Source organism: Dermacentor andersoni, chromosome 10 (genome assembly GCF_023375885.2).
Source record: "Dermacentor andersoni chromosome 10, qqDerAnde1_hic_scaffold, whole genome shotgun sequence".
NCBI lineage: Eukaryota > Metazoa > Arthropoda > Arachnida > Ixodida > Ixodidae > Dermacentor > Dermacentor andersoni.
The window spans coordinates 61805843-61877669 of record NC_092823.1 but is presented as its reverse complement, the minus strand read 5'-3'; the positions used below and the strand labels follow the sequence as shown (position 1 = coordinate 61877669).

The 71827-nt window shown below is 46.7% G+C and overlaps 2 protein-coding genes and 1 long non-coding RNA gene across 6 annotated transcripts in view; all 3 read right to left on the bottom strand.

The window, feature by feature from the left end:
• Window positions 1–3693: 3693 nt before the first annotated feature.
• On the bottom strand, window positions 3694–20876 carry LOC126543854 (uncharacterized). 3 transcript variants are annotated; one of them, XM_055062391.2, is made up of 8 exons: window positions 20435–20876; window positions 19222–19357; window positions 10727–10771; window positions 10577–10642; window positions 9325–9375; window positions 9180–9245; window positions 6127–6575; window positions 3694–4378 (listed from the first exon to the last, which is right to left on the bottom strand). In XM_055062391.2, the coding sequence occupies exons 2-8, from the start codon at window positions 19244–19246 to the stop codon at window positions 4229–4231; spliced, it is 852 nt and encodes a 283-aa protein (XP_054918366.2). In that variant the 5' UTR covers window positions 19247–19357; window positions 20435–20876; the 3' UTR covers window positions 3694–4228. The 3 variants fall into 3 exon arrangements, with proteins under 3 accessions (XP_054918366.2, XP_050046943.2, XP_054918369.2); XM_050190986.3 differs by lacking the exon at window positions 9325–9375 and having other exon boundaries at window positions 20435–20868; XM_055062394.2 differs by lacking the exons at window positions 9325–9375; window positions 10577–10642; window positions 10727–10771 and having other exon boundaries at window positions 20435–20868.
• Window positions 20877–26324: 5448 nt separating this feature from the next.
• On the bottom strand, window positions 26325–54357 carry LOC126543852 (uncharacterized). Of its 2 annotated transcripts, XM_055078449.2 has the most exons (4): window positions 54256–54357; window positions 52427–52554; window positions 42762–42788; window positions 26325–26682 (listed from the first exon to the last, which is right to left on the bottom strand). In XM_055078449.2, the coding sequence occupies exons 1-4, from the start codon at window positions 54270–54272 to the stop codon at window positions 26474–26476; spliced, it is 381 nt and encodes a 126-aa protein (XP_054934424.1). In that variant the 5' UTR covers window positions 54273–54357; the 3' UTR covers window positions 26325–26473. The 2 variants fall into 2 exon arrangements, 1 of the variants encoding a protein (XP_054934424.1); XR_008615285.2 differs by lacking the exon at window positions 52427–52554.
• Window positions 54358–68905: 14548 nt separating this feature from the next.
• The window catches only part of LOC129380674 (uncharacterized), a 6194-nt gene continuing 3272 nt past the window's right edge, over window positions 68906–71827 (bottom strand). Inside the window, exon 2 of the long non-coding RNA XR_008608864.2 lies at window positions 68906–71827. This exon is cut by the window's right edge and continues 1099 nt beyond it. This is a non-coding gene — a long non-coding RNA (uncharacterized lncRNA).

Sequence of the window (71827 nt, the reverse complement as noted above, 5' to 3'; positions counted from 1 at the left end):
TGGTGTATTCATGCATAATCAGTGTACACATATCAGATGGGACATTTCCGCCGTTTTTATGACGTCACGTGACAAACAGGCGCATTGGGTCGCGGCTCGGATTTTTTTTTTTTTACCAATCGTGAAGGGCTGATCGCAGAATTCAAAAAGATAGGAATAGCTTTACGTTACAGCACCCTATATTTGGGTTCCTCACATGAATATCAAGTATATCTGTTCTATTTTATTGCGGTAGCAATTTATGGTCATTCCCGGCGAACTTCAGATGTTGCCGGCGCCGTCGCCGTGAGGGTTCGTATAAATTCCAAGTGCGATAAGATCGCGGCCGCGTTCCGTCTGCTGTAGGTGCGAGATTGAGCACGGATGGTCTCTTGGTGGGTCGAAGTCTTCCCGCTCATACAACACAAGGCAGGAGGGTTCGAGCAAGGGAGGAGGTCCGTGAGATGTGCGCACGGGGAAAGGTAGCGTACTATCCGCTTCTATTCCGGTGCGGCTGCTCGCCTGAGCGCAGCTTCGCGCTTCTCTGAGGTAATGCTCGATGGGTTCGAAGGCTAGCCGATCTAGAAAAGCCGATGGCTTCGTGTGCGATGTGTCCTCGCGCGCATAGTTCGCGTTTAAGCGAGAGGCGGCACGAAGTGGAATGCACCTGCCGCTGCCGCCGCTCTTCATCGCGCCAGCCTTCCGACAGCACGTGTCCGCTATAATAGAGCGAGACGTGTTCATGTCTGCTTGTGCGCGCTTGACACCATGCTCGTTAAGTCAGCAAGCGAATCTTTACAGCACTTTCTACAGCTTATAAAACTACCCACTTTACCATGCATACCGGTCTAATAATTTGCTACCGCTTTCAATGCTTTGCGTTTTCAGGCGAAACTGCTACTTTTTGTTTCCTTGGGTGCTTCAAACTGCAGTGACTTGACCACAAGACACTATCGCAATCGCGGCCAACCGGGAGTGCCCCTTGCGCATTTCGCAGTCTTTCTCCGTATTCAAAACGCTGTGAGCCGTAGCAATGTGGTCACGGCGTATTGTTCAATGCCTAGAGCAAGATGACCGGTACCGTTGTGAAGGTGCGTCAAGCGAGTGGTCTTCGGAGTTCCTCGGAGGATCAAGGCACAATCGTTGGAATCTTTAGCTATGTTCGATTGGGTCGCGAACACTCCTGAAGCGCTGCCCATCCAATAACCTTGGTAGATGTCACGAACGACGACGCTTTTCTCCTCGACAGTCGCAAGTGCATCAGCCCTCTACCTTCTACTTTGTTTCGCAACGGTAGTTCACAGTAAACGATCAATAAATGCCGGCGTATCCGCTTTTATGGATCATTTCTTGTCTTCTTATGGCACCATTTCGTATTATTTGAATTTATAAGTCTTTCTGAAAGACCAAAAGTTCCCCCACGTATTTATTTGTGGCCGCATTATTTAGGTGCAAATGCGCTATGTTCTATCCCATTAATTTTATAGTTCGAGGACCTTTCTCTTAACACTTAGCCACAGGCTCAAAGTAGTTTCATCATATTACGCCACGTTTTCCGAATAAAAGAAGTTCAGCTTCCCTCGCCTAGAAGACTCATTCCTAAATCTTTCTCCTCCGGAGCAGCTCTAGAGCGCCAGTGTTGCGTTGACTCAGCAGTCTAGCAGGTCACTGTTCATGCCGTACTTCCACTATGCCGTGCTTCTCACCTTTCTAACATGGTAGCGGGAACATCCAGAGGTGCAGTACATGGTGCTGAAATGCGACGACTTCAATCTCACCGACGCGCGGAATCCCTCCACGATGTTTGCTAACTGGCGAATGATTCCTGGCCGTCCCCTCATAGACAAAATAGCAACTGCGATGACGCCAAAGCGTCCATAGGCAAGTTGACGTCATCGTAACCTAAGCTGAAGACTCGTTGCGCAGGCAAGACCTCTCGATATCCCAGGTGAGCGTGCTTTGAGGTAGAATTCAAAGGGGCCGTCTCAACAGATCATGATGGCTGACGAGAGGTTATTGCATGAGACGTCTGGCACTCGATCGAGAGCGAGGTTTCAGATACCAACCGACAAGGTCATTACCACGACAATGATGCTAAGCTTCGAACTTAAGAACACCCATGCATCCTAAGCTCCCAGGAAACTCACTGCTGTTTCACTTATTCACCAAACACTCGTTTACGCATGGAATGACAAAAGTAACTGGAACGCCCATGTATTTTGACCCGTACTTTGGGAAATATTTTGAAACCGGTGTCATCCTGGCGATTAATTTGAAGTGGATACGGCTTGCTAACTCACCGGCTCTAATTGATAAGCTGCAATAACTGTCTTAAGAATAAATAACTCGGTTCATTTAAGTTTTTGTTAATTAGTTGAATATGTGTATCTATTCCGCATGCTACTAATATCCGCCTCTGAATAATCCAGCTCAAGCACACGCATTATGCTTTTTGCGACAGGCGACTTAAAAATTCTGGGACAGCCTGAAGATGATCACTCCGTATAGGCAGCCATATATACTTAAGGATATTGCACTGCGATAAGCTGTGGTGATATTCTGCAGTGGTGGTCGCAAGCCCGGTAAAAGAAAATTAGTCATTTTTCGTAGTTGCTATGTCAGCATGTCACAGAAAATGGGACACTGCAGCAGCACGTATCGTATTGGCGAAACACTAGTGGCACGGGTACCAGGTTAAATGAACGCAAGGTCTGAAGGTTTCTCCATAGCAGTCTATGCTAGCGGCAGAAAAGGTAAGTGGAAGAAATAACAGACAGACAAAAAGAGGGTGATGCCTCTATTCTGTCACGTTTTCTGTTGCTCTCTCAGGTTGTTTCTATCCATCTATTCTTTTTTTCCACCTGCTTCTTGAGCCAAAAACGCCGACAGCTACGCACTAACTAGCACAACATCGTGCTTCGTTTTCCATGGGGTCTTGTTTAATGCGACTCCAGAAAACAAAAGAATTTGTTCTTACTCAAACGACGATCTCGCAGCTTATGAGCAATTGCCGTAACTAGTATTAGCCCTGTTTGTACTGTTGATCACACTGCTTCTTGAATACTGCGAATATAAAAAAAATCTTAAACAAGGCGATTATGTTGATAATAAACGTTACTGTACCTTCTGAATTTGATTTCTGCTAATTTCGTCTTTATCAAGGTCATGATTCTGAACCACATATTACAGTTTGACGAAAACGAGCCGTAGCCAGTGCATTCTGGGATAGCTGTCCTCAACGTAGAAGATAGCGCAACGCGGTGCAACATCATTAATTAGAAGCGAGACTGCGAAACTGACGATCTCTTTTTTTTCTTTTTGTGTGATGGCCAAAATATGAACAAGGTAGATTTCAGTGCGCAATGACGTTCATGTCAAAAATTATAATCGATTTTTACAAAATTGCCTCTACGCACATCATAGCCTGTTAAATTTTTCTGGACGATACTAATCGAAACGGCCGCCCGGTAATCCCTGTCGGTCCCTGCGTGGGAGACGCCCACTGCGTGCAGACGTGCGTCCTTCAGGACCTTTATTAAAGTTTGTCCAATTCAATCCAATACTATACGAAAGTAAAATTGATTGCTCTCGCATGAGATGTTAGATTTTTTTTTTTAACACGAGGTATGTTTCGGCTAGTTGGATAAGCAATACTCCACAATAAGGTCTGGAACACAACTCGATACGAACAAAAAAAAAAACTGTACACCCAAATCGCCGATTTTCAATCATTCTTATTTACATATCTCCAAGCACATCAATACTACATGCCACACACAAACAAAAGCAACAAAAACGAAAAGAATACGCAAGAAAGCACTTCGAAAGCCAAGAATAACACCATGTCCAAGCCGGTATGGCTCAAGTGTAGCCCAGTGCCATGCCCCGTTCCCTGATGTGACAATTATTGCGTCAGCAATTACTTGATCGTCTTTTAGAAGATGCGCAACGTCTGCCATAAACTTTAGATTTAAATCACAAGTGTGAGGACAAAAATTAGAATGCCAACGGTATTTGCCTCCAGCAATTTGGAATTCTTTCCAAAGGCCTTATTCCCGCCTCTTATGTCCGATAACTACTGCGTCCACTTTCACCCCAATTTATTCCTATTCTTCAGTATTGAAATGGGAATCTAGTTAACCAGTGTGTCACTGAAGTAATTTTCAATGAAATGCGGGGAGCTATGACATACTACCATCGAACTGTTACGCCGCCAAATGTAAGAACAAGGTCATGTTCAGCAATGCTGTCATCTAGGAGTGTCCGTTAACGAAACGGTTGGTATGCCAAGTATTGATCCAGTTGTTAAGTCAAGAGCTGTTGCCTGCCGTGGGGCAGGCGGCAGCTGAACTTCGTCCATGATGCCAGTGTGGTCTTCATGGTCCTGCACATGGTTCACCTGAGAAAATACAACGGAGACGGAAGTCACAGGTTGCTCCAACACAGCTTTCGAAAGTGTGGTGACGTAACTTTAATTATCCACACGTCTATTAGAACAACACAAGGAGCTCGAAAGGGCCGAAATTCTACTCAAGAGAGGCACACGGTTAGGAGGAATGATGACATCAGGAAATTGATAATCACAGCACTAAATTGGCTGTGGTACAACAGGCCTAATCGGAGATCGAAGGAAGGGGCCTTCATCCCTAGCTGACTTAAAGTGGTGCTGTTTATTGCATTACTATCATTGGTCATTAAATTTTTGAATCACTATCTGAAAGTGTCGCACCTTTAGAAAAATACAGCCTTTATATGGGCAGCTAATGTTTTCAAAGCATTGAGAGTATTCAGCGGTTGAAGCATGCTATATAAGTAAAATATGTAATTACAAATACTGGAGTTTTATAATCGTAAGGAAATATGCAAGCGAAACAGCAACCAGTAATATCATACGCGCGAATTGCCCTCCGTCCTCCCCTCTGTCTGCCATTATTTCCAGTTTCGCTTTCCATCAGTGAAAAGGAGAACGTCTGCACTGTCATTGCGAATATCAGAAATACTTAGGACGCAGCACAGCTTGTACAGCCTTCGCATCGACATTGTTCACAAATGTTCCGGTATAGCTGGCCGTTTCCCCTGATGTGCTCGCTAGAGCCACTGGTGTGTGCGCATTCATATGAACCGCTCCAGCTTGCAAATTCACCGGGTGATTTCCGGCCCAGTATTGTATTTGTGGGAGAAAAGGCTCGTATCCATTTAACTCCAAGGATAACTCGACAAGAACACGTGTCATGAACTGTTTCCATTGCAATTTTACCAGAATGAAGTACCGAAGAGGATTTGGAGCTAAGTCAGAACAGAAGCCACAATTGTACATATATATATTTTTTAGCCACCATTGACCCTGCCACTGACACACACACACTCCGCGTTCAACACTGCGAAAAGAAAGTCTCGCAGCAGCAGTTAGACTCTCAAAACTTTTGTTCGCGATTGTGTATGAAGTGCTCATAGATACGCAGTGTAAGAAGCTGCGCTGTAGCATACATCACTGTCTTTACCTGAAACGTACGAACAAAGCAAATGAGCTGTAAAGCTTACGCTGTCGAATCGCGTAGAATCCCCTTGTAAATTCAGGCAAAGGAATAACAGTTTCAAAAACTACCAGTGTAGCTGAACATTAATTTATGACCCACCAATGTGCCGCCTCCATCAATGAACGGATACGTATAGGACAGCTGGATCTCCATACAGCAACGGAAGCTGACTCGCATCGCTCAAAAAACACACAAACGCTTAATAATATATGGGGTTTTACGTGCCAAAACCACTTTCTGATTATGAGGCACGCCGTAGTGGAGGACTCCGGAAATTTCGACCACCTGGGGTTCTTTAACGTGCACCTAAATCTAAGTACACGGGTGTTTTTGCATTTCGCCCCCATCGAAATGCGGCCGCCGTGGCCGGGATTCGATCCCGCGACCTCGTGCTCAGCAGCCCAACACCATAGCCACTGAGCAACCGCGGCGGGTCACACAAACGCTTCATCCTGTGTGTACGATCGTGCTCCTGCGTTTGTGTCCTTTTAGAGCTTTGCAGCGTAATCTCGCATCCACGCCTCCGTCAGAACGAAGGAGTGCGGTCAGACTATACTGCCGCTCAACTGAACATAGGTCACTGCAGCGTACTAGCTGTGTTTCGAATTACCTCGTCGGAGAGGGTAAGCAGAAGTTCTTGCAGTGCACCCGGCGAAGATCTGAGCTGCTCCAGGTGCCTCTGCAGCGTCCGTTCCGTGGGCAGCGGGGCGACGATTTCCTTCACAACGCTGTAGCCGCGCGATCCGCACGCCAGTCGCACTTTCAGCGCCTTTCGTATGGTGCCGTCCGTCCACTTGGTGCCCCTCATGCTCGCCTTTCCCATGCCGTCCAGCTGATCGGGCGCCAGAAAGTGACCGACCTGCTTCTTGAGCCTCTCGTACTTTTGCGTCACTTGGTTCTTGCCGCGCTGCGCGAGCGATAACCTGCGCCGCGCGCTTTCCAGCCGATCTTCGAGCTCGCTTATGCGCCTCCACAGAGCAGCGATGGCTTCCGGAGAACCGGCTTGGCCCTCTTGCGAGGCGTCGAGAACCAAAACTTCGTTCCTCGTTGATGAGTAAGCTGCAGGAAAAAAAAAGTGTACCCGTAAATTAGGTACGACCTCTATCAGGGATAGCAAGGACACGCAATTTCTGTCTGTATAACGCATCTTCCAAATAAGTGCGAAATGCAAGCGCATCTCGCACCATCCAATAGGTAAATGCACCACGTGCATTTACTTCAATTTTACTGTGACCGCCTGTCATCGCCTAGAAAACGTTCAAGGTTCTCACCCCGCGCAAAACGCACCTTTCTATATTATAGAAGTCTTTTCGGATGCTATCTCTGGTTGTATCTATATGTTGCCTATGCTGTCGCCGGGCCTTGTGTAATCAGACTGCGTCCACGACGAGGGTAGTGGCGTAGAGTCAACAGCAAAAGATTGCGGGATGCGCGAGCGCGTGGCAAAGCAACCCTCCTCTCCTTGTAGCGGTGAACCCCTGGTGTCGAGACCGACGCCTGCACGCATGCGCGTCTCTCCGAGACTGCAAGCGTGCATGTTTCCGCACTTCCTCTTTGCGCGCAGGCGATATCCGAATGTAGCCGCGAGGTAGCACTCTTGCGATATGCGCCGTGGCGGCTTCGACGGGCAGAACTTCGTTTATACAACGGAAAACAATTGTTCATTTTAGTCTTGCCGGTCTCCTCCTTTAGAGCGTATCTTCTGCCACGCTCTTCTGCGGTAGAACGCACCGTTCGTCAAAAGAAACAACGAAGATTGGCCACGAAAATGTGCGGCCCCCCCAAAAAATTACTTGTTGCGTTCGCCCCCCGGGCCGGCCCTATGCGTCAGCGCTCGTGACTCGACAAAAAGCGGCCGCAGTGGCGCCCGCAAGTTCACGCTTCTAAACGTTTCACACAGTTTCGCCCGTCGAAGCCGCTACAGCGCATGTCGCAAGAAGGCTACCTAGCGGCTACATTCGGATATCGCCGGCGCGCAAGGAGGAAGCGCGGAAACATGCACGCTTGCAGTCTCGGAGGGACGCACATACGTGCAGGCGTCGGTCTCGACACCAGGTGTCACAGCTAGAAGGGGAGGAGGCTCGCTTTGCCACGCGCTCGCGCATCCCGCAATCTTTTTCAGTTGATTGTACATTCTAGAACATACGCAAGCACCAGCGATTATTCTGGAAGGTTCAATGAGTTGCGTATAAATAATTGATGCGTCTGAGCCGCACTTAGACATTTTAGCCGATCGACGAGTGTGGTGGCCGCTGTCATAGTGCTAGTGTATACTTGCTTTTCCTGCGCACAGGTTCGCTCAATAAACAGTTTCATGAATTGCATTGTGCCACTGTGGTGTGTTCACCGCGAATAAATAAATGAACTTGAACTTGAATGCAACGAGACAAATGAAGCAAGGGGCTGCGTCTTTCGCGAAGCCCCGAGAAGCGAACCATCATGACAATCCGGCAAACTGCCTGCATTTTGGTGGTTACGCATGTATTAATCGTGACCGTAAAATGTAAACGCATAGATATAGATAGGAAGGGGAAGGGATGAGAGGTTAGCCGGAATAGAAACTAGAAGCACCCTGGCGCGATACGAGCGATTGGTCTCTGTACGGTGCAGTGAACAACCGGACATGATGTATTCAGGAATTTTCTTGCGACCGCACTTGTCACAAGAGGCACTGGCAGCCCGTCCGATGTGAAATGTGAAATACTCAATAGAAGGCATTCCCGGGTCTAGCCGACAAAGCACGATGGCCCCTCGCGTTGATAGAAAAAAAAAACGCATAGAATGCAACCGTTGCTAGGTGGGACGCCTGCAAAAATGTTGCTTTTATTTTATTCTTAGAGGTGGACTATTCTTGAAGTGTTCCTGAAATTACAGTGCAAGCCAGAAGGCTGTTCTCGGCTGTGCGAAAACACTATGAGAGAAGTTGCGTATAACAGTATTTCATTTCCGTCACGCTTTCTTAATCGCAACTATTCCCCACGTTTGGTAAAACAAACAGCAACATAGCTGAAACATCTTATTGCTCCTATAATCACCTTCATTCACACAACAATTTAACCTTGTGGAGAAGCCAGCGACATATTCTGTGCTGCCGCATGCATTTTTTTTGATGCTGTTGTCGTTGCTTACAAGTTGATTGAGTGTGCACGCGGGGTTCATGCAGTTCGCGTTAGTTTCCTTTATTTGTGCCTCACAAAACTCCCAGCCTTGTTTTATTTATTTGCATACAGAAATTATATGGACACTCCACGCGCATTTCTGCTGTCGGCGGCGCTGTTAAGTTCCACATAAAGTGCAAGTGTGATGAAATCGTCGCCGCCCACCGTATGCTGTATGCGCGAGTGAAAGCGTGAGTGTGAACCGGCGACCGCGGCTCACACTCACTTTTTTTGCATGCATACTTCCGTTCGTCCAGTAAATCCCCAATTGACAGTATGCGATCGGGTTGTGCTTTGTCTCAGTCCCCGTTTCTCACGCTGTTTCGAGAGCAAGACATGTTACGCATTCCTAACATTCATAATCCATAATAAACAAATCACTCAAATCCGTGTAGATTCTGCGAGACAATTGAGTGCGCACTGCTATATGATGTTACAAGACGAAAAGCATTGACCCTTATGTTTGTGCCGACTAAAAAATGGCACGCACATAACGACTACTTACATTCTGTATGACCTTCGTTTGCTTGCAGAGTGGCTGCAGATGTGGCCACCGGGGACAGCTGAATGCCTGCATGCGGCATAGCGAAATTTTAAAAGCAGAACTTCCGAACAAAACAATTGCCATTAGAACCGTGTCCTCTTAATACCTTGTGTAGAATGCAAAAAAGAGTAGTTGGCATCACGATAGGGAGCGGCGGCTAGAAGCAAAATAAAAATTAAATGATGAGACATAAGGGGGTTTTGGTGAGCGCGGATGGATGACAATAAAAACCTTTGACAACCTTTATGTAGGCAAAAATGTTGCATGACAAACTAAAGAAAACCATGAAGGAGCCCGCCGTGGTCCCTTTCTGGGCTTATAGATGTATGTAGTTGCCTGTTAGCAGAATCGTTCTTACTATTGGTGTTGGGTGTTTAAGCTATTGGCTCCAGATCACGCGGGCGAGGCTATATGGTGAATGGCAGCTTGGTGAAGTTTCACCTAAATCTGGTGCCACTTGTGTACTGCGCAAAGAACAAAAACAGCACAAGGAACAGGACACGGAAGAGAGGTAAACACAACGCACACCTCCAAGTCGTGGTTTATTTTGCGTTTCCTGATCGTTTGTCTGGGGGGGGGGGGGGGGGGGGGCTTAAATAGTGGCGCTATCACGCGGCTGTTTTTGTATATCGCGGGCTTTAAGGGCAAGTACAAGAAATTCAATATATGGTACTTGGCTTCAAACACTTCAGCCGGCTATGTTTAAACGTTATCAACAACTTTCATATTGGCAGCTTCTTGCTGAAGCCAATATTTAAAGAGTTGGCCCATTAGTTCATACTAGTTGACTTTTTAAAACGAAAAAAAAAACAATATATTGCAGAATAGGCGGCGGGATTCTCAACACCACCGAGTCGGTTTCAACCGCTAGGACACTCCGTGGTTTTTAAAACATTGATTGGTTACCTTTAGCTGGGACATCCTGCATATATATATATTTTACGCCTAGAAGTTCAGGTGATTCTAAATACTATGAACAGCGTATAGGTCCCAACTGTTGATTTATTGATGTTCTATGTACATCTACAATGCGTTATCTCGTTGTTTAAATCATTTAGATAGTAAGACCTACACACAGCAACATTTTTCACATAAAAATAGCACATACGCGATACGTAACATGTACGTCGCCTCAAGACGTAGATCTTGGCTTGCAGATCTTGAAGAGGCGTTCATAGTTTACATTGTGCTTACGTGTATATATTTTGGGTTGCTCCAATAAAACATTCAGCTGAAAGCCAGTGTTGCATTTAGCTCTTTCTTGTCCCGTTTCTTGAGCTGTTCTTGTTCCTAGCCTCATGTGCCAACTGTCCCGACAGCAAACTCTCCTGAGGTGCAAGAAAGCCGTAGAAACTTACATTCAACCCCAGCCGGCGCAGTCACAAGGACCCCCACACCTACATCTTCTGTAGAACACTGTGAACCTACAGAGATCACGGTAGATAAGCATGGCATGCAAGCAATGCAGTGCAAATAATTTTGGTGGACTGAACGCCCCCTGTTCTTACCGTTCGAGTAGCTGCCAGGCAGGTCATCATTAGTACAACTGCTGGCTGTAGTATAAAAAAGACGAATAAAGATTAGCTGCCGATCTGGTTCAATAATAGAAATAGGCGACCCATAGGCGCCGACTACTGTGGGGAGGGGGGAACTCCGGGGCCCCAGCCATCTCCGGACTTTTCAGGAGGATACAGAGCTCCCACACCCCATCCCCACAGGCGATGCCAAAGCCTAACCTCGCCCCCACCCCCCCTAGTGTCATTACCAGAATTTTGTTACCCGCATCATTCCAGGTTTCTTTTGACTTGCCTCAACCTTTTCACTTAAAATGTATTGTGGCCAATAGCTTACTACATCCCAGGCGGCACGTCAGCTCGGGCCAATGTTGGATACGTATTGGCAGTTCCTGGCCCAGTGATGGCCTAAGGCTAACAGCGTGGTTCCAATATTGGCTGTGCCATTCAGATTGCATGCCCAATGATGGCCTAAGGTTAACAGCATGGTTCTAATCTTGGCTGTGCCATTCTGATTGCTTGGCCAATGATGGCCTAAGATAAACAGCGTGAATCGAATATTGGCTGTACCACTGTGATAGAGAACCAAGGCTGGCCCTGTTTGCACATGCAACAAACAATATTAGTATCGCCATTAAAAAAGGCGGCAAATATTGGACCGACATTCATGTGGATTTGCCAACATGGGTTACTAAGCTGACTTTCTTGGAACAACACAGGGCTTGAAGTAAGCAAATGTGTTAAGCTTAAGTGACGTTTAAAAATGTCAATACAAACTTAAAATATGGAGTTTTGCGTGTCTAAACCGCAATGTGATTATGAGGCGCGTCGTAGGGAGGTGGTGGGGGATTTGTACTAACCACCTGTGATTCTTCCATGTCAACTCCATGCATGGTACACGACCGTTTTTCCACATCGCCTTCACCGAAATGCGCCCCCTAAAGAGAAAAGCCAATGCACAACGTAGCAAGCAACGTAGTCGCATAACGGGCAAACTAGCCGCTGCTTTATTGACCGTGCATGGGAACATGAGCTTGGCATAAGAAACAACGGTATTGCGCATTTGCCTGCGCATTGTATATTTTGCATGTGCGCTCCGCGGCTTTGAAGGATCAGGATTCTGAGGAGAATCGAGAATTACAGTGCCTCAGAGCTGATGGAACCGTTTTATATTGCATCGAGATGGAGTGCATATGTATTAGAACACTTTTGTTTGTTTGTAAGTTTGTTTGTTTGGCATGCATGGCATGTTGCGGTGACATAATCATGATGCTCCTATTCCAAAAAATTTGTTCGTGCATATGTAGCAAGCTTTTTGTATGAATGCCCCTGACAAAAAGAAAAATTAGTTGCAAGTTTGTGCTTGTCCGTGTCGATACTTTCTCGTCTTTGCCTGTCTTTGGCACGGCGCATTCCCGATTTTCTTTTTCGACCTAACCTTCCGTCCTTCAGGCCCCACTTGCTTCTCCCCCACGCACCCACGTGAGCCTGGTCCACGCTATCAATCAAGCGCTCAGACAGCTACAAGCTGCTGTGTCGAATTGGCTGCTCTAGCAGGCAGGGGGGAACGCGACGGGGTCACTATTGTCCTCCTTGTCTCCCTCCTTAGCTGACGCCCAAAGAACGCGGTCGGGCTAGGTCCAGCGGGGGAATGTGTGGCGTTTACGCCGTTTTCTTCTTTCACCCCTTCCTTTTACTCTTTTCTTCTACGCATAGCTAGCACACGGACTGGGTGCAACACCACCTGAGAGCTTGCAGTCTTGTCCGTTCTTGTCAGCGCACTCATATCGTGAAAAATTCTCGCTTGCGGTCGTCATTCCTACTGAGAAGCCTACATCTTGAAAGACGCAGCAAAGTGGCCACGAATGTTTGTGAGTGTTAGAATTAATATAGGCGAAACAAGTAGAAAAAGACGGCGATGGTGGCCACCGTCTTCGATGTGGGATGAATTCGAATACACAGAACCGGGGATCTTACAATGGCAAGTGCATTTGTTTTGCGCGTTATAAATTTTATGAGGAGCCAGACGGAGTGAATTAGGAAACGAGGCATTAAGTTTTGTGTTTTACAAGCAAGGTTGTTTCAAAGGGCTAAATTTCAGGATACTCTTGCCTTTAAAATTATGTCCAGCTGCTCAACGCATTTTCCTTTCACTTTTTATTTACACGATTTGCGTGTAAATTACCGTTGAAAGTCTAACATTTCTCGTGGCTTCGCTGCGTCCTTAACGTTGAGTTTTTTTTTTTTTTTTTCCATTCATACTCAGCACTACATCAATTTTGGACGGCCTATAAAGAACAATGAGTGTTGGCGATTGCAAGATTATACAGAGCTAGATCGTTTTCAAGGTCCCTGTAGTGACGGAACGCAATTATTCAATTATTTCAGGAATAAGCAGGCAATCTAAAATGAAATGGTGGTCTTCGCAGCTGGAAAATGCTGCTATCGCAGTACGTTAGCGCACAACCGAAAGAATCACTGAAGTATGCTTTCTTATTTTATTCATTTCTTGCCTGCGGTAACTTATGCGCTGATAAATTGCTCGTGTTGACCAATCAACTTTACTGAGCAGAAACGTTGTGAGCCCAATCGACAATTCTTTTGCGATGTTTTAGGATTAATGTTATAAACTGCTGCCAACCCAAGCAATATCACGCGGTGTATATATTACTGAAACAGCCCTGGCTAATGTAGAGTGCCTGTAATTACATAGCTATTCTTATTCGCAGCCTTTGAATAGTGTCCGGAGTAGAACACGTGCAAACCTCTGTTTATGAATTTCACCCAAATTCCAGGACTGATTTTATGAAGCCATGCGCGCTGCCCGATCCTGCTAGTCATACCGAGGAACGGCGCTTCTTCTCACTGTTCTAGGTAAAGCATAATTTACAGCCGGCAGTATGTCTTTCTTTTCATATAATAAATGCCTATTTTGCTAGTGTTTCCTGACGTAACTTCTCGTATTTTACACGAAAAATTTCGCACGAAGGCCGCATTGTGTCTACACTATCTGAAACTATGCTTTTTGTGTTGTAGCAGGTTTTGCTGCAATTCTTTAATTATAAAGTTCTACGCTGACTAGGTGTGGGGTGTAAACAAAGCGGACGGATCCTGCGCATTTTATGTTTGTGTTCTAAATATTCTGTTGCACCTTCTACGAAATGTGCCCTATATGTTGAAGAATTTTAAAGAATGTTACCTGACAAATCTCTTGCAAGAAAATTTCTTGATTCAACCCTTCCAACTCTCTGCTCAACCTTATATTCTTGCGGTATGCCGATTTTTCAAATGAAAGCACTGCCACATATATTTGTCATACCAACATATCTGATAATATTTCTTTTTATTTTATGTGCAAGCATCTTCTCCAAGAAATTGTGAAGTCGTTATGGGAAGTGGTAGCAAATTCAACGAAACCACCGCGTTATCGTGCTTCTCGGAGGCCTGACCAGCCCACCGTCATCCAAGCACTGAACAACGTGCCTACAGACGTCAGCTCCCTGCCCTGAAACGCCTGGTCAGCCCACCGTCCTCGGCACCTTGCCCAATTCCTATCCTGAGGGCAGTGCCTGTAAATGAACTGTCTGAACATAACTGAGCGTCACCCATCTAGGTCCACGGAAAATGCCTGTTTGTGCAAATTTATTCGCAAATAAACTGTCATAAAAGTGAATTTCAGTATTCTTTATTATTGTTTGGAAGTATAGAGGATTTCTGTTTCTTCACATAATGTCTTTTTGTCGAGCTTCCCTAGCTACTATTGAGGAAGACAGTATGGGGACAATTCCTATAAAAAATGCCGCTAGCAAAATGTTCGTAGTAATATTGGCTGCGTACTCTCGAGCCAGCGTACCTACAATGTCTGTCATGCAACTGGCATTGGCTCAAAGCTGGCATTAATAATGGCCAACGATATGGCTCAACAATGGTCCTACGCTGGCAGCACAACGGCTGCTGCATCGGCATAACATTGGTCCAATCTTGGCTATAACTCCGGGCCAGCATTGGATTGGGTTGCACTTTGACAGTATGCCAACATTGGTTGAAGATTGGTACCAATTTCTGCCAAAATTGGGCCATGCTTGGACCATTGCTGGTGTGCTGCCTGTTATCATTCTTAGCGCGGACGATCACAGCTTCTGATTCATGATTTCTCTTTCTTTCTTGAAATCCTGACAATAATGACAAGCGCATTAGAAGCCTTTGCGGCGGCAGCCGCATCCGTATTTTCTCACTTCAATATTATTTTTAATTTCCGCTGTAAACACCATGCACATACACAATATATAAATCTATACACAAATCAAACTTTAATATGTTTTTGAAAGAGGAGGTAGCCGATTAACCCTTCATTTTAAAGGTATGGACAGCCTATGCCTAAAGAATGAATATGTTGATGTATGCTCAATTCACTTCAAATTACTTTGCGTGCTTCTTTGACCATGAAAAATGCCCTCAGGCATCAGTGACCCCTACGGCAAAGTCTTATCAATGGCGTATGAAATTCACGTGAATGATATGTGTTTCAGCATTGCTTCTCTTTCCAGTAAGTAATGACAACGACTCACGAAATACAAAAGAGAAACACTTCCTATAAGTTAGATTTATTAGGGATGGAAACATCGTCATTTGCATGTAGAAGTCATAAATATGTACAGGGTGTCCCGGTTAGCCATGGTTGAAGATTTATAAAAGAATGCAATTGCATCACTCGAAGAAAACCTAGTGCATATTGTTTCCAGTAGAGTAGTAGCCGCAAGTATTTTTTCGTTACTGAAATTTATTGATGTAATTGTACATAATTATGTAACTCGAGAGGTACCGTCTTAACTATAGAACTGTCAATGAGGCATTTGTAAGCACAGCCGAGGGACATCGAAGTGCGGCATACTAAGCGACGTACTAATTGCGCACAAATTTTTTTCCGACACACAAATAAACCCCGCGAAACATGAAAAAAAATACCAAATGACTGCGCTCCCACCCGCATCTGGAGCAGCGCCCTCGAACAGGCTCCCTCCGAGTTAGCTAGAACGAAATAAAGAAAAACATCGTGAACGAGCTAGTGCCTTATCTGCCGCACGCCGGCCGAAGGAACATGCAGCGTTTGGTGTTAGTTGGAAACAACCTGTAATAGCTGATGTCTTAGCGTAGATAAAGTGCACGGATGGTTTTTCTTTTTTTTTTTTGCCACAAAACCTATCACCGCAAAAGCGAATTGACAACGCAAGTGTTAAGGATTAAAGGTGCGTGTTGTTTCTTCCTATTCGCCATCTCTTTCTCTAACGAGCAGAAAGAAAACGCGATCCGTGCCTTGGGAGCTGCAACTGGCAAAAGACGAAGGCCGCATACATACATACATAATATATATATATATATATATATATATATATATATATAGTCATGGCAATGTGGCCGTAGCCTGAACGCATCAACTATCAGAAATTGTGAAAACCTAAGACAAACGAGCAGCTTCCAGAAACAGCGGCGGAGAATTCCATCTTTGAGTCCTAGCCTACGCACGGATGTTCTAGCATTTACGTCCTCAAACCACCATACTAGCGTACCTGACGTGGCCGGCCATGTACTAATGTCCAAGTCATCCGTGTGGGTGATTCTAGATCAATCAGCCTTTCGCTCGTACCACTTTAACCATCACGAATGCTTGGTATATATATATATATATATATATAGGGACCTACAGAATCGTCTGGATTTCTTGAACTGGGTCCTCAAAAAGCCGATGAGTCACTGGACTTTTTGAGCACCATCATCCGCACACATGAAGTCAATCTTTGCAGAAACGCCCAGGTAAATTTCCATAATGCACACTATTGGAGTGATTCCAATATACAGTGGTTAAAGCGCACAGGGCCCCAGTACCAATGGTCGCTCAATGTGTGGTGCGGAATTCACGCCGGTGCTACAATCGATCCCATCCTCGATCACACACTGAGTGGACAGCGTTACGCGGACGAAATCCTTGAAGGAGTGGTCGATGAGTTTCTCAGCGAAGTCCCGCTGTTACGTCTTCCGCCTCTATGCTATCAGCAGGATGGGGCGCTAGCACACAGCAGCAGTCGAGCACGCAACTGGCTGGATGCGACTTTTCATGCGCAATGGATTGGAAGGCGCGGGCCTGTAAATTGACCGGGTAGGTCACCGGACCTCTCTCCAATCGATTTCTTTCTTTGGGGTTATGTGAGAGATCGCGTTTACGTGATCGAGACAACGAGGACCGATGAGCTCAAGGCAAGGACAACGAATGTCTGCCGTAGAATTCTAGCGTCGGTCATCGAGAAAGCCACAGAAGATGCGATAATGTGGACTTAGTACTGCGTAGCTGCAGAAGGACACCTATTGAAATGCATCCTCTAGGCAACAGCTGGTGTTCAACGGCGCTTACGAATTCACAGATAATGAGGGCCACTGAAATCCGATGGTTTTCTTCTATTTTTTGTACATGCGTCCCGATTCGGCTCATTTAGTTTAGTCAATATCCTGCAAATGACCGGGCAACTTCCCGGGCATGCTGGATGGCCCAAAGGCGGTCCTGGCGATCTGAGCTAGTCAGTGTGGTACATTTACTTTTTTGAACGAATCGGTTTTGCCTTTCTTCTACATGTGGGTCGCTTCCCTGTCTGTTTATTTCGGTTCTATATTTTGCAACGAGCTTGAATCTGCAGCAGGTATACAGTTTCATCAAATATAAAACCGTCACTTTAGTTTGGCTTTGGTCCGAAGCAAGTTTCTGGCGCGAAATATAGCTGCGCACGCACTTTTTCGATGCGGTGCGAGCGAAGCCGGGATTCCGAAAAATTCTAGGCCTCTTCCATTGCTTTTCGCATTTCGTGCGTGGTCAGAGCGGTGCTTCGGCCGCGTTATCAAAGGCCTCTTGTTATCAATGTGATCAGTCGGCCTTGAGAGACTGTTGGTGCTCCTTCCGTATCATCATCTAGGTGGGGCGCTGTCTCTTTCCTCTGGTTCGGGACAGGCAAAGCAGTTGCTTTCAATCAGCTCATTTGAGGGCGCTGCCTTATGATTCGGGTGGGAGCGCAGTCACGTGTTATTTTTCGTATTTCGAGGGGTTCCTTTACCAGTCCGAAAAATTTAGTGCGCAATTAGTACGTCGCTGAAAATACCGCAGTGAAATGTCCCTTGGCTGTGCCTGCAAATGGCTCACTGACACTTTGATATTTAGGACAGTGCTTCTCGAGTTAGATAACGAATGATAATTAACTACTTAAATTTTAGTAACGAGAAATTTACTGACAGCTACCACTGTACTGGAAACCATATGCACTAGTTTTTCTTCCCAGTAACGCATTTTCTCTTTTTAAAGACCTTGTACAATGCACTTAATCACCGAAATGAGGCCAATTAGGACTCCCTGGAAATCCGAATGAACAGCAGTCATGCACAGCAGCGCTTATACTAGAACAAAAAAGAAAACAAGAAAGAGAGAGAGGCTGCAGTTTCTCCGGAAAGGCCAAGCAGGTCGAAGAAAAACTGTTTTTCTTTAACCTCCTTGGGAAAGGTGAAGCAGTATTAGTGATAGCGAAGTAGACGACAATTCCACGAAGGAAGATTACGCCACCGAGCGACGCCACATGCTGGGTGGCGCGAGAAGGCTCACGGGGTGAAATTGAAGTGTCTACTACTATGAGGTCTTGTACATACCCATATAAGGCCTTCACTTCAGTGAACACTCCTTCGAGGTCACACTAAGTTTTTTTCAAATGCAACTGGTAATAAAGTTTATATGTACATACATGTATATAAATTGGTTTCGGAAAGCTGGTCGTACCCCAGCCCTCCCCCCGGAAAAATGAAAACTGTCCGCCTATGAGACGACCCGATCTTTACCGATGCAAGGGTCTCCTGGCACCCTGGCTTCAGAGCCCATACCCCCCCCCCCCCTTCCCGACAAGCCACGTGAGATCGTTTACACTACCTCAAGGCGACTGACTTCAGCGCCCGGTTGCCTTGTCTTGCGTGTGTGGTTGATCTGAACTGGGCAGACATAGTGTTTTACACACTGTTTAGCCAATAGGCATTGACAACTCTGGGTGCTAACAAACGTGGATAACTTGAGTCGGGGTTCTCGTTGCTGCACGTCCTGTCATCAACTATTTAAAGATTAAGGCTACACTCTTTTGACCAATTCCCGGAAGATCAAATGGCGGACAGTGCATTGCCCTGCTTAACAGAAAGCAGAAGCAACCAACAAATGTGCCCACCAGAGATGGAAATAGTGACTGCACACTCGAATGACACCCGGTGCACCTAAGCAGGCCAAATTGGTGTTATGGCCTGCATCCCCCCTCTTATGCCTATAGGGCAGTGGGTGTGTATTACATAAAAAACAATGCTGCAAGTAAAACTAATAAGTTTTCATAAGCGTGCACTCATTCAGACCGTAATTGGTTTTTAAAGGACACGCAATTGGAACACGTTTGTAATACTCACGCGCAAAGTCATTTACTCACGCGACAGAGGAGTCTCTGTGGGCATTGCCAGTTTTCCGTGAATGAAAATGCTGGGTACAGCGTCTGGCTTCAGCTTGTCTTTTTCCCCGAACTTGCTCAGAATCAAAGGCTCGAATTGGTCCTTCGAGAAATGATCCTAAACGTGAAATGAGATAGATTTGAAAGCACAATTTGTGTAGCAAAGCTTTAGGAAAGCAGTTCACTGAATTCTACACAAATAGATGCGAAGCGTACAGTTGTGTTTATATTCTTACTATGCAACATGTAAGCTATTCTAATGTTTGGCCGAATGCACTACTCAGGTTTAATCTCATGCAGCGTTTACTATTATGCAAAGAGGTTGCGCAAGCTATGGCGAAATGCACAAAACAAATCAGGTGAATGTCACTGTCATGTGAAACGCAGCGACGTAACGGGGACAAAAGTGATGTAAAATGCCCATTCGGTGCTTTTCGCTAAAGAATAAAAAACACTATTTAAATGCGATTTTCTTTAGTTTACTCTGGTATATGACTGACCTGACGTTACATGTAGTGCGTGTGATTTATTGTTTAACTGCGTTGAACTGAGGTGGGCCCACGGACAAAATTTTGTGGGTCCATTCTGCGTTCGTTACATAACCCGGTTTCCCTTTCCATATAATGCGATATGACGACCGAATGACGTCAAAACGTTGTGGGGCTAGGTAATTAAGCCTTGTCGCTGAAACATTCTACATAAATTTCATTCCAGAAGCCTCATGCACGACTCGTCTCCAATAAGCATTACTCAAAAGGACCGACTAACGACATAGTTCTAAATAATTGGTTTAATGTGCATCGTCTCGTGATAAAATTTTCACAGCTAAAGGACCTATGTGGAAGAGCCTCCAAGCATGTTAGACTTGTTTGCTTTGCCAGTATACAAACAGTATAACAGACAATACCTTATACATGCCCCCAATTGACAGAAGCTTAAGAAACGCGTATCTTAACGAATTTTAGTATATATGATTCGAACAGTGTGGTTAGCATATCAGTTGGCTCAACACAAGCTAACCACTGCGATTAGCTTCATTTAAGGCCAACGTTGCTCGCCTGTGATCCGGGAAGGAGCAGTGCGCCAACACGGTGCACAGATAAAACAGAAACGACGCCCGTGGTAACACCCTGGGGGCATAAACGTCTCGAGCAAGCATGCCGGGTACGGAGTGATTTGAAAACATCCAACTTACCTCACAAAGACGCGCCGACAATAATCCGTCGAAGTTTCGGCGGCCGATTCGATGCAGCCGAACCTTTCTTCGCTCCACATCACGCTTGCCCGACGGCAAGGAAAAAAAGCTTTTTTCCTCAGTGAAGCGATTACGACAAGCGTCGGTACAGCAACTCACGAAAAACGCTATAAACAGGCAGGCACGCTGGGTTGAACGACGCGCTCTCGAAGGCTGTTGCCGACGCTGAATATTGCGACGCCTGCACCGACGCGCACACACGTAGTTGCAGCGAAATGGCGCCGGAAAGCCGTCTGGAGCCTCGCGCTTTTCCTGGGCCGAAAAAAAAAAGAAACATTCTAGAGGAAAGCGCCGTCACGTGACGACAGTCGACCAATCGGAAGGGGGAGACGGGCTCCGGACGGTGCCACGTAGAGAGAAAAGGGGAGAGCCGGCGCAAGGTTGAGAGGGGGAGGGAGAGGGGAAGGAGAGAGGATAGGGGACCGGCGAGCTTCAAACGATGGCGCTACTTCTGTTCGTTGAGGCGCTTTCGTTCGATCTAAAGCCCTTAAACAAATAAAAACAACGATATTGTTTGAAGTTTGCCGCCCCGCACATGTAGGGGCCACTCCACGAATGAAAGAAGCACCATGCTTTGAAGTTCGCCGCCCCCTCGACGGCTCTCCGCTGCGTTCCCTCCTCCCCGCCATCCTTTGAAGTATGCCGACCCTGCCACAGCTCTCTCGCCCCCTTTCCTTCTCTTCGCGCAGTCACGTCGCACCACCCTCATTTCGTTTCGTCTTCTTTTTTTGTCTTGGAAATAAGCAGCGTCCGCTTTTTCCTTCTGTTGCAGTTACAGGAGTACGCGCCGACTACGGTGCGTGCGGTGCCGCAGTCGTGAACGTGCTGCCTGAAACGGCGCGCTGCCAGGTGGCCTCCTAGTGACCGTGACGAGTTGCAGAGCGTTCGGTGTCGTAAAATGCGTTACTGAAAGAAGGTACACATGTTTATCACTCCGGGCAAGCAGGCGCGTGTGAATTATAATTTCGGGTATCGGAGTCGCTACAAGAACTTTAACGGACCGCCGTATACTTGCGTCCTTGTAAGGCACATACACTCTAAGAACAGTTTACACCCTTTGGCGTGCCCCTTCTGCCACACAACGATAATCGTCATCTTCCTTGATGCGTTTCCTTTCTTGAAAACGCCGCGCCCGCTACTTTCCTGTCGGGAATGCTATCATGCTGATAACGCGCATGCCGTTCGTTACTGGAAAGTACCGGGCTCGCAGCGTTAAGGAAAGGAAACGCATCAAGGCAGATGACGATTATCGTTGTGTGGCAGAAGGGGCACGCCAAAGGGTGTAAACTCTTCTTAGAGTGTAGATAGCTGCCAAATCTCGGTGCATGCTGTAGATATTACAGCGCATGCTCTTACCTTCGATGTCGTGCATTTCGTGTATTTATTTGTTCGCTGGCAAATCACAAGCACAATTGACAAAGCTTTCCGTTCGATCACATGACACATGTCAATTTGCATTTCTTCGTTTACTTGACCCGCAAAACGAAAAAAACAAAACGGGTGCGTTCTGCAACTTAAAATCAAGTTGTATGATGCGGTTTAAGAATAACCGTTACTTAACAGCTTTCTAAATACACGGGGACGGAGAAATCAATTGAGCACATTTTTGCGATAACAACATATATATATATATATATATATATATATATATATATATAATTACTTGAAGTCGCAAATAGGCTTGGCGTGTGTGTTGTTTTCTCGGCGCCACTCAAGTTGGCTGGACTGTGCCCACGCATAAGCTGCGTGGACAACAAATCAATGTGCCAGAAAAATCGCACTACACAGTACGCGAAATGTGCGACGAGCTTTACATACGAGATACCACTGAGATGTGGTAAGACCTGCGTGCGCCACCCGCCGTGGTTTCGCCGTGGCTATGGTGTTGGGCTGCTGAGCACGAGGTCGCGGGGTCGAATCCCGGCCACAGCGGCCGCATTTCGATGTGGGCGAAATGTGAAAACACCCGTTTAGGTGCACGTTAAAAACCCCAGGTGTTAGAAATTTCCGGAGTCCTCCACTAAGGCGAGCCCCATATTCAGAAAGTGGTTTTGGCACGTAAAACCAACCGCATCATTTAATTAATCTATCCGTGGGCCAAACGGGGAGATCTGTCAATGACCAGGCACGGAAGCGTGAGTTGTCCTTAGTGAACAAAGATAATGTGCGCTTACCTGCGCATTCCGTGGTTTGCTTGGCCGGCAGATATGAGCCACTGCTGAGTGAGATTAAGATAATTGGCAGGAGTGGTGTGACACGCTAGCACGAGAACTTTTGGAGGCAAATCACATAAAAGAGAGAGGCACGGGTTGCATTAGTGATACGCCTGTCTTTCTGCTTGACAACGAGGCGCAGCTGCTAAAAACGTCACCGTAGTCGCTCTAGACGACACCGATGTGCGCATGCGCATTTGTTGATTCTCCCTGTTCTGCTTTAAGTATAAAACAGTTGTAGTTCAGCGCTGCACGTATTGTTTCTTACTTTTTTTCCTAAGTGTTTATTTCCTGTTAGCGCAACAATCTATATATTAGATCTCAGCCAACTCGCCCAGCAACAAGTTCTACTCAAATTTTATTTTCCTCCTCTACTGTATAAATGCGAAGTTCTCTTTTACGTAATGTATTTGCTCTTTTTCATCGTGTTCCTAAAGTTTTGCGCTTAATTAACACTTGTGCGCTTCTTGACGAGCGAGCCGTTCTGTCGTCTGATTGTACATCAGCTCATGTCATCAAGCCTGGTCGCGACGTTACAGTGTATGCTTGTGTTCTTGGATGACTCTGCTTACGCTCACCTCGTAATGTGCAGGCTCGTCCACAATTAGGGCGAAGCACGTTTGTGTACCGTACACGGCCGATGGATTCACCACCGTCAGCCTGATGAAGTGCATCCACGCGGGCAAGTACTTAAGTCTAGTATAAATAGTTTCGCCCCACTCACTACCCAGATCAGGTAACGGTCGAAGCCCGAGTATTCTTAGCTCTGAAAGAACAGTTTTATGCTGTTCATGCACCTCATTTGTCTGAGGGTGATGAATCCGTCGGCTTCGCAAGCTAAGCCTTGGTTAACATGTAAGACGGCGGCTTCGTGCGAGGAAACTTCGCTTTACCAGAGCGCGCTGTATTAGGGCGGCCGAACAACGGACGGCACGAAGCCACGCCTCGAGGCGTCACTCGACCTGAGCAGCTTGGCTTTTGATGCACCGCCGCGCTGGCTGCACTAGTGCTCCATGCACAATGGTCACGCACTCTCGTTTTCACGTCATATGACGGTGGTATAAGTACTGCTGGATGAAGTGGCGACAAATGTGTTGCTTGAAGTTAGGGCTCGTGTCTTGTCTCATGTGATTTTGATGAGAAAGCATCAAATGTCTCGTTGAACGTGAAAGCCGGCGTCTGTAGCAGCGAAACGGCACCTAAATTCTGATTGGCTGCGGCATCACGTCACGTGCGCGTGTCGACGGAGCAGGGAGGGCGAAAGGCTTCACGTGCAGCCGCGCTGGCACGCCAACCGTTGCACGAGGAGAGAAGGCATCGCCGCAACGACCCTTCACCCTCTCTCTCGGCAGCCTGTGTTATCCGCTCGTTCCTTGCCCGCGCAAGCTCGCGCCTGCGTTCTAACTTCACCTCTGTAATCGCCATAAAGAAATAAATGTATAAAGAAACAGAATAAATTCAAAAGAAATAACGTTCGTGGTAGTGAGCTTCGAACCTATACGACCCCACGCTCAGCAGCCGAGGGTCTTAGCCACTGGGCTGAACCAGCGCCTCTTAGATAGGAGGCCTGTGCGCTATGCTTCATTACATCATTGTACTTGGACCAATTGCCAAGCCCGGCGTGACAAAAGTGGAGGCATCAAAGTCACAGCGGCTTACTCGGGATCGTCCCCATTAGATTCTATGGCAGCCTGGCAAGTTTAGCATGACGTCACGGATTGAAATGCACCGGTCTTGTGCTATCTAGGAGGCGCTGACCAAGCGTCTTAACGCGCTCGCTTGCCAACGAGGAGCTCATAACTAGAAGGACCGCTCAGCGGCGTTTTATTGGACATTAATGCTTTCGCATTCACAACTCACACGAAGTGCTTAGAACCCGCCGCGGTCGCTTAGTGGTTATGTTGTTGTGCTGCTAAGCACGAGGTGGCTGGATCGAATCTCAGCCACGGCGACCGCATCTCGATTGGGGTGAAGTGCGAAAACACCCGTGTATTTAGGTTTAGGTGCACGTTAAAGAACCCCTGGTGGTCCAAATTGCCAGAGCCTTTAAAAAGATGCCTTTAACTGCGGCGTGCTTTGTAATCAGGAAGTGGTTTTGGCACTTAAACCCGCATAATTCAAGAAGTGCTTAGGTGTCCTCGGAGATTCTTCTCTTTTTTCTCCCTCTCTAACCTGGGCGTCGTAATTCCTGCGTAGCAACAAGCCAAACGCCCAACCGCTGCGGTACTGCTTACACATTATCTTTTTGTCCGTGTTTATCCCTTCCCTAAGAAAGGATGGCTATACCAAAACAGTACCTGAGAAAGCAAAGGAGAGTTTCTTAAGTACGCAGTCCATCTAACTGTTTCTTTATGAACAGAGAATCGTATGGCGTCCATCCTTACTTTTCTTATTCCTTCGCTATTCCGCAAACTGTCAGCACCTTCTGGAACTCCGCGCACTTTCGCAAAACAGCACGTTCTTACATTGACATTCATGTCTCTAGCACAGCGAAACATATATATTATGGGGTTTTACGTGCCAAAACCACTTTCCGATTATGAGGCACGCCGTAGTGGAGGACTCCGGAAATTTCGGCCGCCTGGGGATCTCTAACGTGCACCTAAATGTAAGTACACGGGTGGTTTCGCATTTCGCCCCCATCGAAATGCGGCCGCCATGGCCAGGATTCGATTCCGCGACCTCGTGCTCAGCAGCCCAACACCATAGCCACAGAGCAGCCACGGCAGGTTTAGCACAGCGAAACACAACCGACCACCTCGCACAAAATAATGCACAAGCGCTACTACCAAGTGAACTTTATTTGAAATTGACTGTTGTGCCCAGTATAAGCTACAACGCGCGAGCGCGTGGCAAAGCGAACTGTCAGGTAGGATAGTGGCTCCGCCGCGTCCATCGGCGCTACCATTTCGACGCACAGGAAAAGAGATCAGCTGTTCCCGTATCGCGCAACGCCCGCTTATGCCTACCCTCTTCGATTCTCCGACACCTGTCCACAATATCTTGGCCTCCACAAAAACGGTAACCGATGAACGTCGCCTCCCGTACGCGTTATGTGACCCTCATGCTTCTGAAAAGCAAAACTGCAGTCGCCTCTGAAGTTCACGTGTAATTTTTTTTAATCGCTATTTAAAAGTAAAGACACTTGATACTACGTGCACGACAGGATTGTGAGGATGTTCGAAGGTTGTTAGAAGCTCACAGTTCCAATTCACCTGTCAACAGTTATGCCGGTACACATATGACGGCATAAGCTTTTGGTCATTGCGAAGGCAGCGCACCCACGCGTTGACCTGTACCTAAGTACCGGCGCTGGAAAACACAACTGCGGTCAGTTAGTTCTTCGTCCGCTTTCATTTCCACGTTTTTATTGTTTATTTAATTCAAATAATGCCTTCAAATAATGGTCCCTATTCGGTCCTTGACTCATCGTTTGTTGTCTTATGATATGACATATGTATGTCACTTTCACCATAGTCTGGTGTAGAGACCGAACGAAGGTGTCTTCTAGCTTACATAGACCGTCACTTTCAACATGGGGCAGGGGAAATGCGAAGGAGTTTCCGCATAATTTTTCGATACCACTATAGAAAACGCCAGCCAGCATGCAAACCAAATAACACACAAACACCTGTTTTAATGACGCTGGAAGAACAACAGACTTCAAGCTACAAGGATAACACACTACAAGGATACAGGACCAGAGTATTGAAAAAAATTAAGAAAATGCAATGAGTTGACTACGCATTCGCATTCCACAGCCCGCTCAACGTCCCCAAGGCCACCAACTGATGTTCCGCTTTGGTGGCGAACACCTCCATATGCATTCCCTGTAGCTCTTAAAGAGGTTGCAAGTTTCACAGCCTCCTGGCCACCAAATCTTCTCGCACTCCCTTGCTTTGTTGTCGAAAATGTATTTTTCTTTACATCTGCGACACCATTTTCGTTCTACAGGTGGAGCCGCTTCCTTGCAATCTGCATGAATGCATTTCAGAAAAATTAGAAACTGAGGATTTTGGAGGGGGCCATTGTGCTTTCTAGTTAACAGATGGACAAGTCCAAGGCAGTAGTAGCAAAACACAGCCAAAGAAATATCAAAGATCTGCACAATTACCACTATTGTATTCGTACCTTTGTAAGAAGCCATTCAATTCTTGTTAACTGCACAAGTGTGTCCGCAATAGTATTAACCGTATGTTGCGGTGGCGCTGCTGCACCGACGGCGAAAAAGACATTTGCTTGCGCTGCTAGCAATACAACTTTTCTTACCTAATGGGTCATTCAGACAGCGTCGTTTTCTTCACATTGATGAACGAAGCACCACGATGTTGCTCAGGCAAATTCCAGTTCTCAATCTACCCAATCGCAACTTGTCCATGTTTTATACACTGTGCACCTAGCTTTCTTATACGTGATAAATGTTGGCCTCTGGTTCCCGTACGTTATAAACACTTTCGATGAAGGCCGCATTACATCGCGCGAAGCCCTTTTCAGCCATCTCCAGTCATTGTCGCATCACAAGATTGCCGCAGAAATACGAGACATTGTTGCCAAACCACCTTCTACCAACCAGTACGATGTACTCAAAAGTGCTCTTCGGTGGTTTACTACGCCATCTGAGCACCAGCGATTCCAGCAGCTTCCTTCGGCGCTATAACATAAAGCTATTCCAAACTTCTCTATTCCATTTCTGCAGTCAGCCCTGCGCAATTGGTCAAACTTTTTTTGGGCCACCCCCGCTTCACCTGTCAGTCACGCGACCTCAGGCAAGGCGCGATAGCTCCCCATCTGATATGACGGGTAGACCCTAATTAAGCATGATTGGATAGAACAAAAGAAAAATAGTTATTTCTGATTGGAGGACTTTTCGCCATTAGCCGTCAGGTAGTGGTCAAAAGTTTTCGGGCTACACCCACTTCAGCTGCTGCAGCACGCCACGACGTAAAACCGCGAAAACTCACCGCGTCATGGCGACGTGTACGCGTTAAAGATGTATTAATATGCCGAAACAACACTGAATTTTTCTCTGAATAACCGCAGGCTGTCCCTTTCCGAAAGGAATAAAAGATAACTGCCGCCGATCGCTCAGGCACTGGCTATTAGCACCTGCCGCAGAGCATGGGTATATTTGCGTACAATAAAATTTTTTGCGTCGCCGTGTAACGTTTTCGAGCACTTTCGTCACGTTTACGAGCTCGTTCAGCAAACTTTTCTTTGCTGAGGATCCTTTGAAGCGGCATTCTTAACCTTCCGTTGCATGCCGCCGCGATTTTCGACCAGCCACCGCAAGCTAAGTAAGGAAAAACGTACCAATCGCTGACACCGGCACCACCCTCTTCATCAGGTTATCGGTTTTCAGTGCACTGGCTCAGCCCCATATAATCCCTCTCCTCTTGAGCGTGCTGCTCACCTCTTATCAGCCAATTAGATAAGACAAGCCGCTCAGTGTAGGCAATGTTATTCGTTTTTAAAGCAAACAAAAGTGACGTCCTATAAATGAGGATTGCGTTTGATTGGTCTGTTTCAACAACCCTGCGGGTCACCGCCCGATGCTTGCGTCGGTGGTTGCGCAAATTTGACGTCAGGAGGATGGAATAAAAACATATTGGAATAGTTTACGTTATAGGGCCCCTTGTTGCGCACAAGTTTCTCGACCGTCGCTCAACACAGCTGCTTCGTCAGATGCAGGCGCTGATTGGTGACCAAGCAGCCAGCTTCCATGAGCACTTCTCGATGGAAATTTCCCTGCCGCGACTTCCAGCACGGGTGCAGATGTTGCTTGCCAGCAGCTCTAACCCGCCATCATCGGCTTTTGAGGAGAAAGCCGATACCATTAGGGAATTCCGGAGTATACGGCTGATGGCTCCTACGCGTCCTCCACCCTGTCACTTGCTGCCGCCTTCTGTGAATTGACCAGTGCTTTATTCCCTACGTCAATGCGTCCTGATTCTTGGTGACATTGATGTTCTTCACGATTCTGTCGCCACCACGTTGCATACCAGCCGGCAACGGAGTGTGCGCAGTTTCCAACACAATCTTTGGGGTTCGTTTTTACCAAGGTAAAACGCCTGCCACTTTCTTTCATCATGAGCTTTCCATCAACCTTGCAGTGAAGCAGTCTGCTCTGTAGTCCTGGTACCATCATCACTACTAGTACATTTACCTTCGAGGACAACGAAGATCGCTGCATCAGACTCTGCGGCTGGTTGGTGAACAAGGAAAGGATCGCTACTGGCGATGAGCTGCTCCGGGGGCAGCCACATTCACCCTTTCTACATCACTGACCCCATGGGCGGCTTCCGGTTGATCAAAGATCTGCCTGCCCATTCTGTCTACAGCTCCCGCATGTCCGAGTGCCACCCACAGCTTCTTTTACCGACTAGAATAGTCTAGTCTACAGGAAGAAGCATCTGTTAGTCAACCTGTGACTTCGGCACTCGTTTTGCTACATGAAAGTCCACGATTCCACCACAGGCCGTTTCGTCACCGGCAAGCTCTCCGCCAAGCTTCCATTCGCCTTCGCGCTGTCTCGAGCCTTGCGTTCGGCCTAGGCAAAACTGATAGGTTAGTTTCCGTCCAACATGACATCGTCCATCGCCCAATGGACACAAACGCCATCTTATAATTTTATTTACGTTTTATTTGCATGTACCTTACAGGCCTTAGAGAAGGGATTGTGTAAGGGGACAAATACGGTAACATATTGGTATGGAATCGTGAAAAAGAAACATCAGTATAATGAAAGGAATATTCAGGCAACACAAAAAATTAATACGACATTAGCAAATACAATATGTAGACCAATAACAATAAACGGTAAACACAATAACGTAATAGCATAATAACGTCATAAACGTTGTTTAGTGTATACAGTAGTGAGTATAGTAAAAAATTAGGATGACTGAAATGATTTCATTAATATGTAGAAAAATGCAGGAAGGAAATTAAAAGAAGGCAAGACCTGTTAGACGGTTGAAACGGCATATTGGACGATTATACGATTGCGAAATCCACTGTGTTTATATTGGCAAGCGATTTTATCTGGTAGAGCGTTCCATAAACGGAGCAATGCTGTAAAATTAAAAGCGTGTGTGTTGCTATAAATTCGGTTGTAGCTGAACTGATTGTTCAGTCTTTGTAACGTCGAAGATGCTTTTATTAAGGTTTGATAAAGTTAGGCCAACTGTGTGAATAAATCTATAAAATAATAATAGAAAGTCGATATCACGGCGAGTAGTTAGTGGTTTCAACAAAAGATCTACTTTTATTTGGGTTACACTTGACTGGTTACTATAATTTTTTAAATGGAACGGCTCGCTCTATTCTGGATGCGCTCCAGAAGTTCGATGAGGTGTTTTCGATGAGGAGGCCATTTACAAGAGGATACAATAGTTATGTAAGCTAGTTTTCTTAGTGGTGAAAGCACAGTTCTTAAGTTGCGGCGCAGAAATCCTAATGATCTGGATGCGTTAGCTGAAATGGAGGTGATGTTATAAGTCTATGAAAGATTGTGCGTGAAGAGCACTCCTAAGTACTTATATTCTGTGGTGTGGCGAACTATGTTAGAATTCAAATGATAAGAAAAGTGAGAGTTAACAGTTTTTCGAGAAATGGAAACTACTTTGCACTTCGACACGTTTAGGGACATGAGCCACGTAGCACACCAATCACTGATATGTGCAAGATCATTTCGGAGTGCCACGTGGTCAGCGGAACAGTTCATGTAACGTTATACGATGCAGTCGTCAGCAAATAATCGTACAGAAGAGGATATATTGTTCTGTAAGTCGTTAATGCAAATTAAGAAGAGAAAAGGTCCGAGTACACTGCCTTGAGGTACACCGGAGGCGACGTCAGACAGGGCAGAGGAAAAGTTAGCAACAACAGTGAACTGTTCGCGATTAGAAAGAAAATTACAAATCCATGATATGGTTAGTGAGTCAAGTTTAGTTGCAGAGAGCTTTGATATCAGGCGACTATAAGCTACACGATCTAATGCTTTCGGAAAGTACAAAAAGATGCAGTAAATTTGTTTATTACTGTTCATATCAAAGTGTAAGTCTCACGTGAATTGTAGTAGGTGGGCTTCGCAAGAAAATCCTTTTCGGAAACCATGCTCTTTCGGGTAAAAAAAGTTATTATATTCAATATGAGAATATATATGGGATGCGATAATATGTTCCAACATTTTGCAGCAAATGCACGTTAGTTATATGGGACGGTAATTTTCACTAGAACTCTTGTTACCTTTCTTAAAGACAGGCACTACTTTTGATATCTTCCAGTCTGTAGGAAGCATACCAGTTGTAAGGGATTGGTTAAATGGGCGTAGCAGTGTATTGTTTGATACTACTATTGTGTTTCTTTAGTATTTTATAATTTATACCATCTATGCCAGAGGATGAAGACATCTTAAGGTTATCTATAAGATCGACTACGCCTTTTAAAGGTATAGTGATGGGAGCCATGTATTGTAAATCGAAATTGGGTACAACAGGTGTGTTAGAACTATCTTCTCTTGTAAAAAGACGGATGTGAAAAATAATTTGAATGCTGTCTGACATTGACTGTCAGTAATAGGCGAGTTGTTTTCATCCTGAAATCAAATATTACTGTACTTAATACTAAGGTTAACTATGTTCCAGAATTTTCTTGGCTTGATTGTAAGAATTCCTGGTAGTCATTTTAATGAATATTTATCCTTGGCGACAAATAAAGCTGTGCAGTACTCTTTTAGATAGTTTTTGTATTTATCCCAAGACAGTGTTGTTTGTACACGCTTCGCGTTTTCATATAGGCATTTTTCTTGTTTCTCATTCTGTTAAGCGTTTTAGTAAACAATGGGTTGGAATTATCGTTAGATATAGTAACAAGATGAATGTGCTTTTAAATTAATGAAGACAACTTATCTCTGTATAGAACCCAATTCTTGTTGACAAATCTGCTGTAAAAAGATGGCTCCAGTATATCAATAGAAAAGTTGTCTAGTTCTAAACAAAATAGCCAGCAAGTTCTACATGGTCGAGCACATAGTGGATATTGGTGTCACTAGGCCGTCCTTGAGGCACCTGACCGTCCCCTCTGCAGATCGTACACAAGAAAACTGGTGAGTGTGGCCCTGTGGAGACTGCCCAGTGTTAAATCTGGCAAACTAATCCTTATGGTTACCGACTCCCCCGCATACAGGACGTCCCGATTAACTATCGTAATTCACCATCTTTTCCGGAACTCGGCATGCCAACAGTCTACGTACAGTTTACCGTCCTTCCGAGTCCGTCTAGAAATCCGATAAAGTCGCGCTCTGCGAAATATTTTACTTCGCCCGTATGCCACGTGGTCTTCTTAATGCAGCACGAAGCTCCGAGATTTATTGATATGATCCTTCGCAGGCCGCCTCTTGTTTTTGCACATGAAGGTGACGTCCCCTTCACTGCCTGTTCTCAAAGCTAGCTATAACACCAGTATTCAGAAATGCATCTTCGAACGAAGTTCACGCTTGACTTCAAAACAAAAATGACGCCTGGCGTGAACGTGTCCAAGACGCTGCTTGAGCTTTCTTCAGCGCGTTCACGACAGGCGTCATTTAGGCCAAGCCGAAGCATGGACTTGAAGTTAAGATGTGTTACTGAATACGCGGAGAAGTTTCATCTACGAGGGTCTCACCAAGCATCGGCTTATGGAGTTCCGTTTTTATGGAGTTCCCGAGCTACCTTCTGGACAGCAGTGTCATGCCCTCTTCACCCCCCAAAAAAGATAAAGCAATCGCGGGCTTTCCTCGCCGAGAATCGTTACGCCATCTGATCCTTTTTTGTCAATTTGATTTACTATTACTGTACTTTCCTGCGAGGCAACGCCGTTGTCATGCAGCCTTTGAAAGGCCTGTTCCACACTCAGAAATCCGCCTTCTTTTGCCTGAACTGAGGAAGGCGATGCGGCCTTCATGGCCATTAAGGAACGGCTGTGCGCTCCGCCCACCTGGTTCATCCGAAGCATGCTGCTGTCAGATTATCATGGTTGATGTAGCCCGTTCTGCAGTTGGTGGCGTACTACGGCAGATATACGAAGGTAAATAAGAACATCTGTAATTTAAAAAAGCACACAACACCAACAGAGCATATATGCAGTGCCTTTGGCGAAGAGGTTCTTGAGGCGTACCTCACGGTCAAGCACTGCATTAGCACGAATACAAAACGTACTTTTTTTCGAAATATTTTGCCTCACATTGCACCTCGCGTTCTATTTGGGTTCATGACGTGAATGTAACGCGTATTTTTTTCTCTTATCTTCGCTAGCTCGCCATGCTCTGTCTACTATTACGTTCGACCGGCGGTGGCTGGCGGTCTTCGGGGAAGCGACCGTCGGAAAGGCGCCGGCATGTCCGCGGCGGCGACTCGCTTTGTAAGGAGGACAATGCGCCGCGTCCCCAACAGAATGGCGCCGAGATGGCTAGACGCAGTCGGCTGACCAAGTATTGTTAGTCAATTCACCATCCCCGTCACGGTTTGCTTGAAGCGGGGGATCTCCGGGAAGAAGAGGGTTTGCGGCGCCGTCTCACGGGCCTTAGAAGTCGTCAGTCAATGGACAGACACGGCGGCCACTGTCTGCGGCCTCAACACTGGGATCAAGAGGCGCCTGCTCAGGGCAAGACCCTTTAGCAGTGTGTTCAATAAGGCTGGTTGGTCATCTTTAGAATAAAAACAGGAACAGCGCAACACAGGACTCTTCTGTTTACTCGCTCGTCCTGTGTTGCGCTGTTCCTGCTTTTATTCACAAGACCCGTGTATGTGAAAACTCTCTCACCTTGCTGTGGTCAGTGCAACCTGTGCAGAATTGAGTGCGTCAACCCTCCCCTTCAAAGGCGGGTCGGCTACGATGACTTTGGGCACTCCAAATCGGTCGAAGGTCGAACGGCCATTTTCGCTCACCTATGGATCTACGGAGGACGAGTGTTTATAAGCAGCTTTTGCGCGGCTGCTGAGGGTGCATTCCTCTGTCAGTCATGCTAGACTGATGAAGTGTAACATTCTCTTGTAGATACTGTAAATAAATCCCATATTCCTCGTTCTCGATCAGAACAAGTCTCTCCCTTGAACAACGTCCTCAGCGTCGATAAGTTGGACGACGACATGGGCCAGCTACCATCTGTTTCATGCCCGACTATAACCATTACACTACCCATTGCCACTTCGCCTCGCCCAAGAGCGGCAAGCGGGGAGTCGTCATTGCGCTTTTTGCGCCATCTATACTCTGTGGATTTATAATGCTATTAGTGCCGCATTTATGTGTTATGATCGCTACCTTGAACAAGATGATAGACACTGTTGTGCAGACGCATAGAGTGAATGGTCTTCGAAGTCACACGGTACGTACATCACCACGCAATCTGTTAAAGGCTTTAGCGTGATTGATTGGCTTGCTGGAATTTCTAAACTGATGTTTGTCCAATAACATTAGGCCATGTGAACGAACTACACCATTCTCGGCAACAGTGCGAAAAATGTGGGCACTTGAGTTTTCGGTATATTTTGCAATGACATTTCGCAGTAACGATACGTAAAGCCTTGCGCGGATTTGCTTTCATGCGTCATTTCAAGTGTTCTTTTTTTTGCATCACTTCACATTACAATCGTTATTTTTATTCATTTATTTCAAAATTGCTGGCACTCATCATAGAAGGTCTTAGGCAGGAATGGGACGTACATAGTAAAAGTTCAAGTCAATTGTCGAAGACGGCTGTCGTGATGACTTGTCCACTAGCCTAGAGGACATCATAAAAGGTGCCCTAGAGGCTACGAAACATTCGCTTCGGAGAACGTCTACACGCACCGAATACGACATTGAGCTAGGGAAGCTTCGCGCAATTCGTCGTCGTGCAGAGCGAAGATACAGGCGCACGAAGTCTGTACATGACTTGAGGTTGGCCAGAAGAACTCAGAAGAAGATTCAGCGTCGCATGGACAAACTTGCATCACAAAGATGGAAATCATTCTGCGAATCTTTGGATCCACGAAAACCATTGTCTCACATATGGAGAACTGTTCGTGGTCTCCGTGGAACCCCTCAGCAGCGCCACCCTTTCAAGTCTTTGGCCCTTCACCAACAATGCAGCGAGATTGACGTAGCGGAAGCTTTCTGCAGGAGGATTGCTGGTGAAACTAGTTGCACTGGAACATCGACGCTCCGCCACTCACCGATTTCACGTGACTCCCGCATGGATAGTCCTTTCTCCATGGACGAGCTCGAAGCTGCATTGGCCTTGTGCAAGCGTTCATCTTCACCAGGACCCGACGGTATAACCTACCGTGCCCTGTGTAATCTTGGCGATGAGGCTCGAAAAGTGCTCCTGCTCCTGTTCAACAGCTCGTGGCAGACAGGTACGGTTCCCCAAGAATGGAAGACCAGTCGCCTAATTCCACTGCTCAAGCCTGGCAAGTCGCCTGTAGACATTGCATCATACCGACCAATTGCGCTTGCCAGTTGCATCGGAAAACTAATGGAGAGGATGGTTCTAGCACGGCTAGAATGGTACCTCGAACATTACCAGGTATATCCAGATGCAGTGTCCGGTTTCAGGCGTGGCCGTTCTTCCATAGACAACGTTATTGACTTGGTGACGTACGTCGAGCACCAGAAGTCCTGCAAAAGATTATCTGCTGCCCTGTTTCTGGATATTAAAGGAGCGTACGATAACGTAACGCACGAAGCGATTTTCAACGCGTTAGAGGCAGTAGGACTTGGCGGCAAAGTATATTTTTGGATAAGTAGCTATCTACATGAGAGATCCTTTTTCGTACTTACCGAGGATGGTCCGACCTCCCGGCATTACAGTAACCGTGGGGTGCCTCAGGGCGGAGTACTCAGCCCAACGCTCTTCAGTCTAACACTCCTTGGACTCACCGACATCCTGCCAGGTACCGTTAGGCTCTCCATCTATGCCGACGACATTTGCATTTGGACGTCGGCTGTGACGCGACTGCAGCTTCGCGCGCGGCTTCAAAAGTCAGCTACTTTAACATCATCCTACCTTCGAGAGCAAGGACTTCGTATATCATACGAGAAGTGCGCAGCGGTGGCATTTACCAGGAAATCAATGTCTCCATACGTGATATCCGTCGACAGACACATCATCTCGTACAGCACGAGTCACAGATTTTTGGGGGTGGTCCTTGACAAAAATCTCTCCTGGACCCCTCATGTGAATTATGTGAAAAAACGCCTGACAGGAATTTGCCATATGTTTAAGTTCCTTGCAGGAAAGACCTGGGGAGTGCCAATACACTCTATGCTGCAACTCTACAGGGTCCTCTTTATTGGATTCCTGCGGTACAGCCTACCTGTCATGTCCTACACCTGCAGAACTAACCTGAACACAATCCAAAGCATCCAAGCCCAAGCACTCAAGATATGTCTCGGTCTACCGCGGAGTGCGTCAACGACTGAAGTCATTGCAGTCGCTCAAGATTTCACTATTAGAACGCACATTAACATCGAAACAATGCGTGTGCACATAAGACACGTCGCCCGGACCCCTACCCACCACCTAGCAAGTCTCCCAGTAGATAGGCCCCACACGACATTCAGTGCGACTGTCTTCGCGCACCGTGCCTCTTTCAGGTCAGGTTACACACCTGCGGCAAGGCCTTCTATTCCTCCATGGTGTATGCGCCGTACTCAAGTGAACCTTACAGTCCCAGGACTTCAGAAAAAGTCGGACTTGCCATCATCAGCGCTCAAGCAACTAACTTTACTTCTGTTGTACGAGAAATACAGCGACTGCACACACGTCTACACTGATGGATCAACTACATCAACCAGTTCCGGCGGCGCTGTAGTTATACCAGCAATGAGAATAACCAAGCGATTCAAGACTTCCCATGTCACTACGTCTACAGCTTCAGAGCTCGCGGCTCTCCGCGAGGCGCTTCAAGTGATAAATACTGAAAGTCCTAGAAAATGGGCAGTCTTCTGCGATTCAAGGCCGGCCTTGCAATGTGTGCATTCATTTCTCCGACATGGGAATCACGATCAGCTCACGTGCGAAATCGCGGAACTTGTCCATCACTTAAGAGAAAAAGGCCATGATATCTCTTTTCAGTGGATACCAGGTCATTGCGGTATCATTGGTAATGATGACGCCGATAAGGCAGCTCGGACGTCAAGCCAAGAAGACCGCTGCGTCCCCATTCCGCTCTCAAGGACCGACGCCGCGAGACAACTTGGCATTCTGGCACGCACGATCTGCTTAGCAGAATGGAATACCGTACATACAAGGCGCACAAGACTGCACCGACTAAACCCATCACTTCAACTCAGACCTCCAGCCGGTGTGCACCGGCGTGAAGCGTCTCTTCTGTGTCGGTTATGGCTTGGAGTGGCCTTCACGAATGCCTACTCAGCACTAATTGGAATGGCTGATAGTCCTGCATGTGATGTTTGCGCATGCGAGGAGAACATTGACCACATATTGTGCCATTGTCCTCAATTTCAAGCACAAAGACAGTATTTGTCCGACACATTGAGGAAACTAGACGATCGTCCTCTGAGTGAACAGACAATATTAGAGCACCGTCCCGACCGATCATCGGCTCAGAAGGCAGTGAAGGCACTTTTGTGTTTTCTCAGAACTTCTGGTTTGCTCGAGCAACTTTAACTGAAGTGCTGTCTGTACACGTACCTACACCTTCTCTCTCCCTTCTTTCTCTTCCCCTTCTCCCCTCCCCCAGTGTAGGGTAGCCAACCAGACTATTGACTGGTTAACATCCCTGCCTTCCTGTATTCTTCTCTCTCTCTCTCTCTCTCTACATAGTAAAAGGGCAACAATGCATAACAGAGAAAAAGAACCAGCTTAACAAGACGTTAATCGAGCAAAAGGATAGTTAATATATAAAAGAACGACTCAGCCTAACAAGACGTGAACGAAGCAAATAAGCATATAAAAAAAAATCAGACACGATAAGATTCAGACCGCTTAGGGAGCGGGCCTGCAGTCAAATATTATATATATATATATATGAGACACCAGAAGTCCTCTCGCGCGTTATATTCGTTCTGAGGTTATTTATTAGCACATGTATGCGGTGTTTACATATTGGAAAGAGATCCATTCGTAATTATTACAGGCTACAAGCCTTTGTCTTTACTTCACGTAGCAGGACTGCGCCATTTCTTGTGGTTATTGCAATGCCCCGATCGTGGTAATAACGCGGTGGCAAAAAGAAAACGGTGGCGGCGGATGCTTTTTTTCTCATAAAAAACGTCCTTATAGAAAGCCGCTTAAACGAAAGGTATCAGGCGCGTTAGAAGCCTTTCGCAAAATGTCCTCCTAACTATCCAATCCTCGCACTGGGCCCACAGGTATTTATTCCAACTAGAGCGATCATTGCAGCTAGAGCGACTTGATGTTCACGTCTGCGCTGCGCGGAACTACCACAGCGTTGCGCCATATTTTCTACTACCAAGACATTGCACAACGTATGTTTTTGTCAAAATATAGAGTGCAGGAGAAACGGCAACTAATGCGGAACTGCCCCCTGCAAGGAGGCACATCGCAGCGCTCGGTGTTGGCTGCGCGTGGTGCAGTTTCGGAACAGGGACGAAATGGCGGCGCTTCCCTCAACTTCTGCAGAAAAGGCAGCCAGATTGAACAGACAAATTAGCTTATGTTCTGTTGTGTGTTCTCTGTCACACCTGCGTTACGTGTAAGAGTGCAGGTTTTTCGTCGGAATTTCAAAACGAAAGAAAGGAGCACGAGACACGTTTTGAAAGGGCTGCCCTGTACTCACACATTTCTTTGAAGTGCGCTCGGCAAAGTCCCGTGTTCGTTCACTGTGCAAAACACTTTCTACCACACATGCACACGTGCCTCAAAGCAATGAGACAAATGTGCCTGCACTTCAATGAAATGACCGCAAGCTGCTGCACAGCAATTTCCATTTAAATATAAGCAATGCGAAATGCACGCTTTCTCGAAGGTAAACAGATTGAAATATGTTTCGTTATTTTATGGCACCTATTCCATAGTCGCATTCGGCGCTGCGTTATTGAACCTCTGTCTGCTACAAAATCCGTTAACCATAGCGTTAGAACAGTAGAAATGCATGTTAGCGATATTATGGCTTGACTATTGCCGTTTATCCACGCTTACGCTCGCAGAGGACCTTCGCAGCTTTCTCACACGACCTTTGTTGTGCACATGGAGCAATCAAATTACCAGTTGAGTTTGCCATTGCATTTGTGCTGTCTCTGCCAATAGGTTTTATTCTCTCTAATGGCATTATACGTGCCCTAGCTACAGACGAATTTCTGCCATAGCCGTCGCCATCGGCGTCGCCGTGAGGTTCCGCATGGAGTGCCAGGGCGATATAATCGTCGCCACGCACCGTATGCTGTACGTGCGACGGTGGGCCGGCGATTGCGGCTCAACGTCTCGCACGCGACGTAGGAAAGCGCGGAGGAAGAGCGCCGTTTTCCATCGCGTGTACGGCACTGCGGCGAAGCTAGGGAGCGCGTTCTGCTCCGGGTGGATCGGGCGGGCGCGCGCGCCGGCCCGGGCATCTGTATCGTGAAGGTCATCTGCGCCGGGGACAGAGTTCGCCTTGATCCGAGAAGCAGCACGAAGGTGAATTCGCTCGCTGCTGCTGCCGCGCTTCCTCACTCCAGCGTTTTGAAAGCTAGTTTCTGCAGTGATCGAGTGAGCTGCATTCATGTTTGATTGTGCGCGAGTGACACCATGCTTGTTAATTTAGTTAGTATGGCTATGTGTACAAGTTTATACGGCCGATAAGACTAATGCCCTTACTTCGTATAGCTGTGCATTATTTGCTATCGCAATCGATGCTTAGCCTTTTTGGCGACACTGCGACATTTTTTTAGCGTTCTCGCAGGGCGGTTGAAATAGCGTTAGATACATATCGAATATTATAAATGGTGGCCATGTGGCACACTCTGCGACGGCTCTCTCGGAGTAACGGAAGCCGATATCATATGTCAGGCTTCTGTGTGCAGCAAGCGGCTGACGAAATTCAACGAGCGGGCAACACGTCATAGTCGTCATCCATCGGACACCACCTATTACGAGAATAAGCAACTCTATCAGAAAAATTCTGTGCCATTCCGCTCTGTGAAAATGGATAACCAGCGGATACGTATACGTATAAAATAAGATAAAACAACAAAACAACACAACATAAATGTGCACGTTGGCATGTTTATTTGTATTTGCATTTATCTCGTGACCACAGTAATTGTGGCGTTATGGTCGGTATCATAAACGACCATGATCTATGTGACGACACAGCAGATGTTCTTAGCGAATGTTGGGTCTATGCGCGACCAATGGCATGTCGTGGAGGCATTGGTCTGGTGTAACATTGAAGGCCGAACCTTTCCAATAGAAACGACAAGAACCACTTTCCGTCGGCACGAGGCAATGACAATGGGAGTGGGGTCCACCGGAAGGATCCACCCAAACGTGTCGATCATAAAGCCTTCAAGATCCCTCTTTGACGTTCCGGGATGAACGTATACGGTGGCGACAACGATTCCCTCTCCAGTCTGTGCGGCACAAGCGTCGAAACATTCCACGGAAGGGTCTCGCCCGTCGTCCGTAAGGCATATAGGGCGCAACGGTCGCGCTCTCGTTGTTAGCCTAGATCGCCCGCATCAAACCATCACCGGTTTTTGGCACATCTGGCCTCAAATTCAGCAGGTACACATACGCTGATACCATTTCGTCGACGCTTAAGCTATTGTAGCTGTGTAGATGCCATCATCATTTTTGCCTGCGAGCATTACGAAACGCTGGAAACTAGCCTAAGACAGCTTCGCGGTAAAAAAACTAGCTTCATTATTGCGACTGAAGCTTCCCTTCACTCGCACTAAAGCTAATTTGCTCCCTTATAGGATTTTAGGTGTGCGACTGCCGTGGTAAGGTCCTTGTAGAATGCGCCATAATGTAAACCGCCGTTACGCTTCACGCTTCGCCGGCATGACTCAGTTTTACAGACATACGGCATGTATTTACACTGGATAATTCCCTGTCTTTTCTTCTCGTTTTCCTCCTTACACCGTCCTGATGTAACTCTCATCCCTGCGTCAAGTCAAGGTTCTGGTCAGAGAGAGAGACAGATAGATAGGCAAAGAACTTTATTAAGGTCCTGAGTAGCGGCGCCCTTAGAGCAGAGAGGAAGACTTAATAGAAAGGGGAGGAGGTTAACCAGGACAGCCCAGTTGGCTACCCTGCGCGGGGGAATGGAAAAAGGGAGGGAAATATTAGGCGAGGAAGGTAAAGTGCGCCCCGGATATCACCGACGTACTAACAGTTCACTGCTATATATCACACGCGGATCAATCAGTCCGGTAGCCCCCAGAAATCGCAGTAGCGCTTATGGTCGTCTTTTGTAGCTGTTATATACGGGGCCATGGTCTTACGATCTTGTCCGAGGTGAATGGTTTTCTGTCCACTTAGTTTAGAGCTGTGCAGAGGTCATGACTTTCAATTTTAAAGAATGCGTAGTACAGGAAGTGTTCTATAGCCTCCTCGACACCGCAGACATTGCGCGTGGCGTTATCGGTCATTCCAATCAAAAATGAATATGCGTCGATGAATGCAACACCAACGCGTAAGCGGCACAGCTTTGTTTCCTCGCTTCACGGAAGCCCAGGTAACAGCCGCAGTTGCATAGAACGGTCGAAAGGATGCAACGGACTGAGAGTGAACTCCGGTTTGTGCCATTTGTCACACAGTGCGCCGACTTGCTTAACGGTTAGGCTGCGACAGTCCTTGATAAAGCCACAGAAGCAAGGTTCGTGCGTTCGTGTGCTTTCCTAGAAGCCTCATCGGCGAGGTCATTGCAGGAGATACCGTAACGACCCAGCACCCACTGAAATACGACGTCCTGTCCTTTCGCGAGCACATGATGGTCTGTTTCTCGAACAACACGAGTTGTTCACAGGACCTGCGATGAAGAGCTGACAAAAGGCATTGTAGGGTCGCATTTGAGTCGCCGAATAGTTGCCCACCAATTAGCCGGTTGGTGGTGATAAATACACGGCGCCTCGACGGGCAAAACAGCTCCGAACCGGTCGATGTTGTGAGGTCAGAAAACTTGGATCTTATGCTTATAGGGTGCGATTACCCTGCAGCAGCTGCACAGTACCGTGGTGCTGGCAGATTGGGTCCACGTACACGCGGGTGGCGCTGGAAGCGGTACCGCCTAATGTGCAGCGAGTGAGCTTCTGGAAATGCACACGACGTGGACTTCCTGGTTCCTACTGCCCATCAACTACCGAACCACACGGAGATGATGCAGCACTTGAGGCAAGAGGTCAGTCGACGCTTACGCTCGACTGCGCTCGCTTCGTGTTTTCCCCACTGCAAATGGAGATCCTTGTACAGCGGAAGCGAGCTGTTGCGGCCTACACGGCGGACGTAAAGCGGTGGTGAAAAGTGCCGGTCATTCGAGAGGCTCTTCCGAAATTCTCCCCAGGGATGGCGCCAGTGTTTGCAGAATGTGCGAACACTGCTCCCCTGACCGCCGCCTGGATTTTGGAACAGTTGCTCTAGGAATGTTCAGGCTTCGCTAACTTTCGAGAACAGTATTTCTCCAGGCAAGTACAAGGATCGGTGCAAGTCAAGCATGCACAGGTTATCCATGATTACACACTTAATTCTGGCACCCTTCAATGTGAAAATGAAGCAGTGCGCATGGATATGCAAATGTCTATAAGCCTTGAAGCATTTTTGGAAGACATGTTGGTAGTGATGCACTTTTTATGGCGAAAACGAAAATCAGATATCCTCTGATCATTCCGTACATTGCAATTCTTATCTAAGTACTAAATTGTATATCTGAAGTGTGCAGACATCTTCAGTTTGGTCTTTCAACAATATGAATGTCAGACAATTGTTATATTATTACAACGCTGTTTGCCAGCAGGTATTAGGCAATCGCAAAAAAAAAGAAATATAAGACGATATAGAGTACTGACGCCAATGATGTTAGGGACTGGAGAAGCAACAAAAATTGCATAAATATACTCATAGATCACCTTACCTCTTCCATAGGCACACTTCAGAGGTTCTGTAAAATATAAGAACAGAAAAAAATATACACAGATATTTGTTTAAAGACATCTGTGACGTCACAATGAAGGAAAGCCTCAGCACACATATAATGAACACTAAGAAATAGTCATTCAGCAATGTTCGCAAACTGTCCATTAGGCAGATCAAAACAAAATTCCGGCCGGACCCATATGATGTGAATCACGAAAATCTCTAGCATAGTAGCGATCGGAAGCATCCTGTTCCGAATGCCCTTCATCTAGAGGGAATATATAGAGGTACGTTTTGGAAATATAAGGTGCTGAAAGAACTTTAAAAAATTAAGCAATACATTCCCTACCATGCAGTAATCAGGCTATTCAATGAACGAAAAGCCTGTAATATTTAGTGTGCGTGAATAAAAGTAAGGTATATATAAACCGACCACATACAACGAAATTGCGCAGCACTTTTATCTCGGCAGGAGAGACTTTCCCCTTCCACACAAGAAGTTAAACAGAGCGCAGGCATTGACCCTCAGATTATTGCAAACAGGCTCATATCCCAGCCCGGCTTTATTCCACAAAATTTATCCCGACACCTATGCCACTAGTTCTTGCAGGCACTGCAATGACATCGCTAGCCTAGACCATATCCTCTGGCGTTGCCCCTCGTTACGAGGCACAGAACAAATCAATGAAGACAAGTGGCTCTCCGCTATCAAGAGCCTCGATGCCGGTGCGCAACTATGGGCTGTCCAGAGGGCCCACGATGCGGCGGTCGGGCAAGGCCTGACTGTCCCAACGTGGGAGCGGCCCGCAGCGCGCTGAGTCGCGTACCTCAGGACCTTATTAAAGTTTTGCATCCATCCATCCATATGTAAAAAAGCTGTTGCTACGTTCCGTCTGCTTAACAAAACGGGGTATTGGTGCTTTAGGTAAATTGTTCTTTGCGTGCTTTCTTTCGTTGCGATAGGTAAAGCAACCACAAGGGAACACAGCTCCACGCGTGCTTGTCACATTACGCGCCCAAAATGGATGTTTTGCTTCAGAAAACAATTGTACACATTTGTTTCAAAACTACTTGGCGTGATGCGATAGCTGTCGTACAAATACCTTCGTAATATTATTTTGCGGAGGGAGTTTTTCTTCTTATTGCAAACGTACTTGAATTATGATTTAATAATTCAGAGCCTATAAAGCTATAGTACTACATTTTCCGGCAGCGAAATGTGCAAGAGCATGCACTACATAAATATCGTTTATATTGTAAATATACTGTTCGGATGGACGGCAGAATTTTAAACGCGTAACGTACGATGTTCGAAGCTTAAGTCCTACATGGTCTGCTAAATTTGAAGCGTATCTTTCTTTGCTTAGCCTATATTTTTATGGTCTGACATTTATAAGCATTTATATATAATTATCGTGACGGTGAAGAATCAGACCATGGCAGAGCTGTGGGTAACGAAACTACCTCTATTGGGCAAACTCTGGCCCGCAAAAGCAAGTTTTAGTCGGGCACAACAATAGTTACGAGCCCATGCGTCGATAATAAAATCTGTGGAGGGGGGTATATTCTGTAGAGCTGACCTAGTGCACTGTCCGTTTCGGCCGTCGCTGACAGGCTGGCGCAATGCGAGCGAGACGGAGGCGGGAGGAGGCGCCTGGCCTACGCCTCCTAGGTAGCAGGCCTGTGCATTCCGTTTTCTGACGCCGTGCTACTTGCGCCGAAATTTCAAATGCCAAGCCCGCCGTGACGAAAGCGGTGACGTCAAACTCACAGCGGCATCCTCGTGAGCATCCCCATTAGATTTTATGGCAGTCGGGCAAGGTAACTTTACGCGAGAGATCGAAGTGAACAGGCCTTGTGGTATGAAGGAAGTGTTGGCCTGCTTCGGTCTGCTGAAGCACGGCCAATCGGCACTCCAGCCCAGCAGCCGAGATCGACCGTCTACGACGTGCACAATTATAACCACCCCCTCCCATTTGAATTGAGAGCACAGCGCGTTCGTTATTTATACATGACTCGTACTGGTCGGAGGTTCCAGCGTACTCGCTGCATGCATGGTGCACTCGTGCCTTCAAGAAAGCGCAATATTTGCTTTGTGCATTCAGTGCAAAAGCGCAAGGCTCGGCACCAGCATAGACAATCGGCAGAATTAATGACCACAATCGAGAACGTTCTGGTCCATGAAGGCGGCCCTGCGCCGAGCGATAAATTTAAGTTAGCAGGTGAAAGAGAGGTCACCGGAAAAAGGACAATGTACAGGCGCAGCCACTGCTATCGGCCGCACGGCATTCCGTGGCAGCGCTCCGCGAAGCGCTTGTGTGTGTGTGTGTGTGTGCGTGCGTGCGTGCGTGTGTGTGTGTGTGTGTGTGTGTGTGTGTGTGTGTGTGTGTGTGTGTGTGTGTGTGTGTGTGTGTGTGTGTGTGTGTGTGTGTGTGCGCGTGCCTGCGCGCACATGTGTGTGAGGAAATCGATGTTGAGAAATAAATTTATCCACGATGTTTCAGCCATGAACCGGCCTTTATCAAGAACGGTTTCGCAGACGTAACGACAGCGTAACGGCCGGTAGTGACAGCGCCACATTGAGCAGCCAGATCCCGACCGAAGCTACGATATAAGTGGTTGTTTCTTTAACGTGGATTTCTTCAAATCGCCATACAATTCCCACGAACTTTTCTTTCAGCTATGTGCATCTACAAGAAAGCAGCAGTCTGGGGCCAAAATGGTTCTCGCTGCGCCCGGAGAGCGCCTGCTGTGCGTTCGCCACCGTCGCCACGACAGTTTGAGTCTGGTGACATTCGGCCCTGCGTCCCTCGACGAACTCCGCGCAAGGGAGGACCTGGAACGTCGTGCCACTCGTATGCTGGCCGAGTGGCTAAGTCAACGGGCCACCAACATCGATATCCCTGTGGATCCCCCCTGCCTACTACCGCCTCGAAGCCTCTCGAGGACGGCCCCCCAGTACAGGAGCCCCATGCTTCGGTCCCGCTCCCCACCTCCGACGACGAGGACATGGATATGTCCAGCTCCCGGAAACGCGCCCGCGAAACCGAGAGCGAGGACGAGGAGGCAACCGGGCGACGCAAGCAGCACGTCGAGCACTCCCCTCCCCCAAATCGGAGCAGCACACGGCAGCCAGCTGCCACGTGCAGCAACCGGACCACGGCAGCGCCATTACCCCACACTCGGGCGAAACAGCCGCCACCTCCTCCCCGCCTGCCGCCCAAGACGGAGCCCCGGATGGGTGGATGCATGGATGTTATGAGCGTCCCCTTTGGAACGGGGCGGTGGGTTGCGCCACCAAGCTCTTGCTATTATAGTGCATTATGTCCTACCTAGGTTAAACAATAAAAAAACGTAAAAAACACACTATGAACTCCCACAATGAAATTTTCTGATCCCCTATTGCGAACTGTACTTTTGTAGGTCTCCGTCTTTTCTCGTTTCCCTACTTCCACCAATCCTCCAATCGCCTCTTACTAATCCCTATTGCGGACATGCTTACTTTTCCACTGCTCACGCTGAACCCAAGGGCTTCAAGACGCCAGTGGTACCTGAATCGACCACTGGGTAGACGTGTTCACATTCTAATAAAACATGCTCCATAGTTTCCCTAGTTTTACCGCAGCAAGCACATCCTTGTTCGTTCTTATATCTCGCTTTATAGGTGCGTGTTCTAAGCCATCGCGATCTAGGTTCGAAAAGTAATGAGCTTCCCTTTGAGTTATCATAAATTGTTTCTTTCCTGATTTCTTTTTTCCTCTTAAGTAGTTACTCATGGTAGGTTTCTTTTCCACCTGTGAGATTATTTCAGCCTCTCTGATTTTCCGCTTGACCTTCTTTGTTGCTGTGTTGCCCACCCTACAGGCCACGCACTAGCTGGTAAGCTTTCTAGTTCTTTTCCTCCACTGTGAATCAATGTTTTTCCTGTACAAATACCTGAACACTCTTTCAGCCCATTTACTTTCTTCCGTATTCCTCAGCCGTTCTTCATACTCAATTTTACTGCGAACTTCGAAACTAGTCCAGCCCATATCACCCTGCACAGCCTCATTTGTAATCTTCCAGTGAACGCCCAATGCGAGGCGACCCACTGACCTTTGGTTCCCGTCGAGTCCTGATTGTACCCCTGGTTTAAAGCAAACAACCGCATTGCCAAAAGTAAGTCCTGGAACCATTACAACTTTCCGCATACCTCTGAGGACCTCGTACCTATTGTATCCCCATAGCGCTCTGTGCTTCATTATGGCTGCATTTCTCTTCCCTTACACTGTTATTGTTTTTTTCTGCGTTTCCATATATCTATTGCCTTAATTTATCCATATACCAATGTATTTATATTCTGTTACCCGAGGTATTTCCTGGCCCTGTATATCCACTGTCTGTTCACTGTTTTCATTGAATACCATAACACCTCATTTTATAACACTAAATTTCAAACCTAAATTGTTGCCTTCCTGTCCACAAATATTAGCCAGACGTTGCAAATCACTTTGCTTGTTAGCTAGCAATACAATGTCATCCGCATAAAATAAACCTGGTAGCTGCTGCTCTACCACTGTACCCGCCTGTTTGCATGAGAGATTAAACCCGGTATTACTTCCTTCTAGCGCCCTCTCCATCCTCACCATGTACACCATAAACAGCAGCAGGGATAAAGGGCACTCCTGCCTCAGTCCCTTGTTGATATGAACTTTCTCTTCACTCCTCATCCGTTCCCATTGAACGCAAACGGTATTTTTAGGTAAATCTCTCTGAAAACATGTAGACAATCATCGCCTAAGCCTTCACCTTCCAGAATATCCCACAAAATGTTGCGGTCTACGTTGTCATAGGCTCCTGTAATGTCTAAAAAGGCCACATACAACGGTCTGTTTTCTACTTTTGATATTTCAATACACTGAGTAAGAACAAACAAGTTATCATCCAAACGCCTACCTATTCTGAAGCCAATCTGAAGCTCTCCCGAAATGCCATTATTCTCTGCCCATGCTTGAAGCTTTAATTTGATTGCCTGCATTGCTAGCCTGTATATTACCGATGTAATGGTCAACGGTCTATACGAGTGAATGCTATGTTTCACCCCTTTGCCTTTATAAATTAAATTCATTCTACTTTGTCGCCAACTGTCTGGTATTCGTCTATCTTTTTAAGTTTTTTCCACTGCTTTCACCAGAGCTTCCTTACTTTTTGGCCCTAGTTCATTAATCAGCTTAACGGGAACCTCGTCTAGCCCTGTGGCTGTGCGCTTAGGAATTTTCTCTTCCGCTTTCCTCCAGTTGAAATTTGTCAGCCCCAGCTCCTTTTCCACCTGGGTCTCTTTCATGCTCTTGTTTTCTTCAAATACAACCTCGTCACTGCCTTGGAATTATTCGGCTGTTACTTTTAGGTTGTAATTTATTGCCGCTTCTCCTTTCAGTCTGTTTTCATCTTCGTCTAGGATATGTTGCTGTATTGTTGTTTACTTCCTGCCTAATTATTTTATGTGGTTCCAAAATATTCTAGGTGCGGCCTTATTTTTCTGACAACCAACGTTCACTTTCATCTTTTAATTTTGCTTGCACCAGTATTTTAACCATAGGCTTTTTCTCCAGGTATAGTTCCCATTTACTGGTTAGTTCATCCTGCGGCAACAGCGCCTTCTTTGCCTGCCTGTGTCTCGGGATGCTTTCTGTCGTTCGGCGACCGCTTCCCGTATCTCCCTATTCCACCAGCTTTTCGGTTTTCTTTTTCCTTTCCATCGAATTTGTTGTTTCTCTTTCCGTATTTCTGTCGTTATTACACTTAGAAGCTCACTATATTCCCACTCTTGATCTGGCCATTTGCCAAGTTCTTCCTCGACTCTAGTGACTATATTTGTTATTTGTTCAGCGTTCAAATTTGGACTGGCCATTTTGCACTCCTTGCTGCCTTTCCCAACTACATATCCCATTTTCTAAAAGATGCGTTTATGGTCAGTCCCTATGCTGCTATACCCTTCCTCATCAATGACCATTTCTCTCAACTTATCATGAATTCCTTCTGTTATCAGACACCATCGGCCCTGTTCTCTATCAATGGTCGATTGCCGGTTTCCCACATCCCACGTGATCTGCGCTTCACACTTAGGCCCTGTATTCACGATAACAAGGTTATGTTGCTCACAAAGGTCTAGCATTGACTTCCCGTTGTTGTCGGTATAGCCATCTAAATCCTGTATGTGGGCATTCATGGTACCTAATAGGATAATTTCTGTACCATCCCCGAAATACTTATATCAGCGCTTATGCATTCCACTAACTCTTTATTCTTCTCTGTGCAATTATTTCCGGTCCAGAAATACGTAACGCCCAGCCAAGGTTTTTGCCCACTCATTGTACCTGACAACCAAAGATGCTATTCACATTTTGAATTTACTCTTTTCCATTTGGCTCTCTGATGGATGAGCATTCCGACTCCCCCTCCCTTTCTTTCCGATTTAGACCTGTTGCACCCTTCCCAAACATAATTCTCAATCACTGGCGGCTCTTCTGAGTCTCCAAGGTGCGTTTCTGTAACCGCATACACCCCTATTTGTTCTCTATTTACCTGCTCCTCAATCTCTGCCCACTTTTCCTTTCTTCTGCCGCCCTGCATGTTTATGTAGCCTATTGCATGGCGAGCTCTCTTGCTTTCCTCCTTTTTCTGTTATCGACGGAGATGCTCTTCTGAGGTTCCCCTAGGGGACCTTCTTCATTACTACTTACTCTGGCCTCCTGAGTGCCCGTGGGCCCCGTAAAAAAGCAACAGCGCGACCACCAAGTCGCCAGCGAACTTCTGATGCCAGCCTGTAATTGAAGTGGACCCTGTCTTGTTTAAAACCACCACACCTTCTCACTTCCCTGTTTACTTCGGCAATCTCGAAGCCTTTCTCTCGGCTCATTTTCCATATCACCTCATTAGGAGCCACTACGGCTCTTTGTACATGACTGTCACGTACAGGCACCTCCGGCACGGTGCACACCATGATCTGCACTTGTGGGCATAGCTCGCGCAAGTCGTCCACCCCTTTGGCCAAGCGCTGGGCTAGTTCTGTCCCTTTCCTGTTTAGGAGGTAATTTAGCCCACCTGCTACTACGACAAGGTTGCGCACGTGGGCATTTTCCGCGAGCTCTTCTTTTGCTCGCTCCACAACAGAACCCAGTGTCCGCCCTGGAAATGTCCCTACTGCTACTATTTATCACCTTTCGCCCTTTCCACAATTGCTTCTGAGCACCTAGCCAGGTTTGTGTCGCCAGCGATAATCACCCTTTCACTCACTCCTACATCTCCCTGCTTCCCTTTGTCCTTTCCCGCCTGATTCGGACTCGACAAGGGATATTGCCCCTGTGCTCCTGCTTTTTCCGCGTGGCGGCCTCTAGGTAGGTGCCGCTCTTTCCAGCTAGCCGTTCATGTTGCCCGCATTTCACGTACTTTGCTAGCATTCCCTCTCCTTTCACGTAGGGGGCCTGCGTTCCATTGTCACGCACATTCTCGTTCCCAATGGCGGCCCTGTTCAGCTTTCCTCGGCTGCTTCAAGTCTTTCTTCAACTATCTTCCGTGCGTCACGCTCCCTATTTATCTCATTTTTGAGCTATTTAACCTGTTTGACAAGCTCTTCCTGGAAAGCCTCCATATTAGGCAGCCTAGTTCCGACATCAAAGTGTGTGCCGGTTGACTCGATTCCCTCTCCATTCTCATCCGTCCCCTCATCTGCCTCGAGGGACGCCCCGCGCACTGCCTGCTTTCCCGGCTTTCTTGCCATGTATTGCACGGCTTTTTCTGATGCAAATACTGCAATACTATAATAATGCAGAGCACGTGCCTTTTAGCAACAACTGATACGCACAGGATCCAAATCCTCAAAATGTCGCAAAGCAACTTTCACCACTGTATCAAAAGCAATCAATGCCGCGGAGACCCAAGGTATGACACGCTCTCGCCCGCGCTCAACCACGCGGCCACGCTCTCACTTTCCTACCAAAACACACAGTAAAACCACTAATAGCTATTAGTCTTGCCACCTCCAAGCTACCATTTAAGGGCTACAAACGCTCGATGTCCCACCCGGCTGCACGTGTTGAAGCACGTGGCGCGAAAGGACGCTCTAACCATCCTGCAAAACCAACTGTACACGAAACACACCTGCGCACACGAAATATGAGACAAAAAAAAAAGAACGAAAAAGGAAAACCGCCCAAATGCTATTTAAAGGCAAAAAAATCAGCAAATCAATAAGAGAGGCAAGCACGCATGCACAAAAACTTACGATTTCGTCGTCGCTACGGAGCCCCAAAAAGCACGACCATTCGCCACAAATCTCAAGCAACTCCGTAAGGGGCGAGCGCCACCTCTCGACATTCCGCCGAGGTTGCAGCGGCCTCCTTCGAGCCCCCTTGCGAGCGAGAGCGCGCCCGGCACCTCCCTCGACGCGCTGTCTGCTCCTGATGGCGGCGCCTCCCCTGCAGCGTCTGCTAGCGAACCAGGTTCAAACGAGAACACTGCCGACGCGATGGAGCTGACGGACTCTTTCGTCACAGCTAGGCCCTGAGCACCCCGCGGCGCAGTTTCTGAAGGACCCACCACGCCAGCCTGCTTCGCGGCCAAAGCCAAAGGAGAAGAAGAAGCAGAAGCAGAGAAAGGAGCCTACCGATGTTTCACGTTCGTCTCCCGGGGCTACGGACGACTCGCGGCGCCCACCCGCTACCCTAGTCACCCTTAGCGTGCCTTCAGAGGCAATACAGAGAGCGACACCATCCGCCCGCGAGGCCACCGCGTACGACTTGACCCTGGTGCAGTCAAAGGGGGACCAGCGGCGTGCACGAGCCATGGAGGCTGCTGCACTCCCGGTGTACCCTGCGGTCGTCGGTACGGTACTCTTCCGTCCTTCGGCGCCCGGCGGAGCCTTCCGACGAGCAGCGCGTTAACGTTAACCATAAACGCAACATCGTGGCCGCCGATACTACCACCCGGGGAGTGCCAGGAGGAGCTGCTGGCAGTCACTGAGCTGGACGGAATCCCGGTGACTGCCCGACTGCCGGCCGAGCGCGGCAAGAGCACCGGCTTCCTGCAAGGAGTGGTCGGGTTGCCCGCGGACGCGGACCTGCTAGGAGCCATCGAGTCTAGCGTTGCCGTGCTGTCGCCAACGAGGGACGGGACCACCATCAACATCCGATTCGCGGGACCGGTCCCCCCTGAACACGTGCGCCTTTTCAAGCTCGGGATCTGCGTGACGCCTGCCAGGCCCCATCCAGTGCAGTGTCGGCAGTGCGGCCGCTTCGGGCACGTGCTGGAGTCCTGCAGACGGCCGACCGACTGTGGGACCAGATGACCGACAGTCCGTTTCAGGAACTGCGGGGGCCCCCATATGGCCTACACTTCCGCCTGCCCCAAATGGCAAGAATAACGGAAGGTGGCCACTATAATGGGTTCCTCCACCTCGGCATTGTCGAGGCGTGCTATCAGGGCAGCAGTCCGGGAGGAGAATCAGCCGCAACAGTCCTCCTAACCCCCAGCGCGGTCCTATGCCAGCGCGCTGAAGGGCCCCAGCCCTGCACCCAGGCCTCCGGTACCAGCCTCTCGTGCCTCCCAACGCCAGCAGACACAGGACACTGCTGCTCCACCTGCCCAAACTACTATAGGTCAGTTGGTAAAAAACCTGCTGCTCACCACACAAGCAGTCGGCACCATGCTGCCAGCTGACCATCCGCTCCGGGCCATCTGCCTGCAGGCAGTGGCATGTCAACAGCGACCCATTCACCATGGCTAGTCGCACATCGAAACGTCGGCCACGCATCCTGCAATGGAACGTGCGCACGCTGCACCATCACGTGCCGAACTGTCCGAACACCTACTCATGCACGAGTACGACGTGCTCGCGTTCCAAGAGATAAACACGCGTGACGGGGAGTGCAACCTTCCGGGATTCGTGGGATACCACAGTGCGACCACCTGCGAGTTACGGACTTGCGTCAACGTGCCGTGCTGTAATCCACTCCATCCAACCGGTCGCTCCCACGTGGAGCTTGGGTTTACTTGCGTGCGATAAAACTTTTTGCGTGGCCGTGTAACGTTTCCGCGCACTTTCGGCACATTTACGACCTCGCTATGCAAACTCTTCTTTCCTGAGGATCCGTTTTAGCAGCATTCTTAACTTTCCGTTGCATGCCGCTGCGATTTTGGACAAGCCACTGCAAGCTAAATAAGGGAAAGCGGGCCAATCGCAGATGCCGCCACAGCCCTCTTCATCCGGTCATAGATATTCAGTCCACTGGCTCGGCCCCATCGAATCCCTCTCCACTTGAGCGTGCTCCTGGCCTCTTGTCAGCCAATTAAATAAGACAAGCTGCTCAGTGTAGGCAATGTTATTCGTTTTTAAAGCAAACAAAAGTGACCTCCTGTAAACCGCCTGATGCTAGCGTCGGCGGTTACGCAAATTTGACGTCAGGAGATTGAATAAAAACATATTGGACTAGTTTTACGCTATAAGGCCCCAGGTGTCTATTACACATATTTGGTCCTTCTTTCTGTGTGCGCCTCTCCACAACATTCTTCATCCCACAAGGATCAAACATCGCCGACGCCCCACAGTATGCATCCACCTCAACTGGTGGTTGCACCTCGGCACAAACTTGCGAGAAGCTTAGTGCGTAAACGTGAATATCGCATGACACTAAAGTTACGACTACTGCGGTGCATCAGCATTGCGTGAGAGTACTTCGTGCATCAAATGAAAACAAATTCTAAGTGCTGCAAAATTTCAGCGGCGCAAATAAACGAAGACACAGCAACACGTGTGCGCAGGACCAGTGCTGTATATGTTCTTCCTGTGTCCTCGTTTACTTGCGCTGGCTGAACTTTCAGTATGTAGCACCAAAGGGGCCAAACTGAAGTACTCCTCTGATAATAGTAAGCAACACATTTAGTTGTAGTTCTCATTTTAATTTTAACTTACTAGCTAAACACGATACCTTCGTCGAAAAAAGTAGGCAGGAATATGGCGATTCCTCAGCATTAGCTACGAACACATGCACTGCTGGGTACACGACAATTATAAATTACTGCCTTTCTTTGATAGTGCTTCGAGAACAAAAGTCCCTCATATTGCCTGGCAAGTACTTTGAGACACATAAGCTTCGTAACCTTGTTGGTGCATGTAGCACAAGTAAAGATTGGCTGGTGGTTGACAACATGGGATAATAAAGACAAAACACGGTGTTCAACCATAATTTGACCTCTATGTCTGTATTATTCGAGTTCTGCGCATTCACTCTCATTTTCATTTTCATCTGCTTCGAATGTGGAGCAAAAACCTTGTCAAACACCTATTGCAGTGCCAATGTGAGCATGTAGCATATCAAGCCACTTATTCACTACGCTTACGAGTAAGCATTGTGGAGCGATTTATAATGCACTTTTCTCGCTATAAACGACCTTCTGACTAAACAACCATTCTGCTCCTATTCATTTTGAAATATATACCAAAAGAGTGAGCTTACTGCATTGTTGTTGGCATGGCACTTGTAAAAGTGAAGCCCAGAGAATCGCAACCAGAAATGTAACTCGCATCACGAGTGATGTGCAAACGTCGCCCAACTGCGCTGTACTGCAACAAATAATTTATTTCGTCACGCGGAGAAATGACGCTACCGCCCAGTACAGCTGTGGACAAACACTTGCGTTTAAGCGCCCTCGCATGTACATTGTTCTATGCTTTTCCATTGTTATGCACCTTTCTATTGCATCGCATACACAATCGCTGGTCTCACACAACTGAAGCAAGCATATTTACCGCAATAAATGCTATGTGACTACGTACCGCAACTTTTCAATGCGTGCCTTTGAGGGAATAGTTTCGGGACCAGCGGTATTCATGTATTACCTTGGTCATTGTGCAGTTGTGTTATTTTTTGCATTTTTTTACCCCCTTTCAGAAACAGATGATCTAACATCTGGGGACGTATTCTAGGACGATCACTTTGTTGATACCATCGTTTCGGCTATCAGGCGCGCGCTGATTGGCTGGTTGGGCAAAACCGGATAAGCTGATTGGCTGGCCGAGCGAACTACGTCAAGTGAAGGCGATACTATCGCCGAGTGATCGACCGAGAATACGTCCCCAGGCTCACATAAAGTCAATGCTGATGGAGGGTGGTGATAACGACCTACGGCTCTTTAACCGTAATCAAGCTCTTTCGGCAATAGTGCCTTTCTGTTGTCCATGTCGTTCAGCTTGCGCTACAACAAAAAAATTTGCCGTACCAATTAGCCCCTATAGCTATTCTCATCGGCAATGGACGCCATTCTCATTAAAACACAAGTGATAAGTTAGTGAACGAACAAGCAGTGCATGTGCAGAAATCACAGAGGCCTACAGTAGGCTTCATTGGGCAGCATAATTCCGAATACCTTGTCGGCATTGTTAGTATTACGTCTATCTTCGGCGGAAAATACTCCAGCCAGATATCCACTGCATTGAGGCCACGTTCTGACGCGTGGACGCGTTTCTTTAGACAAGTTATTAGTCCTGCGGGCTGTAACTTTGCTTTCCATGCCGAAGCCCCAAGGTCTACATCAAGTAAACACGCTGTCCTTTGGCACAAAACAGGCTTGCGCAGCCGCGATTGACTACATGTTTTTGCACTGTCATGAGATTCTGTGGTGATGCATTATCTGTTACAATGGTTTTTGGAATAATAGCAATTGCGTGTAAGTCAAACGCAAAAGAAGAAATGGGAGTGATGTACGTGCGCTACGATGCTACTCATTGTTCTGGAGGCTACGGTTCTTCACGCTTTAAATCACACGAGCTTTGACAACCAATGTGCTGACACACATCCTTATGTATTGTCAACCAGCGATAATCTTGGACTGCGAAATTTCGCTAAACGTTGATGTTAACATCAGCTTTTATTTTAATCCATTGTAGGACCACAGTTTCAATCAGCTCTACAGTTACTTGTCCCTTACTGCAGCTCACTGAATTTAGGCCTGCAAATTCCCGGATTTCACGAGTCGATACATTCGAGTGTCGATGTGAACTTACCTTTCCTTTATGCAGGGCCAACTCTCACACTATAGGAGAATACGGGTCATCTTTAGTACGTTCTAAGGACTTGTCCGACTCCGCTCATTCCACCTCGCCTTAATATCAGCCGCTGGCTTTGCACTTCTAACGTCGCACTGCTGCCTATCTGTCAACGTCAGGCCTACAATCCTACCTTTCATCGCTCATTGCGCCGTCCTTAGCTAAACTTCAAGTTTATTTATCCTCACATTTCCCGCATAGTACCTTCATGCTGTCAAAATGCATTGCATATGTACTTTACTTTTCAAGAATGCTAGTGAAGCGGTATTCACGTGGCGGGGCCCTCGACCAGGAGGGAAGCGTCCCGTTATGATACCTCACGTTGCTTCGCGCTGCTGCCCCACTCACACGGAGTGTGCAGGGATTGAGAGGCAACAATTTTGGCAGACAGCTTTAGCTCCCCACAGTATGGATGCCAACCATGCGCACTTATGCGGGTATGCTGTGGTGAGCGATATAAAAAATGGAGTCGCTTCATTGTTCAGCTCTGACATGTCACCAGGTTTTCGCGTCGCTGATAATCAATACCTGCGAAGCGAACAGAACCGCCAAGGTCTAACGAACACGGCGGTGATTTTGATACTGCCTTTATAGAGCGAGTGATCGCGGCGTAATAGGTTACAAGTCGGCAAGATCCGCGCTGTCTCCCTCACCAAGAGGAGATGTTTTCTAACGACGCAGCAAAAGGAGCTGCCATCCCCCCAGCGATGCACAGGTGAGACCCTTGGCCCCGAAGAGGCATGACATTGTCGTCACGTGTTCCGCACTCCCTTCTGAGAAGCAAAGGATTTCTCACCCGAGCGAATACCATTTAAACTGGCACTCATCACCTGTAGTACATACAGGAAATGACCTCCAATCTATTTTTATTCGTTTGTCTACATATTAAGTTTTCGTCATCCGGATTCTTCTGCTACTACTTGACCAAGATAATTGCAGTACACATTACACGTATCAGCAGTTTGGCTAAAATGTCCACCCAGGGTTCACAAACGTAATAAAAAAAGGTTGAGTGAGCATCTCCATCGTCTGCGTCCGAAACGACTACACATTATTGGTGCTCGGTCACCATACACTAGCCGTTCTCACACAGACGTAGGCGCCTTTTCTTACGTAATGTCAAATAAAATACAACCTTTAATATTTCTTGCAGCGAAGACGCATAAGTCGAACGATGGATGTTAATACGCAAAACTACAACCAGTGCAGCAGTAATTTTCTAGGTTAAATGTACTTTATAGGTTTCGGTATAAAACGCATACACTATATGGTCTGTATTTCTGATGCTTCCTTTCGCCAAGTAAAGCAGCAACATTCCTACATGTAGACCATATCGGACGTAGAGCTTGCCAGCATGAGTTTGTTTGCTTTGTATGCATATAAAAATCACCTCGAGCGCGCAAAATAACGGCAAGCTGGGCAGCAGCACCCACTTCCCTGTGATGGATATGTCAAAATCTGTTGTCCCTCAGTCCCGCAACCACAAAACACAGCTGTGCATCATCATCATCGTCATCACACTTATCGTGCCCACTCTCACGATGACGGCCACTCCCATGCAGGCACCTACTTCTGTGGCGGGAAATGACTCCAGCCTATACCTGCAAAGCTCTAAATTTCATCAGACCCCCAAATCTTCTGCCCTATTTTGTTACCATTAGTACATCACTGGCTATCGTAATACGATATACTTGACGTATACAACTCTACTCCTTTATTTTAAAGTGACTTGCAGTATCAGCTACACCAGTTTGCTATCTTGCACATTTGGACAGGTTCCTCTCTCTCTTACCGGGCCTTTAACTTCAGGCCCTTAACACGTGTTCTGCGAAAATAAAACAAAGTGTGATTTCTCTATCCACGGCCATGGATATTTATTTTTTAAATACGTAAGCATTTCTTTCCTTACCTAACGAAAAGTGTGGGTCCGTCCGTCCATCCCGTAACACGATCGCTTTCAAGATAGGGCCCGAAGCAGCGAGCGAATTCACCTTCGTGCTGGCTATCGCTTCAACGCGAGCTAAGCGGTGAGAACACAGCTATCACGAAGCTATCAGCACTCGCCGCACTCTCCGCCCCCATCGCAGGTCGCTTTCCAGGTAAGGCCCGCGCCTTCGCCGGAGTATGGTTCATCACGGTCCATAATGCTTCGACGCGGACAGATAAGAGGCTAAAGAGCGATGACGGCTTATTATAATCGGAACGTCGCCAGTGCATCTGGTGCCGCCACCTGTGGCAGTTTGCTTGCGTCTACGATTCACCAGCGCCGTTGTCCGCAGCAGTTCGTGTCACCGCAGCCCTGTCGTTTACATTTATAGGATCAAGTCTCATAACATTCGTGACACCGGGCTATGCGGAGATGATCAAGTGGCGCATTGCTTACGCATACTTCTTTTACCGTTGGTTCTAGTTTTGTTAGAGCTGTATTATTTGATTCCTTGTATTTATACCGCGCGTAAAGTCATTCCGCAACGTGTCCTTGAAATATTTGTACTAACTTGTGTATTCTATATTCTACTGCATCACATAGTATTGTATTTCCTTGTTCACTTTGCACTCGAACTTGCCGTGTTTTTTTTTTAGTTAGTGAACTTAACCCCATTGTATTGTAATCATCCTGGCCTATGTATTACTCGCATGCGCTCTCAACGCATATCAAGAACTAAATGAATAAATATTCACAAATAATTACGGTCAATCCACTTCCAGTATCAGCTACACCAGTTTGATCTGTTGCTTATGTCGTCACGTCCCTCTCTCGTATCGGGCCCTTAACTTTAACTCTGTAACGCATTGTTCGATAGCTTGTTGCACAGTCATTTCCTTCTTCTCATGTTACCTCGTTATCCAAAAAGTTTTCTGCACAAAATTGCAAAATGCTTCCATACCATTGCTGCTAGTCTTAGGCTGGGTATGGATATTAATAAGAGGGCTATACCAACATGTCAATTGTATCATTGCCAACGGCCCCAAGTGGGAGACATGGGATCTTTGATAAAATCTGGTGAAGAAGCAGGGGTCCAAGAGAATGGTATCGCTCAACACTTGAGCGACACCAGGCTATAGTAGCTGCAGCCTCATGTGAGGGAACAGGTGTTGTGTGAAAATAAAACAGTTATTTCTTCATCAATGCCCATGGATATATACATATATATATATATATATATATATATATATATATATATATATATATATATATATATATAATAAATTACGGCAGTCAATTTATGATATCAGCTAAGCTTGTTTGTTTTGTTCCTGATGTCTCTATGTTCCTCTCTTTTACGGGGCCCTTCAGGTCTGTAAAGTATTGTGCTATCGCTTTTTGCGCGCTCATTTCCTTCTTCACAAGCAACCTTGCTATCCTCCAATTTTTTTGCACTAACTTAGACCAAATGCTTGAATATATTTGCTGCTAAAGTATAAGCGTAGGTCTGGATATCAATAACAGGACTGTACCAACAAGTGAATTGCACCAATACGAATAGCACCAAGCGGGAGGCATGAAACATTTAATAAAATCTTGAGAGAAAACAGGAGTTCGAGAAAAGGGCATCGCTCAACACGAGCGACAGAGGCCTGCAGTCGGTGCAGCCTCGTGCGGGGGAACACTTATTGTGTGAAACTAAAAGCAGTAGCTTCGCAAGAAAAGCGAACCATCAATTGCGATGGCAAATTAGTACACAGCTATACGAAGCAAGGACAGTAGTTTAATGGGCCTTGCAAATTTGCAAACATTCGCTTACTAATTGAATTAACAACCACGGTGTCAGCGCACACAAGCAAACATGAACACATCACACTTCATGAGCGCGACGCTCGCTGTCGAAACGCTGGTGCGAGCATGCGCGGCAGCAGCAGCGGACGGAGGGACCTTCGTGGTGTCTACAAAATAAAAGGATTATGGGTTCTAACATGCAAAAATCACTCTCTGATTATGCGGTACGCCGTAGTAGAGGACTCCGGAAATTTCGACCACCTGTGGTTCTTTAACGTGCACCTAAATCTAAGTACGCGGGTGTTTTCGTTCCTATCGAAATGCGGCCGGGATTCGATCCCGCAACCTCGTGCTCAGCAGCCCAACACCATAGACCTCAGACTCTGCCCAGGCGGCACTGCGAAAAAAACGGTCACCAGCGCCCCCATCGGAACCTTGGCACGAACTGAGTAGTGCAAGGAGAGCTGTCCGCAAGCGAAGGTGCATAGGCCACAATGGATCCTTCTCTTTCGTTTGTGTTGAGGCGCGGTTTCCTAACAATCAAGGACCTGGAAAGCTTCTTCCGCCCATCCACGCTTCGGAAAGGAAGCTCAACAGGGCGAAGTACGTGTACAATATAAAATAAAGTCTCAAGTGTTATTTCGGCGTGCTGCAACTCGCAAGTACAGAGAGCATCAGGTTTGTCTATAGGCATATCAGCATAAAAATATAAGCATTTCAAATTGGTTCATATTGAATATGTCCTGAATACAAGACTTATTAAGTATCTCCTATATTTTTATGCATTTAATCGTAATGTTCTGTCTCGCAATTATTTACAGAGAGTAAATCCTTTCATAGCCTTTTCCAGGGCAGCAAACAGAAAACGTTTTCCAAGGCAGCAAATAGCGCGCGATCATAACGAAAGTAAGCTTCCTTCTGCCTACGCGCTGCAGCTTTCTTTCTCGCTGGAGCTACGGCATCGCTCAGTACCTTAATTTGAACTTTTTGCAGATGCTTCGAGCAGCGAGCGCGGACACATAAATGTAAATAAACGCTACATTTTTTTCTTTACACATGTGCGTTATTTCGCAATTACTCATCCGGTGCTCCTACAGCAACTTTATTGCTCACATTTGAAAAACGCAGTCGAGCAGGCTCAGCACATTGCGAAGCGTGCTTGTTGTATCGGCGCAGGACATACAAAATACCGGAAGTAGGAATGAGCTCGCGATACAACGACGCTCCAGAACAAGATTTTGAATTCATAAACGAACTAAAATGTTTGGTTAAGCTGACCTGCCAAATCTCTCCGTTCTACTTGTTGAGTAAAGCGGAGGCGGATGTCTGTTAAAAGGCGGAAATATCGATGGCACATATGCGGGATGGTTCGCAACGTTGTTTTTTATGTTACCAACGAAGTGGCGGCTGCAGATTCTTGAGTTTTCGCTTGGTTACCACGGTCCTCCGTCAGGGCTACGCAACACAATTACAGAAGAACAAAATTGTCGCACTTTCTCATGCGAGCCGCAGTGTTGTAGGGAATGCAAGTAATCCGATAACCCAACAGGTTGAACGGCACGTATCCAGCGCTCTCCCCTTTCCCCTTCATACGATCGCGATGGAAATCGGTAAAACTGAACGTTGTTATTCCGTCCTTCACGTTCATGACAAGTTACAACACAACAGTAGCGTGGATTGCGGCGTTTCTTCGTAGCGCGCGGAGCTATCGCGGTTGCCGTTGTTTCCGTCATCAGTCTGATGAGTGAGCCAGCAAGCGCTTTATGGCAGCTCGGCGGCGCGTCCGACTAGAGTAGAAATTCATAGCTCTCTGTCTGGGTGTTAAATGCGCAAAGCACTCGCCATATGTACCAAAATCTAGTTAGATCGTTGTTTCGCAGTCGCTAGCTGCATAGGCAACTTAGCAAGGGAGTCGGGCTTCGCACTACTCAATTACTGCCTCTTCGCATCGGCAGGTGGCGCTACGCGTCTTGCAAAACTCCAGAGTCTGACGTCCATAGCCACTGAGCAACCACGGCGGGTTGCTGCAGTGTATAGCTTTAACGCAAGAGAGGCGGGAACACAGCGCGCACAGAGGTATGAGCTGTCTGCAGATCTCTTCCAAGATACGACGAGCACGACCGTGCAAAGTACGCACTTGTTGGCGGAGCCGAAGGCGCCTCCCTCCCTCCCGCGCTGCCTCCTCGCTTTTCTCCTTGTAATGCGCGCGACATTTGAGCAGCGGTCGTCAGTTCCCCTTGGCACCCTGTCGTGAACTGCGCAGCTGCTGCCGGAGCCCAACGCCCGCCCCCTTCTTACTATCCCGCTACGGCGTTTCGCGCGACGGAAGACGGCGCGTTTGCTCTCCACTTTCCTCCTTCGCGCGCGCCAGATTGAGTCGCGATCGTCGACTTCCCTCGCGTGCTTTCATTCGCACATACAGTACACGGCGAGCGGCGACGATTTTATCGTCCTTGAGACTTTACACGCTACCTCACGGCGAAAGCGACGGTAGAAATGCGCCTGGAGTGTTGCAATAATGTAGCCCACACAGTGAAAAACTCTCATCTGTAGCCGTTAGGTTGTGTGATGAGGAGAGACAGGTCTGTTATTGCGTGTCTGCAAGTTGCTAAAATATGTTGAAGCTTTCTACAACGAAAAGGTGAGCTGTATGGTTAGCGGAAGCTTATCTCTACATGGCGAATAAGCGGAGTCCGCACCAAATGGTGGCGGTGGCGGTACACTTACGTCTTCGCTTTGAACTATAAACCACTAGGGCCTACGGCAGCAGAGTTCTTAGCGCCGACAATTAGTGGCGAGCACTTCGACCAATACGAATAGCGAGCGACGTCACGGCCAAGACGCCGCTCGTTCCGGCTCGCTCGGATGCCGAGCGCGCTCGTTCCCTTCGTGTGTGCTTGAGGTATGGGGGGCTCGAGCCGTACTTAAGGACATGTCAGCTTCTATCTGCTGCTATGCTTAAACCACAGTTCCTCCTTCAAAAGCGCATGAGTCGAGAAAATTTGCGGCTTGGATATCGCAAGCTATGTAGCGTTTAAGGCGCCTACTGGTTTTGTAATGCATATATGCGTCGTGTCTGTCCATAAATTTTGCGTTAAAAGGAAGTCTGCGAATTCAACGCGCGAAGTTGTGTATGATGCTTCGATAGCCACTTAACATTCCCTTAGTACTTAGCTATGAAAGACATCGCATCTTACATGGCAGAAAAATGTTGGAATTTGGTGTCAACGTTGTCCGTGTTCGAAAGATACTGCCCAGCGAAGCTGTCATCATGACCCTTACTATTGTGGTTAGTTGTTCTAGTCAAATATGGCCACTTTATTAATGCGCAATGAAATAGAGGCGCACAACTTTCATCGCTCTCCGAAACAGGCCCCCATAAAACAAATTGCTCATGGCTGCTAACACGATGGCGCTTCATGTAGAGTATTTACATAGTTAATTTACAAAGTTCAGGTGCTGCCATGAAAGAAAAGTTTCGTGATTAAGATCACGAGCCAATCAATTGCAAGCGATGAAATGTTTCATAGTGGCCCTCAGTAGCCTTTATCGACGATATGGCACAACAAGCCGTACATATTTCACTTTTTGACCCTACACCAGGGAATTATGTTATCTTCAATATGTCCCATACTACAAATGAATGACGCTTCGGCTTCTTTCTGGCTGCAGCCATATACGGTTCACAAGGCATATTTTATTAAAGAATTTGTGCCGAGCAGCCTGTGTCAGTTCGCCAAACAGATTCGCCATGTATATTCGTCAAGCAACAACCGCAAGTAAATTGCTTAAGTGATTTTAACGTGTAGCACCGAAAAGGAATTATATATTGGTACATTCCTTTTCGTATTCTGTAAACAGCGGTAAGCCTCAATTCGTTTTACTTCAAATTACCGCCACTTAAACTAAGCACCTAAAAGAACCGCCTAATTTTGAGAAGGAGTTAAAGAAGCAAGTGGCGCGGGTAGAATCTAAACTCCAGTGTTAATTAAGTCATCGTGTTACTGCGAAGCTTTTCTGTGAAGAAATGCAAAAATTCGACATTGTACCATGAACTACTCGTCGTGAGCAAACCTGTTTTAGCGGATTAAAATCAAGGTAACTGTCGTAGGAGTCCCATGTAGCCAGCGTTTGTGACATACTTGTTGCACCGCGGCAGGTATGGTATAACTGGATTCTTATATGCTAGGTTTTTGTGGTTGCCGATCCACGCATGAAAAACCCTCAATGGGCTGGTCTGCGCTCTTTCGGCTGGCACTGTAGCGTTGCCTTTGAGAGCTGTAGTGTCGTCTAAGAAATAAGCTCTTTGAATAAATTTTCGCGAGAGATGACGTCGTAAAATTATATTTGAAACGACCACCATAAGTATACAAGATTATGGAACGAGAGCGAACAAACGAAAGTACTGCAGAAGGTGCTTGGACACCGCCAGAACTGCCAGGATACGACAGGCGCAAGTCCGTGCCCTGACGTCACGCGACCGGCGCTCGCAGCGCCCATATAGTTCGTTCTCAGGTCTAATAGTAGCATCGGACACCACTTGTAGGCGAAGGACGCCTTTTCGGAACAGTTCCTCAAGCTCAATTTCAGCCAAGGTTAGGCCTACCAGTCCCCACGTGGGAGCGGCCCGCAGCTCTGCTCTAGGGCAAAGCTTTTCAGGACCTTGTAAGTAAAGTTCTTTGTAAATAAAGTTCTTTGTCTGTCTGTCTGCGCTCTAAGAATTGTTTACCGAAGATGCAGCTGTGTGGTGCTTCCGCTCATGTTCATGATATGATACCCGAGAAAATGAGAGGGAACTGTTGTGCCCGGCGGCCGTTCAGAGGGGGGATGTCACCACGGCGACATGCACTTGTCACGCTTCACGCTACGATGCTTCACACCTGTCAGCAGCCAAATTAGCCTGTCCAAGCCGGAGTGAAGGTCCGTGTAAGGCTACGCTTCTAATCATCTGTCAGCCACACAAACTGGCATGACTACGCCGGGGATCGGAGTCAGAATGCGTTCGCCCTACTTTCCCTATTTGTGCGCAGTGTTGCGGTACGGTGCAAGCAGAGCCGAGTTTTTGAAATATTCTATGCCTATTCCACTGCTTTTAGCGTTTCGTGCGTAGTAAGAGCTGCGCTTGGCCGCATTATCAAGGGGCTGTTGTCATCAATGTGACCAGTTGGCCTTGAGAGACGGATAACAAGTGTGTCGTAGAAATGAGAGCAAGGAACAGCTGCGAAACGTGAAACCTGTTGTTGGTGCTCCTTCCGTAGGTGGTGATGTGCTGTGTCTTCGCGTTTCTGACAGGCAGTACAGCACCTCTCAATCAGCTTATTGGAGGGCGCTGCTTTATGATGCGGGTGGGAGCACAGTCACATGGTATCTCATATTTCGTGATGTTTCTTTGCCAGTCAAAGAACAATTGTATGCAATTAGTACGTCACTGAAAACACCGCAATTAGATATCATTTTGGGCTGCCTACAAATGTCCCATTGACGCTTTGATAGTTAGGACAGTATTTCTCCAGTTAGATAGATAATTACAATTACAGAAATAAATCTCAGTAGCAAAAAATTACTGGCGGCTGGAGTAACGCTACTGCTCCTTTTCTAAGTCTTGGTGCATGATAGTCGGCGCACCCTGTATAATTCACTGAGTAACCGAAACAAGGCCGAGCCGTATCTACTTGAAATCAGAGTGAACAGCAGTCATGCACAGCAGCACTTATGCTCGGACTCACAGAAAGTGAAAAAAGAAGAGAGAGGCTGCCGTTTCGCCGTAAAGGCGAAGCAATGTTATTGATAGACAAGTGTAGGACAATTACATGAAGGAAAATTACACCACCGAGAGACGATAGATTCTTGGCGGTGCGAGAGGACTCAGGCTGTGAAACTGAACTGTCTCCTACTATGAGGTCTTGTAAATTCTCATATTCTCTGATAGGTTACCTATGCGCGTGTATATAAATATGTACGTGGGGTTTATAAAGCAGGTCGGGCCCCGGAACAATGAAAACTTTTCGTCTATGCTTCCAAGGAACGATGGCATTCTCACTGACGATCAAAAAATTATCAAAAATATTCCATTCAATTTCCACTTCATAAGTACACACACTGACCGGTAATTTCCATTGCATTAGAAAATAGGCACCATGAAAATTAGCTGTCAGTCTCTTTAATATTTTCTTTTTTATAGACAGATTACATTGCTGTCAAACAGGACCTTCTTTGGGACAAATCGGCTCATATATTTAGTCGGGGAATGCAGCGCAAGGAACACACGGCCCATCTCCTCCTTGTCCCTGTCTTCCTTGCGCTCTATTCCCTAAATTTCTATTTGTCTCCTGAATTTCGAAGGTCCCCAGGTTGCCAGGCATGAGTGGCAAATGCGTCGGACCGATGAAGGAAAGTCATCGACAACAAAGTTTATAGGGGAGATTTCCTCTTCGCCTAGGTTCCAGTTTTCAAGGAACTCAAAGATTACATTTATTATTATGGAGCTTTAAGGGCCCTTGAATCTCTATTTTCAAATTGAAATGCCTTCAAAGATTTTAAGGGGGTATGCGAACCTTTGTTACGTTTAATTTAGTTCCAAATTTCTGGCCGACCATGCAGCATCCGGTCGGAGTAATTGTCTCGACTCAATGAATGAAAATATGAAGATGGCAGACTTGCCAATATTTTGTCGTGGCCTCTGAGTGGAATACACAGGACAGGAACTTTTTCGATGATGACAAACCCTCATATGGGAAGTGGGAAGAAGGCTAAGATATACAAGGTTACCAGAACAGAAAAATACATCTAAATGCACCAAACCCACACATGCTACAAGTTGCATGCTGCACACACCATAGGTCACAAATTTAAGATAAAGAGACCAAGAATAGGAAAGTCCTGTTGTATTTACAACCAGTTTGTCGGAGCCAAGTAGGACTGCATATGCGTATAATGTTTTACGCGTTCTTAATGCGGGTGCAGTGTTTGCTTAGTTCTTAGAAGCTTTTAACACATCTTTTGCGCATGCCATTTGTCCTTTTCTGTCTATAGTGTTCCTGAAAATGTTATTTTTTGCAAGCAAAAAAAGACATTTCATAGTCTTACAATTTTATATTATGGACAACAAAAATTTTGTGGTCGCTAGATGGAATGCACAACACAGGGATAATTTTGGACGATGAGACGTTCTTACGTCGGAACGAGGCTTACACATACGATACAAAACACACCCAAGTTCGGCAAAGAATATGACCCAAACAAGGATATCTAAATTGTGCACTAAGAATCAAGTTGCAGCTGTGACCGAACCTGTACAAAAACACGAGCTTCGTGGGAATAAGAGAAGCAGCAAAGATAGGTGTCACTAGTGGAGCAAGGACATCGTCTTCAGCAGATCACTTCATGTCTGTGCTAGAGGGACTGTGGTAGAGGGACAACTACATGGCACACGGGTGTATATTCTTCGGGACACCAGCTTGAGTGCAGTTCCACTTAGGAGAAGTCTAGTTAAGAACAGTCACCTCACAGGAAAAACAGCATCAATAGTTTTAGGCAACGGTACAATGAGGTGGCTGCCGAGGCCAATATACCGTAGTAACAGCAAAACCATACTATTCAGGGCTGTAATAATTCAATGTGTTGAGAATCCATCGTACAATTGGAAATAAGTTTTTTTACAACCCCACTTCTCCGGACTTTCACTGTGTACATGGACTAGTGAATTCTGGTGCCATGCTTCAGGAGTTATGTAATACTCTTCGTGTATTGGGCGATGAGATGCGTCAGAAGACTGCGTCAGAGGACATTTGACTACTGAGGAATGGTCGTGTGCAGAGTACACTTTCTATGGGAAGTGATGTACGCGAGTATTAGGGAAGTGCTAACCAATTCCTGTTTCACTGGGGACACCACACTGAAAGCAGAATGAAGATCATCGCACCGGGTGTTGTGCAGCAGGTTTCTTATCAGACAACTCTTGAGAGGAGGGCACATTATCATGTTTCAATTATTAAAAAGATGCAAAACAAAAAGACATCAGACATAAGTAGAACAATAGAGTCAATGCACGTGACCTAAATTAGTGAATAAAGGAAGGACGCACAGAGTTGAGAGCGCCAGAGTAAACTGGGTAAACGAAGAAGTTATAAAAGAAACCACGCAATGACAGCGAGCAAAAGAGACAGAACATGCAGCGGAAGCGGCAATCAGACCTACAGCTTAGGACAGTGAGGGCAGCTGTGTTGGTGGAGCCCAAGCCAGCGTGGTGCCCCCAATGGATGACGTGCCTCCAATGACTAACATCCCACAGCTCAAGCAGCAACGCTCCGTGGACTTAGCAGGCACAAGGGGGAGCACCCACAGCAACGACCTATCGGCACCTTCTTCATGAGGCCGGGACCCCAGCTCCTGGGGCTATGCTTTGAAGGCTAAGCGCATAGGTTCAAGCAGTCCAGACAGTTCAGCTCGACGTCATCGCCACCTTCGGGACAGGCCAGCCATCCCGACGTCGCAACCAGTGATGCCAGATCCCTCACCATTAAAGTCATGCTATGTGACGTCAGAACCTGTTGAACCTGCTTAATGCTACGTCAGCGCAATTTGTGTATCGTTTTTTCATGTATTTCGTCTAAGAGCAGGTCTTTCAGAACAACACTAGGACTTCTACGAATTCTTGGTAAATACACCAGAACTTTCTTACTCTTGTTCGTTCCATGGTTCTAAACTAGTAACTTACAGCACATGTGCAGCGTGTTTTAGTTTTGCTCTTAGTTGTACTTAGGTACGTATATTGCATCAGCTTATGCATATTTTCAGCTTCGTTCCCACATAACAGCCTCATTATCAAAAAAGGTTCCTGCGTCGTGCATGCCATTTAGAGACTGTGGCAGTGACATCCTTTCTCTAAGACCCGTCCTTGAGCGAGTCAGCTCGACACCTCCAAGGTGGTGGAAGTCATGTGCTCCGACTGCACGGTAATTTAGAAAATGCAATTCCTGGCGAAAAAACAACAGCTAGAGCTATTCTGCTGCTCTCTTGAAATGTATCAACAGCTGGCCTTCTAACAGTGTGTCGCGGCTCAATGCCCACCGACCAGCTGTATATGATGGCACTTTGGACGATTCTGCAGTCTGAAGTACTTCTCTACTACCTTAAACGCTGTTTCTGCCATTTTTCACTAAATAAATAGCCTAATATCGAAAAGTGAAAACAAACCATAACGGTGAATTATTAGAAGGAAATGATGACAGATTCTTGCGTCCTTGTCAGAATTTGATTACATTTTCACTATGTTGCATGTGGCGATGCTGCATAATGCTAACTGATTTCATCACTCATGCAGCTAGAAATTAACTCGTAGACGCACCACTTCCATACCTTTATTTAAAACCACAGAGTATCATGCTGCCGAGTTACACCTTGTTCCCTCTTATTAGAATAGAAAAATAAATAAATACAGAGCATGCAATAACAAACCAACTTGAAATCAGGCAAAATGGCCCCTCTAACGGTCCGCAATGTCAGATGTCGTGTGGCAGAAGAACAACCACAACTTCTATTACTGTAGCACAATTAAGCAGCAAGAACAAGTCCCACAATATGTATAAACTGGGCATCGTAACTAAACATGAAACTAAGAAGCCAAAAGGCTGATTTGTCCCACCCTCTTGCATACACAGAAGGAAAAAGTCTTACTAAAACACCAACAAGCACTATAGAAATGTATGGCAAAATGTACAAATTCATAAGAGCTCCAAATACACATAGTATAAGTAAACATGCACTTTTAATTTAGGCATACAAGCAGATAAAATCCTTTTTCTTCGTTGTTACTAGTTGACTATTTAAACACGAGCAACCACGGCGAAAATTTCATGATGTACGACAGAAGTGCGATTTATCAATCTAGATTACATTGTCATTCAGCTTTAGTGCCGCTACAAAAAACGCAGCGTTATCACAGAAAATGTTCTATTGTAAACAAAATAAAAAGGAAGGCCTTTAAAAATGTTTCTGCAATGCAGGAAACATAGGCACCCTTATTTGTTGCTGCTCTAGTGCCAGCCAGACGAAGCACAAATGTGAGAGGTGGCTTACGCCCTACTAGACAGCTAGATGACATTCCCACGTTGCCATGCTAGTAACAAATCAACTTCCTCGCTATGCGTGAAAGCCTGGCACAAACCGACTAGATGAGGATCTGCACATCCCATGCAAGTGACCTGAAACAGGTTTTGCAGGTTTTGGACAACCTGCACACTGATGAAACTTGAGGACAGTGCTAGAAATCGCATGAGTCAATGTTTTTCCATTTATTCAAGCATCCCTGTAAACTGTCACACGGCAAAAGCTAATCCCATTTGCAAGTAACAATTACTATGGTCGGAAAAGAGGCAAAAGTGATGTTCTGCGTGCTTTTCTCGAAATGTTTTTGCAACAATCAAAAGGTGGCTTTGAAATATGTGATCTGCAGTTTTAGATAATTTGTGAAAGAATATGCAACAGAAGCCAAGTCGAGCCGAGCCAAGTGTGGTCAACATAGTGGAGTGCACGGAGAGAGAATTCGGCTAAGAGAATGGTGCGCACATATCGCCGCAGCTCTCATGTGCATGCAAAACAAGCACTGAAACGAGCAAAACCTGCTGACTCTTTAGACCGAAGCACAGGAAGCAACTTCATGAGCGGTGTGGACGCCTTGGGTATCTTTAACGTACCTGGGGGCAGGTTAAAGATGCCGAGGTGGTCGAAATTATTCCGAAGTCCCTCACTACAGTGTGCCTGATAATGAGGTGGTCGTTTTGGCAAGTAAAGCTCCACAATTTAAGGATAACAACTCTACGAAGTGGTGTAACAAAAACATACATTGCTTACATGGCCATCAAGCCAATGAATGAAGAGCATATTTTTGTAATGTGCAATGTGATGTAAATTAATAGAAAGTTTTTGAAGAGGGGCCCCAAGGAGCTTTGCGGGGGTTAACGTTGGGGTGCGAAGGAGTGAAGAGTTTTATAATAGGGCTTTGCGTTTGCGGATAGCATTTTGCACTGACAACGCCACTACGGTGTGAAAACAGCTATTAGAAATATTTAAATAAACTATACAATCTTATGATAAGAACAGTAATTTTGACTTTCGTGTTGTAGCGTTTATTTACAATTTAGAGGTTATTCGATTAGCAGAAAACGATTAGTTGCGCTTAGTTTTGAGTAACCAACTTTACGTGCCCTCACTAGCCAAGCTAAGCTGTGCTAATCCGCGATCGAATTCGGAATCAGCGGCATCTAATGAATCAATCTTCATAACACACGCTAGTTGAGAGAAAGCGATAACTGCTGTAACTTCTCCTAGCTTGCGAACTTCACGCGTTACCATGAGTCCAGCCATTTCGTGCTAGGTTAGAGCCCGTCGTTTCGATAGGTGCCACCATGTTTGTTTACGCAAATATATTGAGGTGGCTTTTGGGGCTCCCGCTTAATCAGTGAAATAGCATGCCCGACACAAAACTCAAACGCAGTTTGCGTCTCGTGCATGCGCAGTGGCTTCCACGCTATTTGCTTGGGGCCGCAAACGTTCGGTGCCCCTATTCTAAAGCTCTCCAATATCAAGTAGATATCAATTATTCTAATGTGGTGAATATTACACTTGATCCTTTGCGGCCTATCGAGCACCTCCCGAGATGCGAAAACATCCATTCTGTTCAGATGTAAGAAAGCACCCAACGAACGTGCAGGCTCAAGTTTGCTGGTTATGTGGGTTGGTAGCAAGAGCTTCTGGGAATTGTTTTAAAAACAGCAATTTTACTTGGAGGCGCTCAGGTGATTGGGAGAGGATGTGCAAAGGAAATGTCCAGAATTTCCAAGGCAGGATGATTGGTTTCTCGATAACAACACCCCTTTTCACACTGCTTTGTCTGTGCCACGGTATTAGGCCTTCCAGCAATAGGCCATCATTCTCCAATCATCTGCTCACTCAATTCATCGGACGTACCTCTTTGTGACTGACAATAAAGAAAACCCCGTCAACAACAAAAAAATTCCATTAACGGAAGTTGATTTGTCATAGAAGGCAACATGAAAACAGCTTTGCACAGGGGCACCAAACAACATCAAGCTTCAGGAGTTCCTGGAGGAGCTTTCAGGAATACAGGATAGGTTGGATAAGTGTGTTGCCTGCCATGGAGATTATCTTGGAGAAAACGAGATGCCCTCTCCTAAATGTAAATAAAGCTTTTTTTAGAGACAGCACTCTGCTTGTTTTTATATATTTACTCAGAGCAGAGGGGGGG

Excerpts from the sequence above, each read along its gene's own strand:
- LOC126543854 (XM_055062391.2), bottom strand. The coding sequence starts at position 19,246 with ATGCCCACAGAGACTCCTCTGTCGC. Across the intron at positions 10,772-19,221 it reads CACAGAGACTCCTCTGTCGC|CCAGCAGTTGTACTAATGAT; the intron begins GTGAGTAAATGA and ends TTTATACTACAG. Across the intron at positions 9,246-9,324 it reads TTTTTTGCATTCTACACAAG|GCATTCAGCTGTCCCCGGTG; the intron begins GTATTAAGAGGA and ends TGCCGCATGCAG.
- LOC126543852 (XM_055078449.2), bottom strand. Across the intron at positions 42,789-52,426 it reads TGGTGCCGACTGCTTGTGTG|AACCTCTGAAGTGTGCCTAT; the intron begins GTGAGCAGCAGG and ends TATATTTTACAG. Across the intron at positions 26,683-42,761 it reads GAAGTGTGCCTATGGAAGAG|ATTGCAAGGAAGCGGCTCCA; the intron begins GTAAGGTGATCT and ends GCATTCATGCAG.